The sequence below is a fragment of the Crassostrea angulata genome, chromosome 8 (assembly GCF_025612915.1).
Source record: "Crassostrea angulata isolate pt1a10 chromosome 8, ASM2561291v2, whole genome shotgun sequence".
NCBI classification, from domain to species: Eukaryota; Metazoa; Mollusca; class Bivalvia; order Ostreida; family Ostreidae; genus Magallana; species Magallana angulata.
The window spans coordinates 50287129-50359217 of record NC_069118.1 but is presented as its reverse complement, the minus strand read 5'-3'; the positions used below and the strand labels follow the sequence as shown (position 1 = coordinate 50359217).

General features: G+C 32.6%; 4 protein-coding genes and 3 pseudogenes across 4 annotated transcripts in view; 3 read left to right on the top strand and 4 right to left on the bottom strand.

Annotated features, from left to right (window-relative positions):
- Positions 1-1386: 1386 nt before the first annotated feature.
- LOC128160369 (uncharacterized) lies at positions 1387-3057 on the top strand. Its single transcript, XM_052823681.1, has 3 exons — positions 1387-1467; positions 1770-2113; positions 2212-3057. Exons 2-3 carry the CDS (start codon positions 1844-1846, stop codon positions 2875-2877), a joined length of 936 nt encoding a protein of 311 aa, XP_052679641.1. The 5' UTR covers positions 1387-1467; positions 1770-1843; the 3' UTR covers positions 2878-3057.
- Positions 3058-9386: 6329 nt separating this feature from the next.
- Positions 9387-12730, bottom strand: LOC128161063 (uncharacterized). The gene is made up of 3 exons (XM_052824312.1): positions 11951-12730; positions 11235-11786; positions 9387-11102 (listed from the first exon to the last, which is right to left on the bottom strand). Exons 1-3 carry the CDS (start codon positions 12728-12730, stop codon positions 10380-10382), a joined length of 2055 nt encoding a protein of 684 aa, XP_052680272.1. The 3' UTR covers positions 9387-10379.
- Positions 12731-22179: 9449 nt separating this feature from the next.
- Positions 22180-24242, bottom strand: LOC128160371 (uncharacterized; annotated as a pseudogene).
- A 13465-nt stretch (positions 24243-37707) lies between these two features.
- LOC128160372 (uncharacterized) lies at positions 37708-39442 on the top strand (annotated as a pseudogene).
- A 3871-nt stretch (positions 39443-43313) lies between these two features.
- LOC128161062 (trace amine-associated receptor 6-like) lies at positions 43314-44156 on the bottom strand. Its single transcript, XM_052824311.1, has one exon. It carries the CDS (start codon positions 44154-44156, stop codon positions 43314-43316), a length of 843 nt encoding a protein of 280 aa, XP_052680271.1.
- A 16687-nt stretch (positions 44157-60843) lies between these two features.
- LOC128161061 (somatostatin receptor type 5-like) lies at positions 60844-61703 on the bottom strand (annotated as a pseudogene).
- Positions 61704-71903: 10200 nt separating this feature from the next.
- LOC128161060 (uncharacterized) overlaps positions 71904-72089 on the top strand; it is a 2391-nt gene continuing 2205 nt past the window's right edge. Inside the window, exon 1 of the mRNA XM_052824310.1 lies at positions 71904-72089. This exon is cut by the window's right edge and continues 87 nt beyond it. Coding sequence (XP_052680270.1) covers positions 71904-72089 — 186 coding nt within the window.

Sequence of the window (72089 nt, the reverse complement as noted above, 5' to 3'; positions counted from 1 at the left end):
GTTAATCATTAAACTTCCTTACATATGATGTGTTGTAAGAGTTCGTTATATTACCAACGCATTATTAAAGCTGAACACCGCTCGTAAATAGGCACTGTCCGCCATATTTCTCTTTAATCACTGCTGTCCCTACAACCCTTATATAAGGGACAGACCTCTAAACAGTTCAAAGTACTTCGCTGTAGAGGTCTCACCTGTGTGGACGTACATTTTGCCTCGCCGTGTTACCCGGTCGCGATAAAATTATCAAATTTTACGCACTTTTTGAAGCCAGGAGAATACTAACATCAAATAAATTGGTCAATGCATTATTTACGAACAGAAAATGAACATAAGATAAGAAAAAAATGCATAAAATCTAAAGACCACGTAAGGAATACTACATGTCGGCCACGAGGTTCAGGTGTGCAATCGGGTGTAACGAAATCGAAGGGTTTATATACCAGGTATCTCTATGACGGTGCCTATTTACGAGCGGTGTTCAGCTTTAACCCCAACATTTAAGTAGTAATAGTTATTTTTATACTTCTGAAGAATGGTAGGAATTAAGACAAATTTCCTATTAATTTGTCTCTTGGTGAATAATATGGCACAACAATGGTATCGAATGAGGACAACATATCCGGATTTTTTGGCAATTTGTACTGAACAAAAAGTTGCGAGTTTTTTATCATGCGCGGCACTTGGACGAGAAACAAATGATATTACCTTTTTCTTTGAGGCGGATAAAAACCACTGTCGATGGAATTGTACGTTCATTTTTAGGACTGGTGTGTCCGATGGAAATAATGAGTGGCGTAAATACGGTAGGTTTTTATTAGATTTTTCTAAGTATGATAAATAATTTGAAATTTTCATTGATTAAACATATTTTTATGTACAACATATTGTTTAATGCGATTTAAATTGATTTTTATATGAGAGTCTATGCGTTTTAAACGCCATTAGTAAAACACCCCTAGAAGCAATAAAATGACGTAGGACTTGCAGTTAAAGGTGTAAGTTTGTTTGCTAACACTGTGTTAGACATCAGGCCATATTTAAAAATAAAATGCTTATATTTACTATCTTTTTAAACTTCCTCGCCAAATTTTCTCCAAAATATATTTATATTTCTGAACTGTCAAATTTTTAAATCATTCAATAGAGAAATATATATGTGAAATGTTAATCGCCGTGAATAAAATTTCTTATATTTTTTTGTTGCCAAAAAATAAAAAGATGTATCTTGCTATTTCAAGAAAATCCGAATTATAGTACCTCGGTAAACTTTTGGAAAACAAAATCTACCAATTTTCTTTTCATATCCATTTTCTTTTGTCCTTCAAAGCTTTAAAGTATAACTTAATGATAGCGAAGTCCTAGGGACCAATGGTTTTACTAGGGCATTCCTGAGAAGTGATAATGCTGGTTGCTACCACTGCGGCAACTTATGGCTTGCCATTCCAGGCATTAGTAGGCGTACTGGTAAGGATTTTGCTTTTTATAAGTTAAAATTTATATTGGCAACCAAATTGCTGAAAGCAAAAGCATAAAGGTTGTCCTAGGTTTTTAGGTTTCAGGGTATAATCAAATCAAAGGAATGCTAAGCATCAGTTGAATCAGATATACCAATTCTGTCTATATATAGAGTAAAATAAATTTTATAACTAACTTCAGAGTCATGAATTTTTTAAATATAACATTTTTCATGCTAAATGTGTTCATTACTAATGCCATAAAAAGGGAGTATTCATGATGTTGAAGAGAGCACATGTAATCTATTTCAGGTATTTCCATAGCCAGCTATGACTACAGCGAGGCCCAAAGTGGGAAATCTTATTGTGATGCCAAGATTGCCCATATGAGAGGGAAGTTGAGTAAAGAAGCAGCATCAGGCCATAACATCATCACAGCTGCTGACATGAAATCAGCTATAGACTTGCATGGAGGAACGACTGGATGCCAAGCTTCACATGTTGAACTCCTTGAAAAACCCTCTCCTGCAGCCAAGTTTCCAATAAAAGGCATCACTAGAATATCAAATGTGAAGTTTGGTGAAGGACTTATAACAACTTGGCGAGCCTACAACATTGGAAGGGGCAAAGAATTCCCTATTGAACATGAAAACAATGTAAGTTTGAATGAGAAGCAAGTACAGAAATTGTTAACATTGATATCACGTAAAATGCTTTTTTTCAATGAATAATCAATAACTGTTACTGATTACAGGATATTGCAGATTTAGAAATAAAATCAGGTTTTGTTGCGAGTCATGGAGCAGAAGGGAACATTCGGAAACCCACAGATAGTAGGAATGATGTGAATTCTGCAGTTGATCATTGCTTTCCTTGTCCTGAAGAAGGATGTACTCAGACCTTTACTAGATATGGGGATATGCAAAACCATTGTTTCCTTGGCAACCATACTTATAAACTTCAAGCAATGTCCACTTATGATCATATCAAGATGAGATGGCGGAATGCATGTTCTTCATTGTCAGGGGATACCCTGAAACACGCTTCTAGTACTGGAGAGGAAGTCACAGATCAAAGTTATGTGCAGTCTGACATGGGGTGGGCCTTGAAAAAAGACAGAAAAAATGCTCGATTTTCGGATGATCTGAAATCCTATTTGACTGACATCTTCCAACATGGAGAGAATGGTGGAACAAAAGTGCACCCATTTATAGTTTCTCAGAATATGAGAGTGGCCAAGAACGAACGCGGGGAAAAAAGATTCAACCCAAACCAATATTTGGCAGTTAGTCAGATATCTTCCTTTTTTTCAAGACTTTCAGCTATGAAAAAAACATCTACTAACGACATGAATGATGGTGATTTGGATGCAATCCTTCTGAATATTGCAAAGGCTGATGTTATAGCAGAATTTCAATAGGAATTCAAAATCTTTGACTAAAATAGTGTCTACTTATGCTTCAAACTGGATTCTAAATATTACATGTAATACATATTGTGCTATTGTGTACATGTATACATGTATTATAAGTTACTGTGCATTGAAGCCTTTGATGTAGATCTACCAGAATTCTTAATGTGATTACGTACAGACATTAGTGTACGGTTAGTATATCAAATGTACCAGTTTTGACAGCTGTCACTACAAAACGGGCAATGCTTAGTGTGATCGAGAGACCATTTGATTAAAACCAGTTTTATAAGGAGTGGGTGTAGCAAAAAAAGTCACCAACATTCACATGAGAATTTTAAGAGTTTTAATAATCAACAAACAAGTATATTTTTATACACTTTAGGTACCAATTTCCATTTATGTAGTAAAACGACTAACACTTATGATCTTCTAGGGCTGATTTGTGTTGTATCAAGCAACAGTTTTTTGTTGCTTAGCAAGATACAATAAATTTAAAAAGCCCATGAAAATGAAAGTTGCTAAGTTTATATATTGCATACACTGTATTTTAATCTGAAGTATTACAATTTTTTTGGCAACAGAAAAAAGAAAATGGTGTAAAACTTAAGAAAGATGATTCAGCATTTTACATGTATAAGAACTATGTACATGTACATGTACATGTATATTTTGTGGTCCTGTTGTATTAAATCACTTCATACATTCTTTTTGGGGGGAAATATTTTTAGTGTGTTATATCATTGGTCACAATATAGAATTGCAACATCGATTACTGATATTATATAAAATGAGTCAAATGACCTGTGATTTAAATTCATTTTAATTGTACATGATGTTGTAGAGTGGAGAGATAGGAAACACAGTTGCAGATAAAACAGTTGTGTAGTATTTAAGAAAAGGCTGGTAAAGCTATGCTAATTAGCCTGTGAGTTCTCTCTTTCTAATATCACACGATCCATTGACAATTTTAAAAATTAAATGCTACATTTGTTTCGATCAACATAGTTACATGAATTATCAATTATTGTTAACTGCCACAAAATTATATATTTCCCTTGTTGCTATGACAACCTAATTGTTACCATGACAACAACAACAATTATTTATTATTATGTTGAAATATGATGTTAACCACCTTTCTTATTTATATTGTATGATTTATAGTGATATTTAAAAAAGAGATTTACTTAAAAGCTATTAACAATCACATTTTGGGCTTCTTAGAATGTAAAAAATGTCGATATTCGTTGCTAAGCAACAACCTTGTTAAACAAAAACCCATGTTTTTTCAATTGTATTCTGATAAAGATTGGACCCAATAACAACTTGACATGTTTTGAATTGCTATCTTTTTTTGCTGATTTTTTTTGATATCTTGTTGAATTTCACTTAGAATTGTGAAAATGCTGAGTCAGCAAATTTTGCAAAACATACAAATTTGTTCCCCCCAGAAATAAAATTACCAAAATTTTTTTTTTCTGTATCTTAGTTTTTTTAACAGAACAAACAGTCAATTTTCTTGACAAAAGCTTCATACCAATATTTTATTTCATCAAGACAGATTTTGACCCCTTCGAAATATGAGAATTTTATGCAATCTGTTAAAGAATAACCTGTGGTTGCTAGGGAATTTGCGAAGTGAAGATATCCATAGCAACTGTAATCTGATTTCATAAATTCTTTCAATGCTTAAATAGTAAAGTAAAAAGAATATTTGCACAAAAAATCATTGAATTCTAAAAACTGTCATGTATCACTTTTTGTCTGATTCTTATGTGGACTGGTACTTAAAAATATGTTCAAATCCGTTGTATACACTCTGCAAGTGTAGGAACTATTTTGCTTAAAGAGGTTCGATCCTCTGATTCTGGGTAGCCATTTTGGGTCACCTCTAGTCTTGAAATTCTGTGTCATATATGAATTCTACTTGTAAATTTCTTTTTTACAATGACAAACAAACTATATTGAATAAAAAAGAGAAGGAAAAATTCCATATTTAGAGAGCGTAGTAAGGGACTATATTTTGTGGCGGAAGGTTTTGAAGAAGAAAATGAACATTTTTCATAACTCGGTTGTTTTAGAGTACCGTAATTTTAGCTTTCTTATTTTCCGTGCAGACCAAATTTTCAGATAGTTTTTGCATTGGGATATCTTCGAGTTGTTTCAAAAAACATATCTCAACAATATTTCAATATTTCTATCGACATATATTGGCATGTTTAAGTGATATTTCATAAAAGTAAAGAAAAAATCAACTCCAATTTCCCCATTAAATTAGCTTATTTCATGCCATATCTCAAAATTTACATCATAGACACATACTTTTGGTATTATTTTCTGAATATTTAAGTTTCTTTTGACAAATCTGTCATAATTTGAGAAAAAGTTTGAGACTTTTTAATTATTTAATTGCATGTTGTATTGTTTATGAATAAAAATAGTATTTTTTCAGTGCAAAAAGGTCAAAATATCAATAAGGTGAAGAAATTGCAAACTTTTTCATTATGATAATTTTAATTTTATTAATTCTAAATAATGTAAATTTGTATTTGATACCATGGTTCATTTCGATAAAAAAATATAGAGGGAAAAGCGATGTATGTGCAATTTGCACGTTCAGTGCAGAAAGGTCATATTAAATACACCGTAGCACAGAAAGGAGCATATAGACCCTAAAATATTATTTTGAATTTTGGTTTATATATGTGTGTAGATGATAAAAAAATACTTTAGAAAAAAATTTAGAGACTTTTGATCGCAGGATCCAACGTCCTTAAAGACACTTCTTTTTTGTCCTTCCGATTCTTAAAATAGTTAGAGGGATATACCCATGTACATTCTAACATTGGCGTTTTCGTTATTTATACAATGCCTCTACGGATCACACGGCCCAGTATGTCATTAAGGTCGTAGTACTTTGTTTACTTGACAGTGATATTCTGCATTTACCGTCTGGCCAGAGGGTACAAACGCTCGCTCCGTTAGAAAATCACTTTTGTCTATTGTAGATAAGTGATATATAACGATTTCGATGTTCTCTTGTTTCCTTTGTCGTTTGTTCAGATTCTGTCGGTGTTTTACACAAGTCGTCACAGATTTTTATGATAACTTGCTGTTCCGTTTGTTTAGCCGCTGCCTCGTTTTCTAGCGCGTTTTAGGACATTTTTCTGCCTTAATATCATTTAAAATTTCTTAAATGACGTAAGAAAATGACGTACAAAATACAACTACATTACAAGTACGAACGAAATTTGATAACAATGTATCAAACTTAACCACTCTAATTTAATAGGAATTTTTCCAGGACTAAATCTGGACATTCAGGTACCAATATTTGAATTTTTTATACCTGTTTTAAAATGTTCATGAATGCTGCTGAAATAAAACACTTCATGAATGGATATTATTTAGAATCTGAGTTAAAATTTAAAAAAAACCCGGTGAAATGATTATATTGTATCACAAAGTTTGTTAAAAATACAATATCATATTTTGAAGTATTTTGTAATAGTGACTGCGGAAATCCAGTTTACTTTAAAAAACCTTTCTTTTCTCGGTTCTTATTTGATGTTAAAATTATTACGGAATATAGTTATTAAAAAAAAACATTTTGAAACGTGTTTCCATTCCAAGAGTTGAAGCTGTGTTAAAAGTCTGATCTAGGGTCTTATCCTGATTTAAAAAATAAATACGGATTCCAGGTATTATTATTTATTCTATAATCAATGATTTATAAGAGGGTCTGGCCACGCATATAACCAATTTTCTGTATATTTCATACAATGACACACCTAGGTGTAAAAATAGAGACAACTAGACACGATCTCGTTGCGAGCAGCGAGGAGGTCTTCCGTGTGATTTTTTTTAAGGTTATATGATCTTGACTTTGATATTTGACCCTTTATCTCCTTATTGGGGCAACAAAAAAAAATTGATGGTTGAATTTTGTTAGGAACATTATTCTCAGCATTTTATTCTATATTGATTTTCAAAATAATGCTTTTTTCAAATATTTGTTCTGTTTGAGGTACATGTATGTTATCAAAGTTTTGTACTTCTGGCCCCTTAAAACCCATTAAAACCCCTTAATACGGAACACATGATAAAATAATTATAATATGTTGTTAAATAAATGTGAGATGAACATTTTTGCTTCCTAAACATATAACAAAATATTTTTCAGCAAAGTGCTATGGAAGAAAGACTTTAGGGCCCTTTTGGTCCCTAAATTGAAGGGCCAGCCCCTTTTTCTTGGCATCATACGAAAGTTTTTTTGATATTAAACATATTTTGTTCAACAAGTGTTTAGAAATTCTTTGCCGTTTTTTAGCTATCTGGGATATGACGTTTTAGGGGCCGACCCCTAGTCTCCTTATTGGGGCCAGATAACGAAACTTTAATGATTGAATATTGTTTAAAACATCATTCTAAGCATCTTTTATTCTATATTGCTTTTCAAAGTATTTGTCCTTTTTGAGATATATTCGATCGTAGTTTTGGACTTTTGGCCCCTTAAAACCCCTAATTACGTAACGCATAATAAAAATGTCATAATGTTTAGTTTTATTAGTAAAAGATGAACATTTTTGCTTCTTAAACATAAAACAAAATATTTTTCAGCAAAGTGCTATGGAAGAAAGACTTTAGGGCCCTTTTGGTCCTTAAATTGAAGGGCCAGCCCCTTTTTCTTGGCATCATGCGAAAGTTCTTTTGATATTAAACATATTTTGTACAACAAGTGTTTAGAAATTCTTTGCCGTTTTTGAGCTATCTGGGATAGGACATTTTAGGGGCCGACCCCTAATCTCCTTATTGGGGCCAGATAACGAAACTTTAATGATTGAATATTGTTTAAAACATCATTCTAAGCATCTTTTATTCTATATTTCTTTTTAAAATATTTGTCCTTTTTCAGATATATTCGATCGAAATTTTTGACTTTTGGACCCTTAAAACCCCTAATTACGTAACGAATAATAAAATTTTTATAATGTATAGTTTTATTAGTGAAAGATGAACATGTTTGCTTCTTAAACACATTACAAAACATATCTCAGTAAAGTGCTATAGAAGAAAGACTTTAGAGCCCTGTTGGCCCCTAAATTGTAGGGCCAGTCCCTTTTTCTTGGCATCATACGAAAGTTCTTTTGATATTAAACATATTTTGTTCAACAAGTGTTTAGAAATTATTTGCCGTTTAAGAGCTATCTGGGATAGGACATTTTAGGGGCCGACCCCTAATCTCCTTATTGGGGCCAGATAACGAAAAATTTATGATTGAATATTGTTTAAAACATCATTCTAAGCATCTTTATTCTATATTGCTTTTCAAAATATTTGTCCTTTTTGAGATATATTCGATCGAAATTTTGGCCCCTTAAAACCCCTAATGACGTAACGCATAATAAAAAAATTTATAATGTATAGTTTTATTAGTAAAAGATGAACATTTTTGCTTCTTAAACATATTACCAAATATTTCTCAGTAAAGTGCTATGGGAGAGAGACTTTAGAGCCCGTTTGGCCCCTTATTTTAGGGACCAGCCCCTTATTCTTGTTATCAAACGGAAGATCTTGTAAATATAAATTTTATTTGCTCTATATGTTATGGTAAAATATTTTCAGGAAAGGAGATAAAGAACGAAAACCATTAAAAATTACGTCTTTTTTTTAAACTCGATTTTCGGGTCCAGGCGAGCTTCGACGCCTTTGAAGCCAGACAACCACAAATGCCTTTAAACACATCTACAATCTTTTGTCTACAATCCCTGAAAAGAACAAGGGACGTTATTGACGGAATTTGGCCGAATCTTGAAAGACAATGAGGTTTATACGAGTCATAGTTGAGAATTTTCTTTTTCTAATGATATATAACTTGTTTATATCTGATCATGTTTAACAACACGGATTTAGTGCTAAAAGGCGGTGTTAAGAATTCATTACGTTAGTTTTGACGTTCGTTCTATATGACACGACGTCAATTACGCATCTCATTTCCGTTATGTAACCGTCAATCATCCAAAAATAAATGATAGTGCGTACAATTTTTTTAAGTTAATTCTATCGCTATTTAGAATAATTATTCTTGATGTCCAGGGAGAATGAAAAGGTCGACTTGTTTACACATGAAAGTTTATGCTGCACCATAAAACGCTCGTATTCAAGTAACAAAAGTTAGATTATTTACGCCCCCCCCCCCCTCTCTCTCTCTCTTTCGAATTCTCTCATTTACTTATTGTATACTTAATTTTTTCGTATATTCCAGTTAGAATATTTCATCTATTGCAAAAATATATGTTTATATTTTACTACCGAGACATATTGAATGTATTTACATCGGATACTTTAATTTTTTTCTTTAGAAAAAAAACCCACTACAGTCTTTTTAACCTGTAACAAATCAGTAGGCGGTTTCGTCTACATACGACTATTATAGTCGGAAATCCGAATGTTTTAATTTGTTGTTAAAATCATGTTTCTTTGTTCTTCAAAATTGTGGTATCAAACTTCAATCGCAACTTCTCGGGCCTTTCCGGCAGGCTTGGAAAAACACCTCGAATGTATTACCTAGGCGTCCATGACAACCCCCTTTTTATAAAACTTGATATAAATACAACACATTTTACGATCTGTTGAGATGTAAGCTAGACTTCATTAAAGTAAATGATTTACCCTAAAATATAACACAGAAGCGACTTATAAGGCTTTCTAGCCGATACTTATTTTAATGAGAAGCGACTCCATTTTGTATAAAATTCTAACATCCGGTAATGTTAATACATTCGAGGTGTTTTTCCGAGCCTGCCGGGAAGGCCCGAGAAGTTGCGATTGATCAAACTTCAGAAACGTCAATACCCCGCCAATATCCGGTCAATATAATATACGTACTTCTATCGAACTGAACCGAACAAGGCAAACAACACGTGGTTATTTTGGAAGTCGTAATTTCATTCAAAGCTCAATTATCATTTGATACGATTATAGGTTCCAATTACTAATTATCTACTTGCTGTGGCTCCATGCATATGACGCACTTGTTTTTTTTTTTAATTAAGCTTACTAAGTCTGGTTTTCACACTTTCGTTTTCTCTGCATCTCAAATCTTGGTTACATTTTTAACTTTAAAAAAATGTGGTAAATAATCGTGCAATGTTAAATATTTCCACACACGGATAGACTATTCATTTACGTCTTATAATTACCTAGTAGGCATTAAAACAAAACTCCCAATTTTTCTCCAGTAATTTTTCTACAAATTATTTGATACTGGCAAATAAACGTTACCGGTAAAACTACTGTATCATAATAATTATTCAGTTTGATATTGTTTGTCAACTATATTCATGTGTTCATTTTCATTTCATATACATAACAAAACATGAGAGATAAGGAAAAAGGGAGAACATTTAATGATATAGCAGTGGAAAACTTTAAACCAATTCACGTTTATCAAGATAATAGGATTAACACTGATTTTAATAAGAACAATTTAAAAGTGCATTCAACATTTATTCCTCCGTCGGACTCTCTGATCCACTGTCTGACTCATCAACAACACGGGCTGCATCATCCAGGTGGTCCGCCCAGTTACGAACTCCTTTCACCGGTGTGGACTGGTGTCGTGCATATCCAAGGTACCACAGAACACTTGTAATATGCGCGCAGCATCCGACTACACGGGACCCTGCCTTGCATTTGCAGTACCAGGAAAGAATCGCTCCTTCACGGTGGTGTATCCAACACTGATATTTCTTGGCCGAAACGTGGCGACTTTGAATCTTTGCGCCGATGATATTTTGTACATCTTCTGCTATGAGAATGTCATATGCGCCATCTTCCTGTAAATGTTCGTGTGAGTAGGCCTTAGCCATCTTAACTTGGTAAGTTCCTAATGTGATGTTGCGGATTTCCTCTTCAGTTAGAATGGGAAAGTCGGTGGCTACATCATCGGCATCCATCGCTTTCCACAGAGAAGATCTTCTGTCCCAGCCCTCATTTTCCACTAATTCTCGAAGCTCGTTTCCTTTTTGTGACAGATAAAGCATTTTGGATGCAATTGCTTGATCATCTTCAGCTGCTCCAGAACTTAACGGAGGACAGTATTTGTTAGAGAGAGCGGCGGCAATGCGGACATAATCCCCTATGAACGGTATTTGTGTATTAGACACAGTCCTGTCAAGGTACTTCCACCGCTTAATTCTGCCGTTTGCTGACTCCACCACCCAGCGCACCTTTTAAAGATTATGAAAAAAATTATCATGCATCATTTACATACACAGAATATACAGCGCATATAATTTAATAATGAATTTGAACCAAATTAATTTTACATATTTATGTTTTGAATCAATTAAAAATTCTACCTTGGTTATCAACCTGGAACTGTTCGATTCCTCGGTTGTGTGTTGCTTTGTACCTCTAAGGAAACATGGCATCTCCATCCGGATACCAATATCAGATAAAACATCAGCACTGTCCCTGAAGCCACGATCAACAATAAACGTGTCACCGTCATTTAACCAGCTCCTCATTTCTTCCGCATTTTTCTTAATCATATGGTTAAGGATACCGGCGTCGTTGTTTTTGGAGTCAGACAGATATGGACCTTGGACGGACACAATATAGCCAGATGTTGTGACAACCATCATGGGTTTCACAAGCGGCCTGTGCTTATGTAAGCTAAAGGAACGTCTGGAGAAGCTGAAATTGGTGGACTTCTGGATGTATATGTACGTCCCGTCTAAAACAAGCAACGCTGGGATAGAGTTCGCCAGACCAGATGAAAACAGTTCCTGTGCTAGTGGCCTTGTATGCTTGGCTATGACGTCCTCGCGGGAAATATGTCCGAAACCTAAATTATGTGGTACAAAGTCACTCATAAGGGAACGTCTGGCTGAAGAAACGGCTCTGCGTACCTATAAAAACAACAAAATATACATATCAAAAGTTGTCTTTTTCATTTGGAGACTATATATATATATTGTATATATTTTATATATATTAGCAAGTCCAAAATCCCCCCCCCCCTCCTCAAATCAACTTATGATCAATAAGAACATTATTACATGTATTAACGCACCTGCCATTTTTTCATATTAAAAAGGGTAGCCAGCATCTTGTTGTCCAAGGCACATCTCAATTTCATCAGCAAAATCGCAACACAAGTGCGGATGCTTCTAGATTTTGAAGACTTTATTTCCAAAACATTAGCCATTAGATCATCAAACTGGGTTCGGGTCAATCCTGTAAGATTATGATAATCCTCTGACGTTAGTGAGGCCTCGCTGTCAAAATCCAGACGAATAGAAGCATTTCTTTTTGCATAATTTCTGAGACTGTCGAGGAGATCGTTCATGCCTTCAACACTGAAAGACGTTGATTTTCTAATTCTATCCGACACGCCTTGATTTAACGCCTCTGAGGTCATATGCCCGCCATGAATATGTGTAGGACAACATCTTGAACCTTCTTTCATGAACACACCAAGTTGTACAAACATCTCAAGTCGTGACTGTTCAGGAATGACAACAAGTTTGCGTGGTTTCTTTTCACAAACTGCACAAGCATCATGTCGATATCCAGTAGACGGAATAGGAAGTGTCGTACGTATTTCCAGTGGGGCAACATTTTCTTTGTCAGAATTAGGATTGAGTCCCGGGTATTGGGATTCTTGTTTCAGAGAATAGTAAAACAGTTGCCTGCATTTATTACAAACTACGTCACTTTCATTCAAGTCAGTCACAAATCGTTTGGACAGAAATTTTCGAAGAGCTTTATTTCCAGAAAGCGGTCTTCGTTCACTAGTCTTTACGCGCTTACAACAGGTTACACAGGAGTATGGTCTAAGTTTGGATGACATGGTTCAGAACCTTGAATAAAAATGCATAAATTTTAAAGAGAAATATTTAGACTATTAATGCTCTACCTAAAAATGGTTCAAAGGTCACTGGCGTCGGAAGCAAATTGAAAGTGGGGGGGGGGGGGGGCTAGACTAATCCTCAGAAATCTTAACAAGCGCAAAGTCATGAAAATCCTAATCCGTGGAGGGGGGAGGGGGAGTTTTCTATAGTTCCACAAAAATTGTTACCTACCAAAAATTTTCCAAATCATGAAATTCCTACTCCGTGGGTTGGGGGTGGGGTGGGGGGGGGGGGGTGGGGGGAGTATACCTATGACTCCAACTTCTCAATATTTTAATCGTTTCAATGTAAATTTAGGAACAATTCTGTTTACTGCGACAAAAAGTGTGTGTGGGGGGGGGGGGGGGGGCTGAACCCTCTCTGATGCTATGTGCCTAATGGTTAGGTCTAACTTTGCAAAAAAAGTGGGGGGGGGGGGGGGATAAGCCCCCCCCCCCCCCCCAGCCCCCACGGTTCCGACGCCTATGAATGTAGATGGATTATAGACACGCATGAAAGAGAGGCGCTTAGATTGAAATGAATATGTTTAAATATTATAATGTATACAAACTGTATATACAAAAAATTACCGTTATAAATTTCAGCTGAATTACACATACTATATATGAAAACACAAATAAAACCAGTAAATATATATGTATACAGCGGTATGACAAAAGTATTCGCGAATTTTACGTTATATGTTTATGTCGGAATTAATCATTTCTATACTCTCTCTCATACTCTCTCTCTCTCTCTCTCTCTCTCTCTCTCTCTCTCCTCTCTCTCTCTCTCTCTCTCTCTCACTTAATCTATGTACTAAATTGAATGTAAAGTACAATATCCCTAACATATTTCAGCAGCCCTTTTTCATACAATGAATCTGGAAATCTGTCGTGATTTTGATGATTTTAAAACAAAAGTGAATAAAAATGACACATTCTGATTTATAGCTTGAATCGTTTGTTATTGAAATGATAGACGCATTATCGATGATTTTGTACACCCTATTAAAGGCTTCGTGTAATCCATCGGTATTCCTGGTATAACATAGAATTCCTTTTATTCAGAATAAACTTCTTCACTTTGCATTTGAGAAAAATGATTTAACAAGATTAGCACGAACTATCTCGTGCTGAATGTTTTGCTTTTCGTAGTTTGCTCTGTCTTTTAAGTCTATTAAGTCCCTCTACCCTGTTATTGAAGAACAAATGCATGTGCACATGTCGCTACATTTTATTAAACCTTTTAATCCCTGATAAAGCTAATAAGGATTTACAGTTTCATGCGTAAATCCAATTTTTTCCTAAGGTTTAGAGTGATAATAGAGTTTGATGGGGTGTGTGTTGGGGGACCTTTATTGGTAATTTGTAAATTTAATTAGTTTGAATTTTTCAGGGGGTGGGGAGGGTCCAGTCCCTCGACCCACTTCTAGTTCCGCGCCTGAACCTTATCTATATATTCAGTTTTTTGCACTTACAGCATTGATGGCTGAATGATGCATGTAATTTGTCTATTTATTAAATAGCTCTAAAATATTTGCTTTATTGTTAACAGTAAACATACACTCAGACACAATAGATGATAATATCTACATTTTAAGGAATTGCCTGTGTGATGCTAACGTTTTAAACCGTTTAATATAAACACGGAGTACGTGCTCGTGAAGAGAAGAGTTGAGAGCGCACTGTGTAGCGTTAGACCGATCACTGGTAGGTGTATTTATTTAATTGAAAATTTTATAAACTATACAATGCTCAGAAATGAAATACTAGTATTCTACAAATTCCATCTTATTATCTTACCTTAATCACATAATGGATATCAGCATCTATAAGCGTTGTGAGCTTTCACATCCACGGCTGTTGAGCAAACGTTTCCAACGTAAATATTGTGTAAAATCACGAATAATAACGTTGCGTATCTAATTCCGGATTAATTGTATTTAAAAAATTGAGTATTTTCACACACATTAACCGCCACGAAATTAAGCGTGGAGTGATATTTTAATCTGATGAAATTACATTAAAAATATAAAAGCGGTTAATGCATGTGAAAATGGTAGATTTAATCAAAATATATCGATATTACGTTAAAATAAACGACATTTCGCTTAGAAGCCGGTGTTTCGCGTTGTTTTGTGACGTCACGATTACTTATTACGTCATTTTCAGCCAAGTCGATATTAGCTTTGATCCTAGTTCTTGCACATGATCAAATATTTTTATAAAATACCTAAGTTAAAAAATCGTTGAATTTCTCGGCCGATTTCGGCCAATACCGTCCCTTGTTCTTTAAATTCAATATCTTTTTTTGTTTAGGAGGAGATAGCAGGACAAAATGACCCTCTAAAAATCACTAAAACGTCAATATCTCCCGAACAGAAATGACGTCATTAAAATAAAAAATTAAATATAAGGTTTGTATTAATATCTACAAGATCTGAAATTTTCACGCAAATCGGTCAAGTCGTTTTCAAAAAATCGCTTGTACAAAAAAGCGTAAGAAAAAAAAAATAAAAGGGAAAAAGAAACAAAGCAATAAAAAAAAGGTCTTCCGTTGGAAACGGAAGACCTTAATAAAGGGTGAACTGTTGCCATTGTAACTGATGTTAAAGATGAAGCAACAATTTGTTGGAATTTCTATGTGTACCAATTGTGTCCTATTGTTAGCAGACGTATTTTTGTATTCTTTTGACGCAGAATTTATTCAATAACCTGTACTGAAAAAAATTAACCATTCGCTGTGGCATTCTGTTATGTCTACTAGATATATCCCAGTGAATTTGAAATAACAAATACCACAGAGTCTGTGTCATCTGTTTCATATTTTGATATTTTACTGGAAATGGACATTGATAGTAACATACCAACAAATCTTTATCATAAACGTGACGACGACAATTTTTTTATAGACAACTTCTCTTACTTATGTTGCAATATACCTTCATCACCTGCATATGGTGTTTTTGTCTCTCAGTTAATTTGATAAGCAAGGGCATGCTCTTCGTATGAACAGTTTCCTTTTGCAATCTTTCATTAGCTGAAAAGGGATTTTTTATATCCTTATGAATGTCAATGCGATATACATTTTGCTTATGAAAATGACAATCGTTGCTATGGTAACAAAGCTAAAAAAATAGAAAAAACAGAAAAATTAAAGCAGGTTTTGAGATGTTGTATTTCCTGAATTTAGAAATTTTTAGCACTTATTCTTGTTGGAACTTATAAAATATGCCTTAATTCAATATTTAATTGAACATAGAAGTGTTATTGCTATGGAAATTAAAGTTGCTTAGAAAATCACACCGAAATTTTTTTTCTTTTCTTTTTTTAAAATCTTTAGCAACAGCAATTATTTTCGGCAAATGTCAGAATTTTGTAAAGTTGCTTTCAAGTCTAAGACATACGTACTATTTTCTCACCAATTGATATGATTTATATATATTTTATATATGACTAATGCCAACTCAAAAATGCCTAAATATATAATAAAGATATATTCTACCCTAGATGCCCAAAGTTGTGCACATTACTCACAATTAGTTTTCAAATAAGCATGAGGATGTAGTTTCTACATCCTTACCCTTTGTTACCATGGCAACTTGAAATAAATAGCAACATTAACAAATAATTGGTGTTAGGCTTTTTTACTCATTAAAGTCGATCAAATTGTAAAGTATGAAGAAAATCTGTGACTATGCGTGGCCACCATATTCAGATTCACACATAGATATGATTTCAACAATCATCTTGAAAAAAAAAATCCGAAGTCGTTATAAAATCTTAGAAATGAAGCTTGTATAAGTACCTTCATCCACGCGTTAGTAAAAGATACATGTACCTAGTCCCTTCCTTTAGTTGTATTCTCAATTGCATCTGATACATTTATGTCTAATAAACGTCCATAAAATTGGTAACACTTGATTTTGCACCAATACACAGTTTTGATAATCCGTTAAGTAAAACAGTTTAATGGAGATCAAAAACATATTAATTGAATAAAGATTTAAATATATCAAAGTGTGAACATTTTAACGATATATATGTCTTTTTTATTCAGCATCATTTCGAAAAATAAGGTTTTACCAACTCTTTATTTGTGATGAACTAGACTGCTCCGCGGACAATAAATCATTGATAATTTTCTGAGGCAGTGTACCGTACTGTAGGACCTACAGCACCCTAACAACCTGGTCATGTCCAATGTTTGTTTGTCCAGTTTCAAGCCACCATTGATCATTGTACTCAATCTACAAAGGGGATATCTCAACAACTTTATTAAAGATTTGAAGTTTTGTAGTTCCATGCGTTAATTTCCTCTTTACATGTATGTCCAGCAACAGAAATTTGAAGTTTCTAGTGGTTAAAGTATATACATTCCATCAACTTCTAATTAAAAGTTTAGAGCTGGAAATTTTTTGATAGAAATTTGAATGTCCAGCAATTAATATTATACAAATATTGACTGGGGTTGAGGGCAACATTGATTATATTAGCCCCCGAGGGACAAAATATTGCCCGACGCGAAGCGGAGGGCAATATTTTCGTCCCAAGGGGGCTAATATAATCAATGTTGCCCGAAAACACAGTCAACATTTGTTTTGTTATATGAAAAAACAATCCAAAATTAAAGAAAGTAATTAAAAACAGATCGCCGTAATTTTCTCAGCTGAACAAAGAATTCACTAATTCAATTTTGTGCAAATTAAGTTCATTCCAAAATATCCTCAGCATCAAAGGGTCACTTGTGATATTCCGCCGACCGTAAAAATTAAAATACAGATGTTCTACCTGATTTTAATTCACAGTAATTCGCAAATCCTTATATCCGTTATGATAGCAAACCGTCGCATTGCACTGTCGTTGTTTACTTGCCTTGACTGACTGTCTATTATGACGTCACCTTGTTTTGGAGTCGCGAAGAGTTATTTACGTCATCGTTTACGAATCAACAAATCAGAGGCGATTATTTGAAATACAGGGAATGTTCTCTAGATATTATTCCTAGCAGGTCAATATCAAAAAAAATATTGACCGGTCAATATTTTTCGGACGAGCTAATATTACAGTTATTGACTCTTTGTCTATATAGAGTTATATAGTGAGAATATACTACTGAATATAACAAACAATATTATTATATTGACAATGCATTTTTTTCAACTTTATTTAGACATGCAATTATAAGAAACAAGGCTTGCTTATTTTTTTTATTTATTCAGATGTCAGTTAGAATAAAACGTCTGGCGTTAATACATTTTTTGCTCGTAAAACTTTTATGCAATAAATGACACTGTCTTTTTGATTTAGGAGGACATCCATTCACATTTCGGAATTGTATACTACACAACCTGACATTGGGCGATATATTAGAGATTGCACAACAAGTGTGTAAGGCCATGTCCTATCACGAGGGAATTCATGTCGTCCATGCCAACGTAGCAGCCAGGAACTTTCTCTTAGTCACCCCGAAAACCCCCTCAACACCCCCACCCCCAACAACTCCAAACAAATTAAAAGTTTCCTAGTTAAATGACACGATATTTTGAACTTTTGACTTTGAAAAAGATCTATCAACATTTTTACTAAGATTTTATAATGAGATCAATTCATACAACCTATAATAATACGATTTTTTTGGCAAGATTTATTTAGACTTGTGCTGTCAATAAATATGTCTCTGATTTATGAGGGACTGTCTCAAAATGTAGTGAATATCCAAATTCAGACATCGTTAAGCACGACTTGTCACACTGATTATGATTGATGGAATATTTATAAGTATAACTTATTGTATTACAGTGCAATACATAAATTCATATAAAAAATATTCCTTCACTTTTTCATCAAGCATGCAAATGTTAGTGTGATAATCTCACTGACATTTGCGTGCTTGATGAATCAGTGACATCATAATGTCTTTAGGCGAATTTCTCTCAGAGTGTTGAATTTTGTGGCAGCATTTAATTTGAACACCGTTTATGCTTCACTGATAATTAATGGAAGAAAATTATTGGTTCTAAATAAGATTTTAAAGATTGTGACTTTGTAAATAAAAACTAAAACAAACCTTCATCTTTAAAAATGCATCATAAAAAGGAAGCGATCTTTTTTTAACAATGATTAAAAATGCCTTTTGTCATATAAATATCTATGTATTTTACCCTCCTAGCATTGAATTACCAATCTGTTTGCAGGGTGGCGGATGACAAAGTGGTAAAGATATCTGACTATTCCATTGCCCAGCTGTACTCCGAGGACTTCTACCTTTCCAATGACAACATCTCCTTAACAAGGTGGTGGGCACCAGAAATCCTAGACATAGAAGAGGGGTCCACTCCAGCCTTCAACCATAAAACGGACTGTGTAAGTTACAGGGGCTGGTATAGATTTTTGTGAAAGAAAGCAATTTGAGAACAGAAATTGAATCTTTAATTAAGATAAGAATTCAAGTTAAAGCTGCTTGGTTCAAATTTTATGAATGCTTTTAAACTATGGTGTTGTTAAGGTGCCTCACTACACCTTGAAATATTTTCTTAAATCAGCAGAAAATTGCTATATTATGATAGAAAACATAATGGATAAGAAGTATATATGTCAAATAGGTGAAAAAGGTGCAATTTTAGATAAAAAATGATATTTTCAAAAATTTCATTCAGTAAACATGAACAGAATCCCCAGGTGGATTCGAACTCATGACCTGCGGTTCACATGCCTGATACTTTAACCACTTAGCTATGACTATATACATCTGAATCGATTGATACAAACAGTTTAAAAAACATTTAAATCGCCATCTTGTGACGTAGTGTCTTAAAAAGTATGTCTTGGTGTAGTGAAGTACCTTAAGTATGTGTGCAATGAAATACATTGCAGTAGTTTCCCTGGTCAATTAAGCCAATGTTAATATAAAAATGATGTATAAAATTTGTTTTAAAAACAAACGACACAAAAGGGTACAGCGTTATTTCGCCTCATTTAATAATTTACCCCTTACGTCGAGGCAGCTATTATTAGTCCCCTACCGGTTTTCACAGAAGGGGACTATAGCTTTCCTCTGCGTCCGTCAGTCCGTCCGTCTGTCCGTCCGTCCGTCTGTCTGTCCCACTTCAGTTTTCCACACTTTTTTTCTGTATGCGTTTGAGGAATAATATGAATTTTGCTGAACAGCTTCAAAATGTCAAACTACAGATCAAGTTTACCTATTTGTAGCGTCTGGTTGACATATTTTCGAGAAAATTAATTTTTTATATTCCAATTTTTTGATGTTCGGGTTCGATATTCTGCATAACAGTGCATTGTTTTCACAATTTCCACAAACCGGTAGGGGACGTGTATTGCTTATGCAATACTCTCAGAATGCTTGTTGTATTATGACTTTGCCATCTCTATAGATAAAGGTCTTAATGTGTTGGCAATCAATTATAAACCTGTGTACATTTTGTTCACTAATGATTCTGAAGTTTGTTTTGTTTATAATTAATGCATAACATGCGGGTTGAATAAGCCTAATCATTCGGGGGAAGAAACCAAACAGTTACCTTTCTAAAAATTCCTTTAATGCAGTTTGGTTTGTTGTTTTGTTTGCCCATAAAGGAATTATTTTATTTACTGTGAATATTAATAACTTTGAAAGGGTACTGATTATGCTAGTGCAATTGGCAAAAGTCTATAACCTTCTAAGATAATTGTTTTGTATGGAAAATTATTTGATACTTGAATAATGAAAAAATCAGAGCAGCTTTAAAAAAATTAAAAAAAATTACAATAAAGTGATCTGGTGGTCGTTGAGATGGCTTATGTTTGCTTTGGTTAAGTGATGTCTGTAGGGGGGGGGGGGAGATAAATGTACAGTATGATGCAGTAAGTATATATTTGTACAAATTGGCAGCGTCTTTACATTCGCAGTGGTATTAGTTCACTCTCATAACTTCAGTTTTCATGTTTTAACATATTTTTAGTTGCTAAAACCTTTAGTCGAACTACACATTGTATTAGTTGAGGTATTGTCTGATGTTGGCTTTTTATATATTCAGGCGTGATCTCAGTCTAGATGCGCTTGATTTCATGGAACAATGCAAAGCTCATCGGTGACATTTTTTTTACACTGCACTCTTTTCTTTTCTTACAGTGGTCATTCGGTATAGTTTTGTGGGAATTGATGACAAAGGGAGTAACTCCGTACCCTGACGTAAAAACGGATAACCTTCAGAAAGATTTGACTGGAGGTCATCGGTTAAAGAAGCCGCGACAATGTCCTGAGGCTATGTATGTGTTTTTGTTGTAATGTTATCTATCTTGCTTGGTTCTTCATGTTTTATTTAAGGTGGCTCTATTCACCACTTTTTGATGACGCGGTACTCTAAAAAGTGGAAGCATGCAATTCCGGTACTGGCTGATTTAAACTGAGAAGAATTGTATGGGGACCGCTCTATTACAAAAATTGTTAAATGAATAGTCTTAGATTTAATTTGTTAATTAAAAAATCATTACTTACAAGTGATATGACACCTTCACGTTGTGTCGTATTATCAAAGACCTTATATAAGTATATTTTCAACAACACAAGTGTTTATGAACTGATTTATTAAGTTGGCAGGTAATGTCCACAGTGTTCAAAAAATTGTTACAACAATGGGGTAGCCGACAACATGGCATACCCCCTACATCAACATTTTATGCCCTCCCTGCTGGGAAAAGTAGCACGCTGGGTTGACCGCAATCGTGCTACGGACACAATTCAACACAAAATTTGATAATATATTTGTATTACATAATTTAGATTTTCTTTACTCAAATGTCTTATTAGTCCATATAATATATCTATATACATCAACATCAACCACAACAAACTCACTACATACTAAGATCAGTTGGATGGTTAAATTGAAGGTGACAATTACGCCTTCTTGACCACTGTGACGTAGCAGTAACCCAAAGGGAGCTGCTATCCAGGTCACCATCATCGGACCATTTACCCAGCTATCTGCTGAAAAGAGAAAGCAGAAAACCAAACGGCAGCAAACTATTTCATAACCTTAACTGAATAAACTTAAGGTACATGCACTATGTCCTTAAAATTTGTAAAAAAGAAAACATACCACAATACATGTAAAACAAGGGTTGGGTTGGGCGGGTATTTAGATATTTTAAAAATATTTTGGGCTCCTAAATTACCAACCTTTCTTTCCGCTGCTGTATGAAAAAGGGGAGATAATCGTGAAATAAAGTGCCTAAATACCAAACCCTATGCGATCGGATAATAAAATCCCGGACACATTATGTAGATATGAAATGAAGATGATTATTGCGGGGGAAAGCTTTGATAACGGCGCATATTACGAGACAAGCTCAAATATGCGCTATTATCAAAGACCTTATATAAGTATATTTTCACGTGTTTATGAACTGATTTATTAAGTTGGCAGGTAATGTCCACAGTGGTCAAAAAATTGTTACAACAATGGGGTAGCCGACAACATGGCATACCCCCTACATCAACATTTTATGCCCTCCCTGCTGGGAAAAGTAGCACGCTGGGTTGACCGCAATCGTGCTACGGACACAATTCAACACAAAATTTGATAATATATTTGTATTACATAATTTAGATTTTCTTTACTCAAATGTCTTATTAGTCCATATAATATATCTATATACATCAACATCAACCACAACAAACTCACTACATACTAAGATCAGTTGGATGGTTAAATTGAAGGTGACAATTACGCCACATGGGCACCTTTGGGCACCAAAGGTGCCCACCGCCACCTCGTGGGGGTAGGCAACTTCAATTTAACACCACTGTGGACATGTTTGTAAGGACCCTAGAATTTAACTCACTGGGAAAACCACTCCCTCCTTGTTTTTGACAAAATATTCCAATGCCCCCTGTAGGTTATTTAGATAAATGTCGTTCCCCAGACCCGGCAGATGTACACCATCCCGGCTGTACAGTTGTTTAGGTTTTCCTAAAAACTGTGTATGCCTAAGAAACCTCCCCCCCACAACCTAGGATTTCTTTGGCTGCTGCCCTGTTGACCCTGTTTCGTGTCTGCTCCATCGCCCTGACGTTTTTTGAGTAACGCCATGCTACCCTGGGCAGCAAGAAAGACCAAACGAGTTTTGTGTTCGGGAAGATAGAAGCAAGTAAACGTAAATCCCACCTTACCCTATCTAACAACTTTTGGGTTTTTACTTGCCCTATGTCATTGGCACCACAATGGATAACTATAACATTAGGTGGATTCTCAAACTGGGCCAACCATCTGAGCTTGCAGGCAAGATCAACAAATCGCAACCCCCCATAGCCCTGCCACCAAATGTCGATCCCTTTTGTCTGGAGTCCTAAGCCCTGTCCCCCTGGCCTGCTTAATGCTGCAATTCCTGCATTTCTTACAATGGAGGATCCCACTATCCAGACTGAACATCTTAGCCCTGCAAAATTTATTTGGAACATGTAAGTGGAGACCTGATATAAGTTTGAAATGCACTTGACTTCCATCTCCCTGCAAGCTTTATTTCCTCATCTGATAAACCTTTCTCAGCTGCAGCAGTGGCTGCACCTATCCTTAAGGAATGGGTTGTATATAACTTACTATTATAACCCAATACTGCCAAAGCTTTACCCATTACTGCTGAAAACTGATACCTAGTAATTGGTTTGCCATCAAAATGACAATACAGTGGGCCCGATATTTTTGGACGAATTTGCATGTAATCAATCATACAATGCACTGGACATGTAATGCCTGCATGACTATTTAATACAATTGTTACCCCCTTGTTGAACTGATCAGTCTTGGAATGCCTTAACACTATTTGTAAATTCTTATCTTTAATCTTGACATCTTGAATCCCTAATATAACTTCTGAATTGTTACCTTTTGATAAAGTCAGTTCCCCAACTCTTAGAAATGCAAAAAATGTTAAGGTATAGGCAGACGAAAACAAAATGGCTTCATACTTGTTATGGCATATGCTAGTCAGCACCCTAATCAGTTGAGCAAGCATGTGCTCAGTCAAGGGTAATCTACCGTCCACCCTATTTCTAAGACGCTTAAAACCCTGAAGGAGTTTTGCTACGATAAACCTATTTGTATTATCCATTAAACCTTCAATCTTGCATTTGTACCCAATAGCAGATATGTAAGCTCTTGCTGTTGCATCTGAATAGCCATTTAGGGACAGGTATGCTATAAAATTTACTAACTGATCAAGAGGAGGGGGCCAGGTAACTGACAACTGGGTTAGAACCCTAAACTTTTCAAATGCATAAATTCCAGTGATGTATGTAGATGTGGTGTTAACTGCATTTGCTGCATTTAACAATCTAGTGGCCTCACTTCCAAGATCAAACTGTGAAACCTTGCTGGAATTGGATCCGGGTCTTTTCTGGCTACAAGAGCAAGGTTCCGAAAACGCCTCCACTGCTTACGAGAAATTGCATCTGCTATACTGTTATCTAGACCAGCTATATGCTTTGCTTTAAATGTAATATTATATTTCATAACAAATAAAACCAGTTGCCTTAGCAAACACATAATTCTTGGTGACTTTGATGACTGTGAGTTCAGAATTGCAACTAAAGCCATATTATCTGTATGAAATTGCACCTTTTTCCCACTTAATGCCTCCCCCCAAACCATCACTGACAATACTATAGGCACTAGCTCTAGAAAAGTTATGTCTCTCATAATAGCCTGATTATTCCAACAACAAGGCCATTGATAATAAATCCATCTACCCCCAAAATAACATCCACATCCCAGTCCTGCTGAGCCAGCACTATCTGTAAACAACTGAAGAACCCTAGAACTAGTCCATTCCCTTTGGGGGAAATAAGCTTTTCCATTAAAATCAACCAAGAAACTTAGCCACATTGTCATATCCTGTTAAACAGCTGAATTGAGTCGAATATAAAAATCTGGATTTGAAATACCTATCATTGCATCATAAAACCTTCTGTTAAAAGCTCGGCCACCTCTGACTGCTTTGCTAAAGAAATTAAGCTTTCCTACCAGCGATTCTAATGTACGAACTTTGACCTTTTTTCTAACAATGAGGGCTTCTAATAAACCTCTCAGCTCTAGAATTTTTTCCCTAGGTATCCTAACACACATTTGATCTGTGTCTATCTCTATACCTAAAAAAATTAAACAAGTGACTGGGCCTTGAGTTTTTTCAACTGCCAAAGGAATACCACATTCTGTGCAAATTGACTGAAATGAACTCATCAAATTGTAGCAATTTCCTGAACCTTTACTTCCTGCAAAAATAAAATCGTCTAAATAATGCGACAAAGTATCTAAACCTGAATTTTCAACTGTAGCCCACTCTAAAAATGTTGAAAACTTTTAAAAAATGGCACATGATAATGAACAGCCCATTGGCAAACATTTATCATAGTAATATTTTCCTTGAAATTTAAAACCCAACAGCTCAAAGTCCCCAGGATAAATTGGAAGTAACCTAAAAGCATTTTTAATATCAACTTTGCCCAGTTCTGCACCCTGTCCCAACTGTGCAATCATATCCACAACAGAATCAAAAGATGAATATTTTACTGAACATAATTGAGGATCTATAAATGCATTGATACCAAGAGAAGGAGGGTAAGACAGATGTGTGATCATCCTCCAGCCTCCACTTGATTTTGGTACTAAACCTATTGGGGAAATGTGCATATTTGGTAGTGGTGGATTAGAAAATGGACCCATAACCCGACCTGCATCAACTTCTTTGTTAATCTTTTCTTCTAATTGATCTTTGTGCTCATTTGCTGACACGAGATTTCTAGAAAAACTACCTAACCTTGGCCCCACATAATTTAATTTAAACCCCTTTGATAAACCCTCAAGTAATTCCTTAGCAGCTTCCCTTACTGGATAGTCTTGTAAAATTCTAGAGATTTTATCAACCCTAATTGGTGAATGCCCTAGGTCCCAAATTCCTGTACCCCGAGAATTGCTGAGCTGGTCTGGTGGTGGAGAATGATTGAGGTCCCGCTTGTCTAAACCTTTGAGGAGAGCCATATCCTGATGGGCGAGGCAGGCGTTGGCTGAAATTTGACACATGTCTACGTGGATGAGCCGACATTGGACAGTTCAACATAGAATGCTCGTGCCCACATTTTATACACACATGTGAATATGAACATGGATTTCTGATGCAAAACCCTTGAAAATTGAACGCATAGCACTTATTGACACCATAGAACCCTGGAACTGGAGAAGAATTGCTAGGGCCCACCATGTACATAACCCAAAGTTCCGAGTCTACTACTGCCCATGACTTGGATGGGTCCATTGCCATTTTAAGCCTAAATTGCTCGTCGTACTGCTTCCACCCCACTGATCTCCCTGCCCCTACTCTAATGTCATGCATGTATTTCAACAAATCTTGAGTTTTGTCACTGTGCACAGCAGTAAATATACTCACATAAACTAAAAATGCATCGGTCCACTTTTCAATTGTAACAATTTTTATGCTAGACTTTGACCTTGAACAAAGCTGACCATCATTGCCCATGACAAAAACCCTGTCACTTGCACTATCATCAGTGTTAGAATTTTTTAACAATGTAGCCAAATCAATGTATTTGCCCTGAATGATTCTCTGTCTAATTTGTGCGTTAACATTGTGACCCAGCGAAAACTGCACAGAGTTTAATTGGGGCGGAATGCAACCTTCAATACATGCAACTGTTGCGAGTGCATTACCTGGAATGGGTGCAGCATCCAAGCCACCAGGGGCTCCTGGGGCTGCGTCACCATGAAGTGTCACTGGTGCCATCATCTGCAGAACTTCTTCGGAGAGACTGTCTGCCTGTGCGGACGATGTTCCCACGTCGCGGGTTTTTTCAGTTCTCTTCCTCTTATTCTTTGGCCCCTTTGTCCCCTCAGTTTGACCTTTTTTGACCTTTGGCATGTTCGCTCAAAAAATATCCCAATTATTTTAATTTAAACTTCAAATTCAATTATTAAAACGATAAACTAATTCTTTTCACAGTTAAAATATAGAATAGGTACACATATCTAGACAAATGTCCTCGTGTTAAAGGGCTGGTCTAATAGCTAGCATCCATACCCATTAAATCTATTCCAATCAATCTAAAATTATGTCATCGAGCGAAATAAAGTAACCGCTTTAGACTTCGATACTTGTTTGCATTGATGAACTGTTATAAATATAATAAATGCTCAAAACTATTTAGATATTTTAAAAATATTTTGGGCTCCTAAATTACCAACCTTTCTTTCCGCTGCTGTATGAAAAAGGGGAGATAATCGTGAAATAAAGTGCCTAAATACCAAACCCTATGCGATCGGATAATAAAATCCCGGACACATTATGTAGATATGAAATGAAGATGATTATTGCGGGGGAAAGCTTTGATAACGGCGCATATTACGAGACAAGCTCAAATATGCGCTATTATTTATCGTAAAAAACAATAAAATCAAATATAGTTTTTAAATCGTTTCTTTCCAATTTTCGATATCTTACAGCGTAGCTCAGTGGGTTAGTCACCGATCCATACAAACTTGTAGAACATGAGTTCGAATCCCATTGAGGACAATAAACATTTTTAACTTTTCAAAGTTTTCTAAAACGTATGTTTGGTTGAATACTGTGAAAGAAAATTCTAAACCGGTGAAAGTATTTTAATAATAATATACTTTAATCCACATTAATATTGACAGATGTTCCTAATCATCATAAGGGGATGGGAGGGTGGCTTTGAATTTCTCTCAGGTTGGGATACATAAATCCTATTAATTAATTTTCCCCTTTATTTATTTGACATAGTTTTGCATTAAAGCGAATAAATTTACTGATAGATGCCTATAATGAAATATGTATGTATTTATCATTCCATTGTGATATTTAGGAAATTTTCTATAACTCAGAAATAAAAAGTCCCCAAGATGTTTGGTCCTTGGGACTTAAGAACGATAACTCTTACCTGAGGAACTTTCATACCAAATAAAATTTAAAATATTTTTTGTGTTTATTTGCAATGATTTTCATTCAAATTTTTTATGTCACTGTTATCAAAATACATTTTCTTATAACATCAAGCAGCTTTTCAGATGATTTGTCAACAGAGTAAGAAAATATGAAAAATTATGATTTGGGGATATACTAAAAAAAATTGCAATAATAAAATTTTTGATTGTTAAGAAGTATTATATTTATTTTTAGGTGTCCGAAGGAAATGTCCATCATATGACACAAAAATATTTCTCAATTTCTTAATAGTTAACTTTTTAAAAATTATTTTACAAAAACACGAAAAAACATTTGAAAATTCTTTAAAGATACCTATAGTATCCCTATCATCATTTCAATATTTGATAAGTATATGTTTTGTGGTCTTTTATTGAAAATTGGAATAAACTGTGGGTGTATAGAGCCACCTTAAGCAATAAAATCCCTTCTTTGGTGATTCAAATGAAGATATAGCAACATTGCATAAAAAATAACATCGGTTATCTAAAACAATTTTTTGGCAATGATCACTACGTTCATATCCTGAATAAATCATCAAAGAAAGTATTTAACCGTTTATATTTAAATCTCTCTTATTATAAACAACTTAATGAATTGGTCATAAAGAGTGAGTAAAACTAAATTATTGTTACTGCAAATTAGTACTTTAAATAAAAGAAATAGCCTAGTCGTTTTATGTGCGAATTTGAGTCTGATTTTATCATAATCATTTCACGCAGTCCGTGATTTTCTTTGGTTGATGAAGGTTTAATCCAATTGATAAACTGGTAAGAACTGAATTGTGTAGATTTCAGTCCTGTTAGTTTCTACAGAGCATTTAATTACAATTAATACAGGGAATCATTCTTGTTGGATGTAAATATATCATAAACATGCTTAAAGAATTATTGATTGATTGTGTTATTGAAATTTGTGTTGGTCAGAATCCGACGTCTCAGGACATTTTTTAACATTCTTTATGCAGGTATACAAGTAAAAATGCTTTATTTTTATGCCCCTTCCAAGAGAAGGACATATTGCTTTGTTGCTGTCTGTTGGCATGTCGGTTGGCCAGTCAACCAACAGTTTCTATTCATTTTCTTCGCAGAGGATAAACATATTGAAATGAAATTTGGTATTCAGGTAAATCATGGTAATATTTAGGTCAAGTACAATATTGGATATGATGAGCTACTTTCGATGGAGTTATGCCCCTTGGACATAGAAAAATGCAAAATATTTGCAGTTTCTGCTCGTTTTCTTTGCAGAGGATGCACATATTGAAATGAAATTTGGTTTACGGGTTAATCATGATAATATATAGTTCAGGTTTGATATTAGATATGATGATCCAGGAGCTATTTTCAACAGAGCTGTAGAAAAAAATAATATTTGCAGTTTCCTCACATTTTCCTCGCAGAGGAGCAACATATTGAAATGAAATTTGGTTTACTGGTTTATCATGATAATATCTAGGTCTAGTTTGATACTGGGTATGATCGAGCAATTTTCAACAGAGTAATGCCCTTTGGACATAGAAAAATTCCAATTATTTGCAGTTTCCGCTTATTTTCTTCGCAGAAGATGGACATACTGAATTGAAGTTTGGTATACAGGTGTATCAAGATAATATCTAGGCCAAGTCACAAGTTTTGGGTAAAATCGAACAATTTTAAACTGAGTTTTGCCCCTTGGACATAGAAAAATTCCGGTTATTTCCAGTTTCCATTCATTTTCTTTGCAGATGTTTCAGTTATTTGCAGTTTCCATTCGTTTCCTTCACAGATGTTTCAAAAGGAGGGGGCATAAGTGTTTTACAAACATCTCTTGTTTTTAGAAGAGTTAAAAGTTTAAATAAAAAGATTTGTGAAGAATAAACATGTATTCGTAATGTCTTATTGATCAACTTTGCAGTTACCTGCTGATGTTGACTTGTTGGACGGATGTTCCTTCCGATCGACCAACGTTCTCCGAGATCACCGAAGAAGTCAAACAGTTCACATCGACGGAGGAATCTAGTGACGTATCCCAGCCCCTACAGACCAAAATAAAACCAGGGGGATCCCATGAGTACCTGGGGGTGATGGGCTGAGGGCTGGTGGGGGTCAGAGAATTTAACGGACATGAATAGACAGAGGGCACAGGTGTCGGGGTAATGAGGGTAGTGCTTGTGTATGGGACCAGTGGTCAGTGACACAGAGTACATGTAGGTCATCTGCTTGTATCGACACATGCTGCAGATTGGGACACCTTCAAACTGAATTGTTTGCATGACAGCTTTGTAATTTTTTTCTCTATCTCTCACTCTGCAAATATTTAGTACATGTATAATGATTGATGCATTATTGTTCTTAGCTTTTTCATAAAAAGTGAGCCAAGTATCTAAGTGGCCTGTGGAATACTTCCTAACCAAATTTAGCAAAACCTGAGAGTTAAAGATCAATTTTTTGGGACCATCTGTTGATATTAACAAACATTAGATTGTACAGAGAGACAATCATAATTTCAATTCATCATTTGTTCAACAAGTAATCTCAAATATCCATTATTTTGCAACCTTTTTGTGCCAAACATTGTATAAAACCCTTTTCATTACCAGTATGTACCCAAATCAAACCATCAATGTTTTCACTCACTTTGTGTGCAATTTTTTTATATGTCATATATATAAACAATGACCTAGTTATTATACATATTATCTCTACTGTTGGTGCATATCAACTATGTGTAGTCATTTATATTATTTTATGTGTTTTACACAAAGGCTTTGTAAGATGTGCCATAGTTTTACAATGTTATGTAAAAGATGTAAAAATACGCATAGAACAGTGCTCATGATATATTTTTATGACATTTGTTTATTTGTCCAACATGTAGGCCATTTAATGGCAGAACCCCATAGCTACAGCTACATGTATCTTATGCTTTTCTTGTCAAAACTTGTTAAGTGATTTCCAAAGTCAGGCGTGTTTTTATATCTACTAGTGTTCTTAACATTCAAGTGAATTTCAAAACACGATATTGACAGAGATCAACTATTTCTTTTGTTCTTTCTCTTATATTTTAGATTTTACATACACTAAAAATATTTAACTATTCAATACATTAGTTTTGAATACTAGTATAATATGGGTGATAAATATATTATTATACATGACATTGATAAATAATTGATATTGTAAACTTTCACATTTTATACCTTACACTGCACATACATGTACACAAACCATGTTTATGGAGGATTATATTTCTGGGGGAAAGAGACTATCAAAATTTACAAGCTTGCTTTTGTATGTGCAATTGCTTCGAAGCATTGATGCATTTTATATTGATGCTTATTATTTATTTGTATATTTTTGAATTAAAAATAAATTTTGTGGATTATATGATTTCTTAGAAATGTTTGCATTAGCATCTCGACTCTCTCTCTCTCTCTCTCTCTCTCTCTCTCTCTCTCTCTCAGAGGATAGTTTGCCCTCCTATGGTCAATATGAGTGATAGCAAAAAAGAAAAAGGAATTATTCTTTGAGTATTATGAAGTGATCAAATGCCGTGGAGGTGATCAAATTCAATGAAGTTCAAAGGGGTTTATTTTAGATTTGATCACACCAGACTGTATTTAATCACCTAATAATATTCAAATTATGATTCCTTATTATTTTATATAATGTTGTATCGAGTTTCATCACAAAGAATATTGCCATGGATACCGCAACGAAATTGGTGGCTAACTTTTTTCATTTACGTAATAAAACAAAGATAACAAATTCAATTATAAAACTACTGTATGGATACAAGATTCAGTGATTAACTTTTTATTGAGAAAAATCATTTCAAAGTTATTAACATTTTTAAATTTATATATTGGTTGTTATATGTAGCATGTTACATGTATATGCAATTGACCTCATTAACACCCTTTTTTTGTCTTACCTATTCTATTGCTATAAAAATGAAAACTTCTCGATGTATTTTTCCTTCAAAACAAAGTAATTCCCTTAGAAACTATTGGAAAGAAAACTTAATGCCAGCGTGTTAGCCCCTATATTATTTAGCTTTCCAAGCACAATATAGATGAATCTAAAATCTAGGATAAAAAGATAATCCATTGAAATAACAAGTTACAAAATTGTATTGAGATACAGTTGAACTTCGATATCTCCAACACTGTTATCTCAAATACAATGGATATGTCGAAGTGGTTTGTTACATGTAGTCCCAGCAACTTTTTAAAAAACTATTTTACCCTCGATATCTTGAATAATCGGATATCTCGAAGTTTTTAAACATTTTCATCTAGTTTGAGATAACGAAGTTTGACTGTAAAAGTATATAAAATTTGTTGACTTAAAATGTATTTTAAATTACAAAAATGAAAATTGGCTGAAGACGTGTAATGAAAATTGTCGATATTCTGTTTAGAAAAGTAAGTAGTTTAAGTATGATTAAAAGAGAACAACACACAAAACATTTCAAATTACAGTTTTGTCAATTACGTAACTATGTTGATCAATAAAGCCTGGTAAGTCTGAATACAATACACAAGGGACAATACATTTTTATGCTTGTTTCACCGAAAGTAAAGAAAAGACCCCATTTAGGATCCAAGATGATGTTAATAAGATGAATAACAAACGCCTTTTCATAAATTATTCTTTTTACAACAGTCACTTCAAAGCAACGTTTTGTCATCCTCAAAAACTTTAAAGGACACGAATTTTTCATTAAAGGAACACGCTTTCATAGTTTATAATAAAAAAATGAAATTAAAATGCTCTTTCGGCGGTTAATTAGACTTTAATAAGTTTTTTCGTCAAAAACAGAGATCAAATGGTTAAATCCAATAAATATAACGCCTGTTGCATAGAATCAGTTAATTTTTATCTGAAAATAATGGCCTTAAAAATCAAATTTCTTTTAAGTTAACTGGTCTGTTCCACGGTCCTACATGTCCCCTGACGAAAGATGAGTATTAAAGTTGAAATTGCATCCTAGATATTAATCAATCTCTTAAAGTGTGGCTTTGTATTCTCCGAGTATAATGTAGTGATCAAATACAGTAGGGTGGATCAAATTGAATAGCCCAAATGGGTTTATTATAAATTTGATCACATAAGACTGTATTAGCTTGCCTTATAATATTCAGATAATGATTCCTTATTATATTTATATATTTTGTGTCAAAGTTTTCCATAAAGGGTATTCCCATGCAAACCATAATGAAATTGGTGGTTAACTTTTTATTCATGTTACGTAATACAAAAATAATTCAATTCAATCATAAATCTACTGTATGGATACAAGATTTAGGGCGAAACATTTTGAGAAGAATTATTTTAAAGTCATAAACAATTTTAATGATATTAGTTGTTATATGTAACTTGTTATATGCAATTGACTTCATTAACAACCTTCTTGTCTTACCTTTTCTATTGTTAATAACTAAAGACCTCCTCTAAATTGTTTTCTTAAAAACAAACAAAGTACAGTACTGATCAGACCCAACCTAACCCCAGAGTAAACCCCAACTGAACCTCGGGTTTACTTTTTGGGTTTACTTGGAGTTTACTTTGGGTTTACTAGTGGTTTACTTTGGGTTTACTTTGAAATTGCTTTTGAGGTCAACTGTATGCACTGAAGTGTGAAGCAGACTAGTATTTTATCTTACCATCCTACTGCCTGTAATTCCTACCCTTTGTATATTCCAAATACATAGTTAGTGTCTGCTTTCAAAGGTATACTTCTGACTGGGTTCACTCTCTGTGTCCACTCTGGGTTTACTTAATTTGGGTTTACTCTGGGTCCACTCTAGTAAACCCGAAGTAAACCCAGACTAAATCCAGAAAGTAAACCGAGGGATTAGTTGGGGTTTACTTTCTGTTAGGTTGGGTCTGATCGGTACTGTAATTTACTTAGAAACTGTTGGAAAGAAAATGTAATGCCACTTTTTGTTAAGGCGATTAAGCGAAATGATGATATACATATTCCAAAGGTCGTAGGGAGAAAGTAAGCATGTTAACCCTATATTTTTCTTTAGCTTTTCAAGGCAAAAAGATGTACATGCACCCGTTAATTATCAAGTTACAAAATTGTGTCGAGATATTTCAAATGTTGTAATAATGTATAAAATTTGTTCACTCAAAAATGTGTTTTAAACTACAACAATGGAATTTGGCTGAAGACGTGTTCTGAAAATGTGGTATACGTATTGTCGAGATTCTGCTAAGAAAAGTAAATACTTTAGGTATGATTAAAAAAAGAACAACTTTTAATTACATAATTTAATGTGTTAAGCTAATAGTTTAAAGGGAAAAATGTCAATATTACCAAAAATTGCTGAGAATAAGGACCCACCCTAAAAAATCTGAAAATTAGAGAATACATGTATAATATGGGATAATTATTTTAGTTATAGTTTCTATGTTATATGATATAAAATAGTTTTTAAAAATTTTGTTATTTTAAAGTGTTATAAACAATAATGTTGCTCAAATTACATATAATGAAGGAAAAAAGAGATTGCACTGGCATGTCTTCTCAGCAAGACACAACTAGGCCTCGAAAATTTTCAAAACAAACCCACCTGAAATCATAGACACATCAGGAATATTGGTTTAGAGGTGTTGACAACGTCATCAATTCAGAGGCTGAAAACTGTGCATCAACTGACCAGTCAAATTGTGATGTTTTCGAATAGGGGATAAGATTGTTTACTTAAGATAATTAAGGCCAAGATAAAAACTGAAGTTTAGTGTGGAAATTCATTCTCTCAGTCTTATTATCAAATAATTGTTAACAAGTAGTTGAGGGTTTTTTATTAGATAGTTCTGTTATTTACTCTAAGGAAAATGTAAACAAACGCAGGTATTAATGAAAGGGGGAGGGTTAATTTTTACCCAAACACACACAATATTTCAAATAACAGCTTTGTCAATTACATAATTATGTTGATCAATAAAGCTTTGTTAGTTTGAATACAATACACAAGGGACAATACATTCTTATGCTTGTTTCTCCGAAAGTAAAGAAAAGCCCCATTAGGATTCAATATTATCTGAAACCATCAACACGTCAGAGGTATTGGCTTACAGGTGTTGACCACCTCATTGATTTAGAGGCTGAAAACTGTACATCAACTGAGCAGTTAGATTTTCATGAGATAATGCGTAGTGTGTTCCCCAATAGGGGATAAGATAGTTTACTTGAATAATTAAGGGCAAGATATAAACTGAAGTAAAGTGTGGATATTCATTCTCTCAGTCTTATTATCAAATAATTGTTAACAAGTAGTTGAGGGTTTTTTATTAGATAGTTATGTTATTTACTCTAAGGAAAATGTAAACAAACGCAGGTATTAATGAAAGGGGGGGGGTGGGGTTAATTTTTACTCAAACACGCACACAAAATATTTCAAATAACAGCTTTGTCAATTGCGTAACTACGTTGATCAATAAAACATTGTTAGTCTGAATACAATACACAAGGGACAATACATTCTTATGCTTGTTTCTCCGAAAGTAAAGAAAAAAACCCATTAGGATTCAAAATTATAGAAACGAAATAAATAACAAACGCCTTTTCATAAATTGTTCTTTACACAAAAGTCACTTGACAGCAACGTTATGTCATCCTCCAAAACTTTAAAGCCCACACTTTTGAAAAAAAGAAAAAAAACACGCTTTCATAGTTTGTGTATGAAAATGACATTAAACTCCGTTGTGAGTGGTTACTTGGACTTTGAAAAAAGTGATAAAAAAGTCAGAGATCAACAATTAATTCCAATAAATATGCAACATGTTGCATTTAATAAGTTAATTTTGATCTGCATATAATGGCCGTAAAAATCAAAATTCTTTTAAGTTAAATGGTCTGTTCCAGGGTCCAACATGTACCCTGACGACAGATGAATATTAAAGTTGAAATGAAATCCTAGATATTAATCAATCTCTTGACATGTGTATTCGTTCCCGAAATCGTTTCAAAGTCTTAGAGTTAAAGCTGTTTAAAAGAACCTTCACCTACAACCACATGTTAGTAGAGGTAATATCCCTTTCCTGTAGAGGGATTCTCGATTGTACCTGACATGATTATGTCCAATAAGTATATTTCATTAGATTGGGTTGAGTATTTGATGGAGAAAAAAAAAACAAAACACAAAAAAAAAACAAAAAAAAAAAACAAAAAAACAAAATCAAAATATTTAGTTATTTGTATAAAGATATAAGATGTGTGAAAATTTCAACTATATTTGTTAATTTTTTTCAACTTTATCTTTAAAATTATTTTTAAATAAATATATTTATGTCGACATTATCCATGCATAGCCTGGAATCTTGCACCAAATTGCACGTCTTGCAATACGTTTTGTATCTAAAAATTTGTTTTAACTAGATACATCGGAGATATTTTAGAAATGCCAAATATGTATTAAGCAATTTCAACGACATATGTGTACACCTTTGCTAATTCAACACGTTTTAAAACATTATTTTGCTCACTCTTTTTTCTTTAATGAACTAGTCTCCCCTCCTTCTTCATTATATTCATCATGATTTTTATGCAAACCTCTTTTCTATAAAACACTTTTGTAAGAAAAAGCGTATGGCTGGGGTGATAGACCTTTTATTACATGCTGTCACAAATAGCCAAAATTAACCTTATTGTAATTATATAGCGTTTCCCTGTGTTCTTGTTGCAACTTGTTATTAACCGCCTTTTTCCCATAAAAGAGATTTGTGTTAAACATATTATTTACAAATTCGTCTGTAGTTTTAGCGCGAGTTTCATTTCTGAATATCCTTAAAAATGTTATGCAAATTTTAAACAATATCGTATCGTTTGGTTGCATGGTTTAAAGTTTTTAAAAATGAAATTTAGTGGCCAATAAATTTCTACATAGGCTTTATGAGTTTGACTTATATAGTGCAGCCTACAAACTAAGTAAATACAATTACTATAGTAAACGTAATCATTTTATAACCCTGTTTTAATCAAATTTGCATAAAAATCCACCGAGAGAATTAGTATGTTTACAATGGTTTTCTCGAGGGGAGGGGGCTGAATTTCAAATGTTACCGTCCCAAACAGGCACTTTTTGTATAATGTAGATGAAAGGCAAGTACATTTAAATTTACCAGGTGATAGTTATAAGACTTCGTGCATTGGTTCATAGACAAATGATCGATCACCATCTAAAGGAAGAAAGACACGTACATGAAATAACATCCTTACTTAAAAATAACATTAACCTACTGAAACAAGTATGGAACCAGGTTTACAAAGCTTCACAAGTATTATTAAAACGTATTTCCTAAAACGATATTATCCTAAGTTTTATGAGCAATAATTTGGTAAACCAGCAATTAAATGCCTTATACAAATGTAAATGTCACAGGTGAAATCTTAAGGTAGCTTATTAATGACATTTATCCTAGATTTAAGCTTTTACCGACTGGCCCCTGAATGCAAGTTTAAAGGTAAAATTTCTTCATACGTTGCTAGAGGCATTTAGCTTGAAATATATGCGTCTCATCTTGGCATTCTTACTTATATGAAAAAAAATCATTTATCTCTAAATCGAAATAAATGATTAACTGATAGGAGGATATAAAGATGGAAATTGCCAATTTCATGCTTACATGAAAGAAAGTTTTAAATTATTCTTTAGCCTATGTATGATTTTTTTTCTGTTCATTTTTGTATGTTCTTTATTCATTTTGCACCTGATTTGCATACATATTGATAACGTTTTAATAAAAAGCTTTTGATAATACAGTTTTATCTAATCAGTTATATATATGTAATTGCATTACGGAACAAGTTTTGTAATACAACCATTGTTTACAGCAATGTGTTTCTTTTTCGATAGAAGCTGCTGCTCAATTTGTCCTAAATTGTCAATGTAAACTTACATATCTTTAATTTTTGGAGTGCGAAACATGAAACAATTCATAATAATGTTACTGATGATTGATATATTAATGAGTAACATGGCTCAGCAATGGTATGAAATGAGAACAAAACCTCCCTTTTTCGTTGCTAATTGTACGGAGAGATACGTAGTTAGTCTCTTACTGTGTGCAGGAATTGGAAGAGAAGCAAAGGATGTTACCTTTTTCTTTAACGGTAATAATAACCACTGTCGATGGAATTGTACATTCGTTTACGTTACTGGTGTGACCAATGGAAATGTCGAGCGGTGGAAATACGGTAAGAAATTAATTGCATTACAATGACTGTTTTGTGAACCAATTAAATGTATTATCTACACAGCCTGATCTACGGATCTGACATAAGGAATCTATGCAGTAAAAATAAGCAATTAGATCTTATTAAGATTTTTACATTTGATTTCTAAAGCTTCGAACTGCTTTTTAAGAAGGATATTTTCATACTCAAATAGTTTATAATTTTTGGTCGTATTTTTATGATAGTGTGGATTAATTTGAACTCGATAGTGTGTTACTTGTAAACAAAATGATATCCAATTTCTATTGAAAAAAAAATAAAAAGAATTGTTAAAATAATTTAGTTCATACTTTTTCCTATGAACAAACAATCAGTTTTAGATATGATTTAACGATCCATAGAAATTTTAATGTATCATTTTACCTTAAAGTCAAAGTCATGTCGATGTGAAGGTCGCCATGTTGTTTGTTCTTTTATTCATTTGTGTATTTAACAGGAAAAATCAAATGTGTTCCTATGTTATATTTTTTCAACGAATAAAATTTAATTTCAAAACATACCATATAGTTATATGTATAAAAAAGACTATATGCTTTTTTATCTGTTCAAATTTTCTATTTGCACTTTAGTTTGTGTCAATGATTCATTCTTTATAGAAAAATTGTAGGCTTTTTTTTTTATATCTTATTAGAGTTGGAATGGAAGAAGAATGCAGCATTTAAAAAACTAGTTGATAGCTCGTCAGTATAATATAATGATTACAAGAATTGGTCTCCACAATATACTACTGATGGTTTGATTCCAAATGGAGGAATACATATATTTCATTCAGAATATGAAACTGCTCCATGGATCAGGGTTGATTTGCAACAGGCATTAGCAATATCCTTTTTGCGAGTATATATGAGGAGAGATGGTGGCGGTACATTGTTTATTACCACTTTTCAATAAAATACTGCTATGAATGGTTTCCAACTGATTATTATAATGTTGTGAATCATTTTAGGGTTTGATGTACAATATTTTCCTCCGCATTTCAAAAACTTTATGGGACATTTTAAAATAAATATATTACAGATTGTGTGTCAGTAAACTTTTTCAACTTTGAGATTTGACAAACTGAATTCAACCGTTGCCAAAAACTTGCATAACATGTCTGGATATTTTGTTTTGGAAAAAAACCATTCCTGCGCAAATTGCGAGAATTACAGTCATCAATTGATACTATAGAATACAACTCTAAGACGTTTTTCTAAAAGATCTTTTTTATCATGAACAGGTGAAAGATTCCATAACGTTGCTGTTGAAGTGACCAATAGTAGCCAATACATACAGCGCGGGTTTTACAAAGGACCATCAAAGACCCTTGGAGTAGTTGAGATTTTGTGTGAACAACCAGCTGTAGGCCAACACGCCCGTTTGCGTATTATCAAAGGCTTTGTAGATATTATAAATATTCCAGAACTTGAAATGTACACTAAATAAATTTCTATGCCCAATATCATAAAAAACGTGTTTTAACAAAATGTGAATATCGTTAATATACACCAATCTACATGTATCCACTACTGTTTTATCAAACATGATTTTACGAAAGATCATTATGGTTGTTGTAATTCCTTATCATTAAAGTTTGTCACAATTATATGCAAACATTTGTTTCCTTGGAATATAGTTTACAAGACGTTATTTTAAAGTTTATTGAATTAAAAATTCATAAACTATAATGATATTTTATTGTAATTTTCATAACATGTAATTTTGTTAGGTTTCATTCTTAGCTATATCTAGAGACTTTAGGAATTCTAAAGCAGGTTCATGCATTGATGCATTTCTTTTCTTTTCTCTCTATACCCTGTCCCAAGTTTTTGCTTCCACCACTTTTTGCTTGATATTTCAATAATTGTAAATACCTTTGTGCTTAAACTACGTTCATCCACTAATATGAAAAATGTCCAGATTATCTGTTTTGAAACGCCCCCTCTACCGCTTCAGGCTTCAATACACATCCAAAAATTGAAAGCATACGGAGATTTTGCATTGCATCAGCCATTAATAAGCCCGGATGATAATGTTAAATTATTGCGCGATGTATTCCGAGTGTATTCCGAATGGAGTAAAGATGTAAACATTTCCCATTACAAATCTTCGTAAGAAATTTGTTTTCGTTCCTGTGAAATTTTATGAGTGAAAAGGGATAATTGTTCAATAAAGATATATGGATATATTCCCTTTCATCGATTTCAATTGTATTTCTTTCACAGGTATGTGTATTTTTATAAAAAAATCATCAAAAATTGATTGAAGCAATAACTTGGGACAGACTATAATATTTTAGAATGTCATGTAACATTTTGATTAAAGCTGCTTGGTCCGATTTTATATAAAATTTCATGCACGCTTTTAAACGATGGCTATGCTTAGTATATGTATAATAATAGACATTGCAGTAGTTTTACCCGTCAATTATGCCAAATTTCAATGAAAAAAAATACGTACAAAATTTGCTAACAAAACAAACGACATTAAAAGGTACCGCGTTATTTCGCCTCATGTTAAATTTCACCCCTGACGACCAGACGGGTATGATTGCATTACGAATTTGACATCGCTTTAAATAAAGGTCGAAATGATCAGACAAATTACAAATAAACATGTGTACGTTTTGTTAGCCAATATTTCTAAAGCCTGCTTTCTTTACAATCGATGCATAGCATGCAGGTTGAATAACCCCAATCATTTGGGGGACGAAACCATGCGGTTTCCTTTTCTAAACATTCCCGTGATACAATTTGGTTTGTTTTTTCGTTTGCCCAAAGAGAAATTGTTTTTATTTACTTTGAATATTTCTAACTTTGAAAGTAGACTGCTTCTGCTGGTGTAAATAGGAAAAAGTCCATAACTTTCTAAGATAAAATGACTTGCATGGAACACACTTTGATACTGTAATTACAAAAAAATCGGACCAAGCAGCTTTAAAGCTTTACACGCTATAATTTGCGTCAATTTTGAATAAAGGGGAAAATGTATGTGTTTGATTACTAATAAAAGTTACCTTTATGCTGTTAATTATAATGCTCAATTCGATCACGTCACAAATATATCAAATAATAAACAATAAAAAATATTTATTTTCCTGCCAGGAAAGTAATGCCTCCTCGTGAATATCAATCTATCACGTGATATCGACAGCTAAATTTAGTCTATCATACCAAAACTGTTGAAGGGTCAACATCTTCATAATTGTGATAGTTTCACAAAGGAAAGGATATTTTCAGTAAATCATAAATTTGTCCGATATACGAGTACAAACAAAAGAAAAAAATACAAGCCTGTAAGTAGATATGAATACTTCCTTTAAAAAAATGACGTAGACCTGTGTTTTTCCCCAATGTGCTATTTATAGATCCTATAAGTGTTAATGCAGAAGTAAGGGTATCGTGAATGACAAACGTATTTTACTCATTATACATGTATGTATTTCAATTTAACAACTGTTAAGCATATTAAAAATCAAGTTGGATATTTAATTAGGCAAACAATAACGACCACCTAGTTCTCCGTGGACATGCGCAATGAGGTCGGTTTGCTCTTCCTTCCTTTGTAACGAGATGGAATCCATCATTGTAATTCACAGATCAAGGATAACTTTTATAAGTAGACAAACACATGTGTTTTCACTGTCATTCAAAATTGACGTAAATTATAGCGTGTATAGCTTTAAAATATTCAAAATTTAATGCGTTTGTTCTGAGTAAGATAAGAGCAATCTGATACTATATATGGCATTAATATGAATTTAATATTATAACCTTGTAATTTCAATGAATTAAACATAATTTATACTGCATATACATTCATAAAATCAAGTTTAATTATTGAGAGTAATATTCAAAGGACAATAGAAAATAGAAAATTTACATGCAATTGCTTTAAAGCATTTATACCTTCAATTTTTTGCCAATAATCCATCTTTTTGTTTATGGGGATTTAGGTTTTTTAAAATGAAGGACTACCCCATTCTTAAAGGAGTTCATTAGAAAATGAAAAATTAATGTTGAAAAGTTGAAAGTTACAGTTCATATTAAAGCATCTTCAGATGTTGTACACTCAGATCTGTTCAAATCATAGTCAACAGGGTTAGGATACGGCCACTATTTGGAGGGGGGGTGTTTCTGTTTTGTTTTTTCATAAGTACATATTACATGTATTTCTGCGTGTGCAATATTTTGCTATTTGTTAATAAGATATCGTTAAAAAGCAAAAATTAGATCATCGGGAAAGTTGATCGGGAAAGGTATATGATATTCCAATTTCGTAGATTATGGTTTGATCAAATCATGCTCCTTCTGTAGGGTAAGGTCTCAATGCCACAATTTTACAAATGATACTAAATAAAATCAGTCTAAATCTTCCTTTTTAAGGAACCAAGTTTAAAACACTTTAAAAAATCCACTTAATTGCACAGATTTATTTTCAATATTGATTTATTAAAACTGCTTGGTTCAGAGTTATGCCAGTTTGCTATGGTCAGGCGAATTATGTAGCCCTGGCCTCTAGTTATTAATATAAGATTTAATATATAAAACACACACAACATTTGCCTATATACATGTATATTGACATGTATATATTGTCTAATGGAGAGAGAGAGAGAGAAGTAAAATGAACAGGGTTAGTTTTAATATATTTATTTTATGACATTTGTTCGGAATTCCTCATTTATAGTTATTTGACACAGAAGCTTGTTTCTGTGATAAACATTATTATAATAAGAGCAATAAGAAGCGTTAAAATGACGTCCAGAAAAGTTTGCGGTTGCGCCGGGTTACAGGACGAAGACACGTTGGTCAGCTTATTAGGAATGATCTTTTCATGCCATGAACAAGAAACTTTTCACATTGATAAACTCTATCCTGATTTACGTTTTGGTAAAATTTCAAGAGTATCTTTTTTACTTAAAGTATAAGAGAAAATGTCTCAATAATTTCCGAACAACCCTCGTAAAATGAAGAGCGATATTATCTTTTGTGAAATTCTCTTGCCACAATGCTTGCACGATGAAACATGATAATTAAACTCATCATAAATAGGTAGTTTCATTGGTACAAAATACATTAATGATATTGTGTATCATAGTGCATTTATGAATTAATTGTGATTTAAAAAAATAATATGAGGAAATAATTCTTATAAAACCTTGTATATTCTGAAAGTTTATTTCAAAATGACGGGATATATTTCCGGCAAATCAAGAATTATAAAAACATAACATATGATACATGGCATTGGATATGGATATAGTTTATTGGATATAAAATGATTTATGCAATATAAGACGCTCAAACGCTAAGATCTAAACGAATTGTGAAAAAAATAATATATAAGGATTACAAGAAAAGTTTATACATGTCATGAAAATGTAAAAATATTCTAAGTTGCGCACATGATAATATAGTTCAGCTGAAAACTGAAAAAAATATATTATTTTGATTGCGATCAAAGACAATCGATAAAATACAAATACACTTATGATCACAGTGACAACAATATTCATTCGTCTTTGTGATTGCTCGGTTACAGACAAAGAATTCTGTAATGTTCTTATCTTTTTAACATGCAAAAGGGTCATTATAGAACAGACTATTAACAATATGAAAAAATTGACGATGAGATAAAGTGTCTGTCTATATATCCAACATATTGTATCTGCAGTATAATTTGTAATAGCTACAAAAACACTGCTATATATCCATATTGTGAGTGAACACAAACACACCGCTGTTACAGTTAGATGTTGTCTGCTTTGTAGGGGGTGAACAGTGATTAAATATCTGACAATGGTCAGTAAACACAAATGAGAAAAAGAACTCACTGCAGTCGTGTTTATTAGAGTCTTCGACCTAATTCCGAAACTGTTTGTCATATTGTCAAAAGTTTGCATTGTGACTGATAGAAAATCTGCCAAAGCCAACTGTCCGATAGCAGCAAATGTCGGTGTGTGGTATTTCGGATCGTATACGATTTTAACTTTTGTGGCAAGGTTTCCCATGCATCCAAAGAAAGCAATAGTAAAAATCACATAGGTAAATGTTATTTCGAAAGTCGTTTTATTATACCAGAGTTGCAAAGTAAATCCTTTTGAAGTTGAGTCATTTTCGACTTCATTTTGGGTACTTATTCTCACATTAACATCCATGTTGTCGGTAGCAGTTAGATTTATACTGATAATTTTTTTTTCTTAATGGACAGATAAGTTACGTAGTTTCGGTTTACACATACATAAATCACAAACGTTTTATGCATATAACTATCTTCTGTTTTTACAACGATAAATAATCACAAATGCAACATTGATCCAGGAAAAGGGATATGCCTACCATATATAGGACAAGTAGGCTTTTAAAGTTTAATCCACATCACATGACTATGTATTTGTCTTATAATTTAATTTCCTGGTCTGCTGGTGGCTTATTTACGGATACGTATAACCGCCTCGGGTCAATGTATCATATTGTAGAACACGGCATATTCTTAGACTTCAATTGTCGGACATAACTTGTTTTAAATTAAGCAACAATCATTTGTATAAGTGACATTTTTGGACATTTTTGGTCGGAATTTATACTTATTTACGACCACTCAAAACTTATCATTAAAATTACCAATCTTTCTATCAGACTGTGTAATTTTTAAATATTTTACAAAAATATATTATTCTTTATATGTGTTCAACATTGTTTTCTGAATAAAATATCCACATGACATACGCGTATTGTTTTATTATTTCACCTGAACTAAAAGCTTTTCTTATATTATTTTGTCTGTGTGCCATAGGCAACGGAGATTCAAAGTTGTAAAAATTAATGATTACGCTTTTTTCAAAGGAAGATAACTAAGAAATATTGAACATTTTTGAGAAATTTTCAAAAATCTTCTTCTCAAAAACCACTTGGCCTGAAACTTGTGTAGAAGCATCCTCAGGTAGTGTTTATTTAGTTGTATAAATCATGACCCCCGGGGATAGGGCGGGGTCACAATAAGGGTCGAATTTTTACATAGAAATATTTAGAGTTAATCTTTTAAAATCTTCTTCTCAAAAATTATTTGGCCAAGAGAGCTGAAACTTGTGTGGAGGCATCTTCATTTAGTGTAGATTTTCAGTTGTGAAAATCATGACCCCTAGGGGTTGGGTAGGGACAAAATGGAAGCACCCTGCTGGGGTAATGTAAGTTTAATGTTTTGGAAATCATGACCCCTGGGGGTAGAGTGGGCCACAGTGGGAGAGGGGTTCAAATTTTTACAAAGGAATATATAGAGTAAATCTTTAAAAATCTTACCTAAGGTAATCTTTAAAAATCCTACCTAAGGTGTAGGTAGGGGCCACAGTGAGGGATAGCATTTTTTGCATAGGAATATATAAAGTAAATCTTTAAAAATCCTTTTCTCAGAAACTAATTAATCAACCAGGAAAGCTGAAACTTGTATGGGAGCAAGTTCAGGTAGTGTAAATTCAAAGTTGTGAAAATCAAGACCCTCACAATGGGTGGGTCGAAGTTTATTATAGGAATATATGGAGTAAATCTTTAAAAATATTCTTCTTAGAATTTTATCAGCAGGGCGATTCTTTCAAATTGTGTAGACTTTGGCCCCCGGTAAATTCTAAGGCGTCGCAAGGGGTTTAGAGTTTGATGTAGGTTTATATTCCATATACATAAATAATTGTTTAGGAACTCTTTTGAGAACTACAATGCTCAACAACAAATGACAATAAAAAATTAATTACCCTGTTAGAAAAGGGACTAATAAGAATTAGAAAATCCAAGGGGAAAAATGGAGTTTTACTTATACATGATCTACATGTATTATACATTAAAAAAAGCATGCAGATACCAATTGATGAAGCTGGTACTAGTATAATAAAAATGTATGCCACATGTTGCATTGAATTTTTACTTGCAAATAGTTGCCGTTAAAATCCAATTCCTTTCACCAATTAAATTTATGTTTTAGGGTCCTATCCTCATGTTGACATTAATTAGGATCCTAGATATAAAAAATATAACATTTCGAAACCTGTTTCCAATCCAGTAATTGTTTCCAATTACAAGAGTTGAAGCTATATAAAAGAGCATTTACACTTCTTTAAAGGTTAAATCACCCATGCATGTTTTAACTCTTTATTTTACCTGCTGTATTTACATTCAATAAATCTTCCATTAGATTGGTGACTTGCTGAAAATTGACTTGGTGCATTTGCACAAATATTCACATCTGATAATCTGATTGAGACAAGAAGATAACTGATTACAGATGTCAAATGTGTTAAAATTTAATAAAGATATATGATAATTTTTTATAACTTTATTTTAAAAATTGATTTGTCGTCATAAATGGCAAAAATCGACCCTATTACATTTATTTATTGTTTTATTGCTCTCTTGTTGTACCTTTTAACTAAATCAATTTGTAATTTTGCTGTTTGTTTTATTTCTAAATCTATTTAAAACATTTCAATTAAAACAAGATGCCCACAGGCCTCGATGGTCACCTGAGTTCCATAGCTCAGAGAATGACATGTCAGAGAATAATAATTAATCTTTCATAATATTCACAGTTTAATTTATATTGCACACAAAATGCATACAGCTCATTTTTACCAGGAAACAATGCACAAAATATCAAAGTTTTTATAAAATAGAAAAGAGAACAAATTTTAATTAAAAAAGTATCAATTTTCTATGTAGTTTTTGAGATAAAGTTAAAATTGTAAATGGACGTCACACAGCTATTACAAAAAGTAAAAGTACATGGTCAATTACCACCCCCCCCCCCCAATAAAAACCCTTCTGTATAATTGTCTTGGCAAAAAATTTCACAGTTCAACATTAGGACATTATAAACATGATAACAATGCATGACTTTATTTCCCACGACTGTACAGAAGGACAATTAATTAAATCGATACGTTTTCAATATCTGGGCAAATTGGCTAAGCCTTAGGATCTGATGTCCTGATATTAGGACCACAAAATTCACAGTTTATGTAGAGGATTTCAAGGACATCATAACCATGCATTTAGTTTTTTCTCAGTATTTTGATATTTAGGTTCACATGATCATCCATGTTGTAGGTAGTAGAAAGAGTTATATCCAAAGATTTTTTTTTAAATCTAAGAACAAATTAATCACATCTATTTACACAAACGTTTTAAGCAAATAACTACCTCTATCCTCTGTGCTGACAACGATAAATGAACACAACGTTGATCCAAGAAAAAACAATATGCGTGTCGTACACAGGGTAATATGGCTTTAAGATTTCAAAGTTTGTTCAGCATTACATTATTGCGTATTTGTTTTGATTAACTTTCCTCGTTTGAATTGTACGTGTCTGTGTGTGTATGTGCTGGGGGGAGGGCTTACATGTATTAGATGAAGTGTGTTTTTATTTTCTTGATAAAAAAAAGTGCATTTATGGCCTTAGTAAGATCTGAATTTCTATAATTGCCTCATTTTCAGCTTATCGCAAAATGATTATTAATGCTAAATTTTGTCCAATGAATAATTAATTATAGTCTTTTTGAGTTGTTTTACAATTTCAATCTCCTGCTGTTTTCACAAAAAAGTTTTCACTTATGAATTCATTTTGCCAACATGCAAAGCATATAAATAATTATGCAGAAACTTATCATTATAATCAGTAATTTGACAAACAGATATTTGTTTGATTTTTAAATATTTCACATACATGTATTGCTGTAATATCTGTGAAACATTGGCTTAAAGGGGAAGGGAAATCAAAAACATATCTTATTTTTATTTATTAATAAAGTTGTTTAAAGTATCACAAGTTGTCTTGCTGTTTTGTAAATAAACTGCATAATTAAGTTTTAATGCACGTTTTAAGTTAGAAAAATCGTATTTACTATAAGCTGACATAATGTAGAACTTGTCTGTATCCCCCCCCCAACAAAATAACCATAAAATTATTTTGAAGTCACACCATCGATTCCGGTTTAGTTTACATATACAATATACAAAGTGCTATGAATAAAATGCGGGTTAATGCCTTCTGTTACTGAAGTAATCGACTGAGAAAAATTGGTAATTTTAAGGTTCATACGTCAATCTAAAGAATATAATACATGTATGCATAAATATATGCATTTTTATGAAATAAATGTCAGATGTTCATATGCTATCATTCAAAGATGAGAATGACCTCGAGTAAATTTTTATTCCAAGTCAAGTTCTTCGCTAACTGAAAAAATATGCTATAATTGTAATAGGGATGTATAAATACATTCTCTTACATCGGAATTATCAAGTCAAAATAACAACGGAAGACATTTTCTTCGATACTTGGCATCTGTTGACAATTTCCATAACTTCGCGGATATTCCTTCGAAACTAACCTCTGTTTTTAGATTTCAACAAACATGCTGTTTTTGACATTGGTTTTTTATTTTGTGAAAAGTCAAAGGTTAACGAACGATAAGATATTCTCATAACATTCGTTTAATTTTTTTTTCAATTTAAACTTATCAAAGACAATTTTAATCTATGAGCTGAATACGGGATAATTTTTTACAATGCTTTGCATATATAAAAATACGATTATCGTACAAATAGAGAAACCAACAAGTTTACGAAAAAAGATAAATTTAGATATCGTTTTCTCTACATGATAGATTTATCATTTCCTAAATGTTATGTTAAGACTATGTTAAATAAAGTATTGAGAGAAAACTATTTGTAAAGTGTACAAGAAAAGTGTTGATGGTTTTAGATTTTAAAAGTAACAAAATATATTTGATTTCGATTTTCACTAAAACAAATTGTGCTTTTGTTAATGTACAATGACATAAAATTACAATGCAGTTTGTTTTGTGTACATTTACATGTAGTTACCAGAAAAGCATCTGGTAATAATTTGCAATTTTTAGGTAAATGATAAGTGTTAATGACATTACTGGACATAGTTTATTAGAAATAAAGGTCATATGAAAAAAGCATAAAATGTGTTATCAAACAAACTTTTGTGATTAATTAGAATGTTGTCGATCCTTGTTACCTGAGCGGAAGAAAGTTTGTCAAGATACCAGGGAGAATTGAATGACGTGATAGGTCTATCTAATTTTAAGGGGAGAATAAATAAAGGTTTCAACAACTTTCGACCAGATCTTTGGTATCTTCAAAATGTATATGGAATGGTAAAGTGATTGTGAGTTGGACCTCCATTTTTGGAGATATGCAGATCATATGGTATTGCATACACCTTTATGAGGGGTGTTGTCTGAAAGATCTTTTAAAACGCTTCAGTTCTTCCAAAAAAAATTATTTAGTTAGCAAGGAACAGTTTCGGGTAAAGTACCCGTCAATATTTTTGTAAAATTGAGACTTGCTGTACTTGAAGGCTTATGAGTTTTGCTAAAATTCATGAAATGATTTTCAATGATTATCATTAGTTAAAGGGGTGTCTCGTTGACATTGATATGCAATATGTATGCCCCATATGTTGGGTACATGACAATCAGAAGTAAAAAGCGAAACCTGCGGCTATGACTGTTGTGTTGACTTTACACAGTGAAATTGCAAGTTACAGACGGGAAGTAAAATAACACGAAAAGTAGGTGGATGGGACATTGTAAACTATACACCGGTAAGTTTCTGACATGTGATAGTTCAACATGCACGCGGTACGGAAGGTCAACCCTCTGCAGGGAATTAGCTGGGGAGGTCTAAAAAACTGAAAAATCATGAAAAATTAGCAAAATATTAAAGGATCAAAATCTCATAAAAACCAGTATGTAGAGAATTTTACAGCTTTTGACTAGTAATTTTCTTCAGAAATTGGTGATTGGCCTTAAAAAGAGTGAATTATAGGTATTTGTGCTGAATAGGACCTGAGGAAATTCTTGTTACAGAGTTCCGAAGACATGCATCCCTTGGCTACAAGAAATTGTATCAAAAAGAAACTGTCCCCTGCCACCTTAATGCAACAACATAAAAATTAAGCACACAGATCGTAGATTAAACATGAACCTAAAGAATGTCTCCGGTTATTTTGTTACTGTCTTAGTGTATTTATCATTTTCTTTGATTCCTTCAAAAATACTCTCTTGTAGTGTTCAGTGATGTTTCCAATCATACTTATGCTGCTTTCATCAAACTTAAAGCCAAAAGAAATGTTATATATTTTGAAAAGTTATTGATATTTTGTTTTGCTTTAAGGTAACAAGGACAATTAATCAATTTACCATTCAATAATATGTAAAGCAGAGAATTGTCTTCGCACTGAAAGTATACGTCCCGTCTTGTACACTTAATATCTTCAAACGTGGCTATGGCACAATTGCCCTTAGGGTTGTTTTTTGTCACTTACAATAATGAACAACTTCCAATGGGATATCGTGTCATCCTCGATGCTGTATACAAACAGCAGACACATTTATTACAATAACGTTTTTCATGGTTGAGGTAGATTAAGCAAAAATAGAAGACCTGGTATTTAATTTTCTGCCGTTTGATTTATGAATAAGCATACAAGCACTGTACCAGTTATCGGCTATAATTTTACGTTTTCTTTCCGTGTTTCATTATTTCTTGATATATTTGAATAAAACTTGAAATACTTTAAATGGTGAACTCCTTATTTATCCATCGGTTAGATTATATCATCATTTAGAACCCAAAACATATTGTTTTTGTGCTTTTTCACGCTCCGAATTTGCCGTGTGTTTTACGATTTACTGTACCAGTTATCGGCTTCGTGATAATAACATAGTAAAATCCTTGTATATGTTGATTATATATTCTGCACATTGTAAATTGAATTATGCCCCTTGTGGGGTCAGCTTATAGGTCGTAGGGGTTATTATACATAAACAAAACTCATTAAATTTATTCGTTTATCATCATACGGTAATACACAAAACCGTATGCTATTCAATACATAAATGTGCAATCAGGCGTTCAACTGCGCCATGAATCTCGCAGAATTTAGTAAATTCCTTTTGTTTATAAATGTTATATGTATTGATATTATATGTCAAATCAACGAAGGGATATAATAACGTATCACAAAGAGGCCATATTCTATTTTTAACTTATTACGTCACTTCCCCCACAGCTGAAAGTGCAAAGATGTAAATCAGCGGTAAACAATAATCGTTAAAGCTTATGTTTAAAACAGAAAGCTTTCAAGCAAACTTACTATTCTTTATGAGACACAGACGACTGAATTAAAAACTTAGGATAAGCGCGTGCTGTAAACCCGAACCCTCAGTTTAGCCGATAACTGGTCTTAGCCGATAACTGGTACAGTACCAGTAGGCTAGAAATTAAGAAATAAGATTGACTATTTATGATTTCAACTCCATTGAGAAAAAAATTTGGAAACATTAAATATCGGAATATCTAGAAAGTATATAGGCTTGTATCCCAAATAAAAATGACCTTTTTCAATTTACAGATTCCAGAAAAAATATTTGCTGTCTGAGTGAATACTTTAATTAAAGAACGCGCATATAACATTTAAATCTCTCTTCATTTCTAATACACACTTGTAATCTATTTTATTTAGTAGAAAAATAAATTACATTTGTATTTCAACTATCTATATGATTATTTAGCACGTTTTCTAGAAATGATATTGAGCCGGACATGTCCGACTCGTGATCAAATTAATAAATTTTACTATCCAACTCCACATCAGTTATGACATGTGTTTGTAAACTTAAATCTTAATTATTGTGCACTTGTCACATATAAACTGCCAGATGATCAGTTCAATCATTCCATGGAGACCCTGCTTTTACAAATTCTTCAATTTCTGATTCTGAATATGAATATACTTTTTAATCTTGTATCTTTGATTTAAATAGTGTAAAAACCCTTAAAAGAATTGGCGTCTTATTTTGTTCTAAACATAAAAATATATATAAATCACTTTGTATATAGGATTACAAAGTTTAATTCTGTTCTCCCAATCGAGGGGATAAACACCAAATAAAACATTACATACATCAAAACTAACATTTTTTAGCACTTCTCATATTTAAGTATACTAAGTGCATTCCATAAAGGTTTTATCTTCTTGCATGTTGCAAAAACATGTTGTATAGTTTCGGACTTTTCTAAGGAATTCCTTTACAATATATTATATCCATTTTCTGTTTATAAGATAGTACGGATTATTACTAAGGAACGTAAGACCTTTTTGTTGCTTTTGCAAAAAGAGTCTAGTTACATGCAATTTTTATATTAGAGTTGTACCACAGAGGAATATTGAAAACATTCTTGGTATTTAATGAGCTTTTGATATAGAGGCTTGTTTCTGTAATAAAATTTATTTAACTATGAGATTAACTTTATCAAAGAAATACTTGTTTGTGGTGGTGGCAATGGCTTCCGATTCTGTCCATGTTTGCCGGTGTTATTTTTATACTACGAGCGTCAATAAAAAAATACGAAGACTTTTTTCCATAGCGATGTTATTTAACGTCATATGAATACTAAATTCAATAGACATAATTAAGCAATTGTTTTAAACAATTTGAAATGAGGAAAGTTTATATATTCCTTTATTTCTGAGAATTAGTTAGAATCTAATCCTGCAAAAATGAGGTCACGGCGCACGATCAAACTTTGTGTTGTGTGAACAATAAAGCATATTATGTTGAAAGTAATATATCCATAAATTGGTCCAACTACCAACTAAAATTGAAACCTAAAATTACATATTGTCATTATTTTCTATGTACAAAATAATGACGGGGTATATAGATTTGTTGAATAGATATCAGTTATTAAGACATACAGTTTTCTTTAAAATTGACTAATAACATTGACGTCGCCGGATGGCACAACGGAAAGTATATATCGTATGCATCTAACTCGGGAAAAAGCCAATAAAAACTGTGAAAATGCTCGATGGTGGAAAAAATTATTTGCACATTTGTGTTGAACTCTAAAACATTTGTGGTGTTGTAGTAAATGCATTTTGAAGATCAAACAATACGTAAGATAGTAGAATATCTGTAAATATTTGATCAAAAAATTAACAACGTTATCTTACATTCAAGGACTGTGAACACAGAGACATGCAGTGAAAAATAAGAAAACTTCGAGAAACTAACATTGATGGCAAGTGAATATTGCCGATTGAATGGTGAAATGCACAAAAGACTCAAGGAGATATAAAGATTAGATATTTCTATTAACTGTGCGTGCGTCATCTTGACGTGATGTTTTCAACGTTACGTGCGCTGTGGTGACAAAGCATGTTGATTTTAAAATCGGGTAACAAAATACCTTTTCATCATTTGGAATGAAACTTCGTATATCAGTAAAAAATGTATTGTTGCATAAATTAATCTGTTAGTTATGACTTTATTGAAAAATATATAAAAGATAGCCACACTGTCTTCGTATTGTTTGATTGACCCTCGTATGGGATGAGTTTTAATTGCAAAAACAAGCGCATGTGGCCATCACGCAAAATTATTCTAGTTCATCTCTGTGATAACACCCACAATCCATTTTTCAATTCAGTTTATTTCCATAGTTAAACAAATCAGAATACATAAAATTATATCAGTTTTCTTTTAGAAAATACATGAGATAACGATGAATGTTTTACAAAATATAATTAAATAAAAATAAGAAACGTCGAATTCCTAAATTTCATCTCAATTTTCAATTGCTTGCAGTAGACATTTTTCTTATTATTGAGTTCTTTTGTATTATCTACACAAAGTCACCTTACTAGTTAGTACACATAAGCTTTTACATTGTAACAATGTTTAATATATTTAATTTCTAATTCTTCATAAAACATTTCAAAATAAAAAGAAATTCATCCTCGATATCATTTTCGTTACACATATTACAAAACATCTGACTTTTTATAACATTGTACCTGACTTTTTCAATGTTCCAAAAGTGAGAGATAAAGTTATAAAATGTGCTATACATGTTTTGCTTTTATGATAATCGGTCTCTTAAGATGAGTTTGTAAACAGATATTGTCTATCAAATGCTGATACAGAAAATTCTTGAAAGAATTTGTAATATAAGAAAAAAACGACATAAAACTTTGCTTGAGGATATATCATATTTCTTCATTCAATTATCTCTTAATTTTAAAGTTGATTTTTAAATTAATTTTAAATCATATGATTAAACATATACCGGTATTTGATAATTCTTAATGCAAGAAAAAAGTATAACAATCTTTTCGTTAGGGTAATGCAGGTATCAGGGGAATAAGCTACCACATTCCTGTGTGATTATTAGTTTTTACGGAAATTATAATTTTCTAAACCAAAACATTTGATTCGACAACACACGTTTACATTTAAATAACTTATTTTAAAAGACAATACTGCTACTATAAACACCCCATAAAGTACATTTACAAAACTGAATCAGCCATTATTGTTTATTGGTTAATTTGTAAACTAGTAGATAACATTTTTTCACAGCCTGCAAGCTGGAAATTATTAAAACAAATGTAACTAGATCTCGTTACGAGTAACGAATAGATCTTCCGTCCGATTTGTTTTACATGCATATGATACAATGCATTATCGACACTGTCTGCCAAATCTGAGATCTTGTTAAAACTAATTTTTTTTTGTCTTGGGACCGGAAAGGGACGAGCGGAAAAGATGAATGGAAATAAAAGATAGTATATCTTGTACATTTGCCTAGTGTACGTCACTGTTTATTAGAATAGATGAAACAACCAAGAAAGTCTGTTTAACTTGTAAAAAACATAAACTGTTTAAACTCTATCGGTGAGTACCGTAAGTTACGGTTGAAAAAATAAAACGCATTATACACATTTTCAATCAATTGTCTATGATTTATTTAAGTTTTCTGTATCAATCACTTACATTGACTCAAATCTCGCGGGTTTCGAATTTGTAAAAAGGAAAGCTATCAAAGAAATTTGATATATCTAACCGGAAGTAGAATATTGCTTATATAACATTGTTTAGTTAACATACATACTATCGTATACTGATATATTCATTATGTGTTAAACAAATAAAATAAGGGAAAAAAATTAAGTGCTTCCAGTGACGACCAGAAGTGACGACAAATCACACAAAATAATTTAAACACTGAAACATACATAGAACTATCATTCCACAAAGTTTGGTTGTTCAAGTCGTCACCGTTTTTGAGATCTCGTGGTTCTTTGTCTCGGGAAAGGAAACGAAAGTGCTCAGTGAAAATAAAAGTTTCGTAACACGGGATAGCTGTGTTTTTTTTCATCAATTTTACTTAAATTGTCAAACAAAAACAGTTTAATACTTAAAACAACTTGTTCTGTTTGAACCCTTCCAGTGAGGACCAGTGTTACATGTATATAGTTCTTTTCCCCCTAGCCATCTTTTCCCCCGGCTTCCCCCCCCCCCCCCCGGAAAAATGGCTATATAGCAGTTTTCCCCCCCACGGAAAGCTGACTATATAGTGGATTTTCCCCCTTTTTATAGCCAGATTACCCCTACGGAAAACCTACTATATAGTGGATTTCCCCCCTTTTTTACATTCCGGCCATGTTTATGGCGGATCATTTGGGGCAATAATTTGCAATTACTGAAATGATATTAATTTTCATAATAAAGGATAACTATGGCATTTAATAATACATAGCAAAAAAATATGTTTTTTTCACCCCTGATATGAACAAAGGCTTGCGTCTTCATAACATTCATGAGTCATCATCATTTAATTTCACCTTTTCTTACATATTTTTGGAAAACCTTTTCCACGGATTTCGGAATACCTCGAATCATTTTCATCTAATTCTTGCTTATCTACAGTTTTGACTTCGACGTTTTGAACACGTTAGAACACATTTGAGTGCATCGTGGGTACATTTGAGTGCATCGTCGGTACCCACGGGTTTTCTAAAAGCAGTGTACCGGATGGAAAACCCGTGGGTTCCGACGGTGATTTGAGTGAAAATACGCCGGTTTGGAACTTTAATTTTCGCATGTATTACCATATACGTATAGGCTCCTCCCAGGAAACTAACTGACCAATCTTGACTTGATTTTGTAGACGAAGGGTATAAGAGGTGGAAATGTTTTACTCCCTTCGTCCAAAAGGCTATCAATGTTAAATTAACACCGAAAGAATGGACAGTCTTAAATACAATCATATATTTCTTCTTCTAAATATCAAACGAGAGACAGGATTAAATGATATGATGAGCAACTGAAATGTTTTACATTGATTGATTGGGTCTAAACCATGGGTAAGGAGTATTATAATTGATAATATATTAAAAGCAGGTGTAAAGTTAGTATTTACAATTTTGTTTTAAAGTTAGGCATATTCATATTCATTTTTTTAAACACATTTTTACGACACGCGAGGTTTTATGATGTAAATATTTAAAAAAAAAATTGAAATGGATTCACAACCAGAACAAAGTCGGTACCTTTGCTGGTTACTTTGGAAAATGTGAAATGGAGCCTGAACTAACCTTATGCATCTATTATCATTCACTAATTGCTAATTTTTAGTTTGCAACGTGATTTATAAATCTAAAATTTTGAAAACGATGCCATATAAAACAATATATATGATTCACTAACCTTAAAATCTTATACTATTTATTATACATTTTTGCAATATAGATTTACTTGTATGCCATATCATTTATTCGAACAATTAAACAAGGGAAATAAAAAAATCAAAAAACCAAAAAAGCTAACTCATCTTTTGTGATGAGCTGACTTATTTCTTGAATATAAGCTTGTTCTTCTAATCAATTATCAAGTAAAAACAGTCGTATATCAAATGCGCTTTGGTTGGTTATATATTTTTGATTTTCAGTTGCTACTTCTATGAATACAATTTTATTGATTTATTTATCTAGTAATGTCCTTTATCATTAGTCATCTCATGAATTAAATAAATGTTTAAAATATTTGAATGAATGTGTATTTTTAAACGATGTTTTTCCTTTGAAATGACCGGGCTCGGAAACATCAAAGGCCCCTACCCTGGGGGCTATAATTTTCAGTGTCACTGACTAGTGGTATACCACTACTACTGTGAAAATATGGCTAAGTGGTCATCTCTAGAATTTGAGATTCGGTTCCTACTTATAGAACACTATTCAATCATTATAATGGGGTTTTAAACATCAGGTCCTGAGACATCGAGGGCCCCTACCGTGAGGGCTGAAATTTTCAGAGTCATCTACAAGTGGTAAAACGCTGCCACTGTAAGAATATATGTATGGTGATATGGTCATCTTTAGTTTATGAGATATTGGACCCTAAAGAATATGCACTTTAATCATTATAATAGAATTTTAAACGTCGGGCTCTGATACATCGGAAACAAAGTTTCTCTAAAACCGATGTTTAGCCTGGATAAGATTTGCAGAAACAGACTGATAGATTTATTAAAAAATTCTTAAAACATTTCCACTTACATTTTCAGAACAGAGAATTGTGCATATATCTGTATATCTTGTAAAACCAAGTACTTTATTAACTTAATTACCTTAAAAAAGTTCTATGTGTAATTCCATTACACACATGTTCAATTTTCAGCATTGTCTATAAAAATGATAAATCGGCAAGACGAAACTTAACCTGTACAGATGAATGCAGATATATGCAACATAGGAGTGTAGAAACATTGATTTTAATTCTTACTGGGTTTCCGTAAATATTTTTTTTTTATAAAATCTGAACCAAAAACGTGAGGGAAAAACCCTACTTTGGGGGAAATCTACGATATAGTAGCTTTTCCCCCCGGGGGAAAGGCTACTATATAGTAGCTTTTCCGAGGGGGAAAAGCTTCTTTGGGGAAAAACTGCTATACCACACCGGAAGTGACGATTGACAAATGAAAGCAGTTAAACACATTTTCTATCAAATGTCTATCATCAGTGTAAGCTTTGAGTCCTAATAACTTGCACTTTCTGAGATCTCACGAATAAAACATTTGTTTAAAGAAGTCTATCTGAGATATCTCACCGGAAGGAGAATTTTTTATTTATCAAACATCGAATAGATGACAAATGTAAGGATTTATACTTATGTTTCATTTATATGTTAAAATAAATGAAATGCCTTAAAAAAATGATTTTCAAAGTGCTTCCAGTGACGAACAAAAGTTATGCAAACAAAACAAAATAGTTTGAAGACATCTACAACTATCTGTCTATCAGCCTACAAAGTGTGAATGCTCAAGATCTCATCATTTTTGAGATCTCAATGTCACAAGCTTTTCGTCGCGGGACAAAAAACGGACGACAGGTAATAAAAAATGAAATAGTCAAATGCAGATATTATTATTTTCTATCATTTCAAACTGTATATGAAAAATCTTGTGAACCAAAAAAGGGGGGAGGGGGATGTCAAAATTGGTACCCAATTTTCAAGCCATGGTATGCTCTAAAGAATAGCACCATTGGCAAAAAAACAAAAATAGTAAGAACATCTTCAAACTATGTTTTACCCCAAAAATTTCATATTCATATCTTTAATTATTTTCGGGTTTTTGTGTGCACAAAAAAGGTCGTAGAAATGTACTAAATGGCACATAAATCGGTACCAAAAGTGAAGAAAATGTGTTTGAGGCATGGTGAGGTGGCATGGTGGAGTGAGCATCCTCTGCTGACCGTTTACACCCGCCCTGTGCTCTTTGTAGTAATCCAAGAAAAAAACCGTAGACAATAAATGATTAATTGTGGTCCAACAATTAGTATGGAAAACATCAGTCAGCATGCGACACAGTGAAAGATTGTGTTTGCTGACAACGTCATTCATCGACGATATAATGCACTTGCATATCTAAAAAAATGAGAGACATAAACTCCATATGCAGGTAATGAAAGTATATTGCTAAATTAGAAAGGAAAGTTGACTAAAGAAAAAACAAAAATTAACACGTTTATAATAAAGTTTTGTTATTTTGTTTACCACCAAAGTCCTTTTGAAGAAAAATAGCAAAATACGAAGCAAATGACGCAGATTCTGTGGTATCTTTTACATCAAGTTCACTGTGATATATCGAGTCAACGTAAGAATGGCAATAACAATTGTTAATTGATAACATGTCGTCGATATACCTGAATGATGAGTTGAGTTTGAGTTGAGTTTGAGTTGAGTTTGAATGATGAGTTTTTCACGAACCAGTTTTTGAATAAATTCTGCTTCATATGAATACAAAAATAGGTCTGCTAACAATCGAGCACAATCTGTACTTATAGAAATTCTAACAGACTGTTGAAAGACCTGATTTGAAAAAAAATACATACATTGATGTTTTCTGTCAGAAACTCAATCATCTTTTTTGTATCCACTCAGAGTACTTTTGGGCATAGTCTAAATGGTTTTTAACAAAATAATTTTTCAAATGACTGATGGCAACGTAAGTAAGTTTATGTGATTCTCTTTTTTGAAAAAGCAGCTATCAATGATATCAAATAGCTTGGACTCTAATTTATTGGGGATGGTACTATTAAGTGTAGAAAACTCATAAGTTTTGATGCTATTAACTTTAGTAAAATTTGGGGATTTCAGGTTTTCTAAAAGTTTCTTGGAAATCATATGTTTCCACATCTAATTTTCATAGCGTCTTGAATATACTGTTGCACAGTACTTTTGAATTTTCTCATTGAATTATCCAATATAGGTAAGGTAATTCAAATTGATTTTTATTGTTCAAAATATGGAAAATGTTTCAATCTGACATATAAATTTGAAGGATTTTGAATATATTCAACAAATTTATAAAAATGAATTAAATTTTTTTTATTAGAAATTCATTATATCAAATGGAAATTTTTTTTTTTTAAATTGGCTTCCCTTTATGTATCTCTAAAGTATAGCAATCGCCGCTGAGGAGCGCGAAGCGTTGTTAAGCGTCGGCAAGTACTGACCATAATGACAACGGATTAGCCTGGGTGGTGGAATTCGAACAACTGCTGCCTTAAACCTATTGAATTTTCTGTCGACGGAGGCGGCCCACATTTCTGTGTAAATTGCAAATGGCACCTTTTTTCACGTCCACGTCTAGGAATGGAATTAAATGATTTTTGTGTTTTTTATTAAAGTGGGTGTGAATTTTTATTATGACGTCACCATATAACTAACACTTACTTACTTACACAACTATGTAACAGCCCCGTTTATCTGCTCCATTTTGTTTAGGCGGATACATTTTCAGTTGTTAAGAAAGACAATTTTGTGATTTCTTTTATGGTAGATAATATGTGTGCATATTTTTTTGGGATGGAAATACATTGTACCTGCTCCATTTCACGGGGACACCGCTTCATGTATTTTTGCGCAATGATATTCATATACGAGAAAACATTTAGGTCAAAGACCAGTGAAATAGTAATCAGTAGCGGAACCAACCTTAAGAACCTATTCTTTTAAATTTGTTTTTTGCTATAAACGGTATATATACTCAATAAATATATGCTTAACATTTAAAATTATTAAATATTGTAACAATGGAATTAAAACCAAAGACAAAACTGTTGGTTCTTAATGAATTATTACTTATTGATTATTAAAAAAAACATAAAACAATATGAATTGCGCTGGCCACAATAGTTGCACGATTAAACATGATAATAATATCAGGCATAACGTTTTATTTGTACAAAATACATAACACTGTGTATTAAATTGCATTAATAGATTATTTGCGATTTAAAGATTTAAATATGTTTCCCCTTTAAAACTTTGTTTGTTTTAATAGGTTTATATTCAAAACACATTTGCTACAAATTAAAAAATATGATGACATATCATATGAAAATTGACAACGAATATTGTATATTTGATATTTATTGATGCATATCATATGAGATGGTTGAACAAAAAACTTTATATGAATTGTGAAAGAAATAATATATAAGGATTACAAGAAAAGTAAATACATCCAATGAAAACATAATAATATTCAATGTTAACCCTATGATAAAATACTTCAGCTGAAAACTGTTGATGCAAAAAAAAAAATATTGTTATATTGATTGCTATTATAGACAATTGATATAATACAAATATAATAATAATCACAGTGACAACAATATTCATTCTTCTTTGTGATTGTTCTGTTACTGATAAAGAATTCTGTAATGTTCTTATTTTTTTAACATGCAAAAGGGTCATTATAGAACAGACTATTAACAACATAAAAACATTGACGGCGAAATAAATCACCACCACATTTTTCTCAGGTAATGTCTTGGAAGTGTATCTTAAGCCAAGTATAGCTACAACAGTTACTATCCATATTGTGAGTGAACACAAGCACACTGCTGTTGCAGTCAGATGTTGTCTGCTTTGTAGGGGATACACTGTGATTAAGAATCTGACGGCGGACAATAAACAAAAGTGAAAGTAAGAACATAATTGAACAATATCCACGACGATTGTAAAACTTGGCAAAAACTTCCAAACATTTGTCATAGCGTCAAAAGTTAAAGTTGTGAGTGATATGAAATCTGCCAAAGCTAACACCCCGATAGCAGCAAATGTCGTGTATGGTATTTCAGATCGTGCACAATTTTACCTATTGTAACAAGGTTTCCAATGCATCCAAAGAAAGCAATAGTAAAACTCACAAAGGTGAATGTTATTTCGAAAGACGTTTCACTAAATTTGAGTTGCAAAGTAAAACCTTCTGAAGTTAAATCATTTTCGAATCCTTCTTGAGTACTTATGTCCACATAATCGTCCATGTTGTCGGTAGCACGTTTAGTTGTATTGATCATTTTAAATTTTCAATTGACAAATTAGTTACATTTACTAGTTGGGTCTCCACATGCATAAATCACAAACGTTTTTTATGCATTACACTACCCTGTTTTCTTACAACGATAAACAAACACAAGTGCAACATTGATCAGAAAAAATGGATATGCGTGTCGTATATAACGAGAAGTGATTCTTAAAGTTTGCTCCAATCGAATGACTGTGTATTTGTTTGAATATACGTTCCTCGTCTGAATTTATTGGTGGGTTATTTACGGAACCGTATAACCGCCTCGTGTCGTTGTAGTACATATAGAACACGACACACTCTCATAATTATATTGTCAGATATAATTGTTTTAAAGTCTGGCAATATAATTACGCCAACAATCTCTTTTCTGTGACCCTATTTGACACCTTTTGAACGAATTTTAAATTCTATTTATAAGCTCTCAAAACATTTAAGGGTTTTTATCACGTTTTTAAAGTCAATTTAGAAATAGTTCTTGGTACATGTATAAATAAATTATTTTTGATAAGCCGATTTACCACTGATTTTAAGCATGAGTGTTTGAATTGCACAATTTGCATATTTTCAAAGCAATAGTTACGCTATTTTCTGTGACTCCATGTGTCAACCGCTCATACTATTAGGAATCTATGTTTTCATACGCAATTATGACTTTAATTAGAGCTTTTTCCTTATATTAAGTAGTATTTTTTGTGTATAAATAAAAGTGAAGAATGATAATATCCACTAAGTATAAATATAACATTTCGAAATTATTAATGATAAATAATTTACATCATGAAGTAAATGATGAAAAGTTTACTTCACAACTTTGACTATCCGTTCGGTAAATTTAAACTTCGTATGCTGTAAGTACTCAGGAATTACCTGCAATGTCCTAATTTAAAATCGTTATTCGTTATGTATCGATATCATTAATAAGAATTCACATGGATAAATAAAACAAATTCAGACTCGATGTGCTCGTTGCATTTGTTGCGCATTCGTACATGTAAAGTTTTAAAATATTTACAGACATGCACCAAAATATGTCACAAGTAGGATTTCATTTAGAAACACATCCATGTTTTCTTTTGATCGTATATATTGTCATGAATTATTAGACATCACGGACAAATGTCCTGAAACGATTTACACAGGTGTCCAGTAAAGCCACCTGTAAAGGGGATAAACACGTGTCTGTTAAAGAATGAGAAATTTCACACTTTTTCACAAGTAAAACAGATTTACAATTAACCCGCTGACCTCTCAACACAAGAATATCGAGTTCAAATGGCGTTTTAACAGATTGTTCAAAAGGTTAAATGACGGCACATGTATTTCTTGTCACATCTGTGCACATGGAAGATAACTTTAATTTAATTCAAACTCGACCATATATATCAAAAATTGGCAGTGAATTTGATGAAATTATTACTCCCAACCATGAATTATAAAAAAAATCCCTTATCAATATATGCGGAATTTTAGAAATTTTAACTATATCAGGTAAGTATATAACGCTACCAGTTTCCGCCATGTTTTATTTGCTGTATAAATAAATAGCTTGAACAAAGCTTTGTAACTGCACGATTGCATGTAAAGATTGTTTCTCTAATACTTTAAAGATTCTTTGTGAAATTCGCTCGTTACATCCGACTAAGGATTATCCGTGGTTCTGAAAATTCTATCAATATTGCAGAGCTTGAAATTTACACGAACTAAAATTTCATGTAGAATAAGGAAAAGTACCCTGTTGAACTTGAACCCTAATGATAGGATACGGGTTCTCCAAGTCGCGCCCGGGTTAGGGCTTTAGTAGAGAAGTCGTGCACGGGTAAGGGTCTTATTAGAGGAGTGGTATCTTGCAAAAGCTTTAATTTTCCTGTTGATACTTATTGTTTAAATATGTATATTTAATATATATTTTTTCAAGGAGGTTGTGATATACATTAATAGGCTTTGCAAGTTTACGAAACCTACATTTCCTTAAAAAGTATATTATATAAGGTAAGGTTTGCGGTTACAGGGAGAAAACTCACACATTTTCATTGTGACGTAACACCAACTACCCTTTATTTCAGTTATGACGTCAAAATTTATATGACGTCATAATTGATTTCAGGTTTTTTATTATTTTGCGGGTTTTTTTTAGTTTCAATGAAAAAATAAGAGGACAGAAGCATTTTATCAATTTCCACGAAAACGAAATCCGCATCATATGGTTTTGAATAGTGTTTTAGAAACATCAGATTACACATATTCTAAGATACGTTTTTCCTGAAATCGGTTGACTTGGAAAGGTTTCAAATAAAATGTTTTCGTTTACATAATAGTAGTCCAAAATTAAGACTTTTGTTGCATTTTATTCTATTTTTAGATAGTTCATCAGAAATTAATAAAAGTGAATCATGATATTAATAGTGATATTATTTTCGAACATTTTAAGCATAAATAACCCCCATAATAGTCACATATAAAATGTACATATTTTCACGAAATTGTTTACATTTCATCAAAATGAAAATTGGAAATCATGAACTACATGTATGACCTTTTGCAGTTATAAAACGGGACGGGCAAAATTCATTTGAATTTTATGAGAAAAAAGACTTTAGTATAGTGAACAAAATGGTATGTAACTTTGGTACAACCTCAAAAAATGCAAGCTGCAAACCTTACCTTAAAGTCAACTAAGCGAGAATTGACATAAACATCATGTCAAGTTTGATTAGGTTTGTCGATAAGATACGCAGATTTAGGTTTACTGATTTTCAATTTGTTTAAAGAAATCCTAAAATATACAAGTTTCTCAAATATTTATACTTATATTAATACTTAAATTGGATCAATAAGCTCTGTACAAGATATTTTTCACAATGCTTTGCTTCTATCAAATCAATATTTTTACAATTAAACAAACCCACAATTTTTGTAATGACATGATATATTTGAAAAAGTATTAATAAAAGACTTACATATCTTGGAGGAGAATAAAATTTCCGTGGCCTAATTATAATCTTTTCGAAGGTATCGAAAGGAAGAAGAATCATATCTGAATGGGCCAGTGTTTATTTTCCATATTACCCCACTATTTAACTCACACTTTTCTAATTGAAATTTATAACAGCTCCGTTCAGCTGGTACTGTTTGTGCGGATTCATGTTGAGTTGCAGACGGCTAAAAACCAAAGGAAACATTATTGGTGTATAATAAATGAATATTTTTAATTCATATTTAAACATCATATGATATTATATTTTTTTATCATTATTATATTTTATTATATAATTATTATTATATTTTTTGAATTGTATCACATATAACTATTCCTCTTGATATTTTACTTTCAAAATACAGAATGTTTTAGGAAAAAATATATTTTCTTATACCTTTTTTATCAAATCGCAAATATTTTATGAATGCAATAAAATACACGTCCTTGTCAAAGTTTGACCATGGATATAATATACTGGAATATAATGGCATATAAAATATAAGATGGTCCAAGGCAAAGCCCTTTTATCAACTGTGAGAGAAAAAATAAGAAATACAAGAAAAGATTATAATCCGATGAAAAGGTGAAAAATATTCTAGGATTATAATTCAGCTGAAAACCGTTGATACAAAAATATTGTTGTATTGATTGCGATCCTGGACAATTGATAGAATACAAATATACTAATGATCACAGTGACAACAATATTTATTCTTCTTTGTGATTGATCTTTTACTTTTAAATCGATTCTATGAACCAGGTTTAGTATTATGCGTCACACTGTACGGAAAAATTCCTAAATGCTATCATAATGGTATTTATTTTAACTATGATAGCATGTCAGTACATTTAAAAGAAAACAAATGGAATAATATCAATATCTTCTTTTAGTTTTTTTGTTTTCAATCTTAATTACGCAAGTTTAAAACATTCTTCCTACTTGCCTTGCTTAAAATACTTCTTTACGAATTTACTATATTATCAATCAATAATAAAATGAGTATAGATTACGTTAATAGTTTATTCATCATGATGATAGTTTAAGTTTCAATTTTATTTATACCAACACTCAAAACACTGAAAACGAAACATGCAGTAACTGATGACTAAAATTAGTTACCTGTTGATCATACATTTTTTTTTTTAGTTTTCGATATTTTGCATCCATTTATCATTTCAATATGTATTAAGATTCGCCTTAAGAATAGAAAACTCACATAGTGTGTAGTATCAAATAGTTTATTTTAAATCTAATCAATATGAAAATGAGAGGAGATATGTTGAACTCATTGAACGTAATTATGGTAAACAATATAAGGTAAATTTTCACATCATTTTTTCGTCAGCATAGCGTAGATTATAAGTACATGTATACAGAGTCTGACTATTTTAGCAGAGAAACGATTTTATTTTACTGGTTTGTCCGAGATTAACAATAAGGTCAATGATGTAAGAATATCAAACGCTAACTCGTATTCATGTATTTTTCTATTAAAATCGCTTCAAACAAATATTATGCAATCCTCTCCATCAAAAGCCGTGAATGTTTTATTTTATTCAGGGAAGCTTTATTTTACTGTTCATAAAATTAGCAACAATTCTTTTTTGTTTTCTCTAAATTTAAAGACTAGAAAGAAGATGCAATATGATGTACAAAGATTAAAGACTATCATCCATTCATGTATTTTTCTATTTACAAAGTCGCTTCAAACAAATATGATGCAATCTTCTCAATTCAAAAGCTTTGAATGTTATTTTTAACATAAAAAGTTTTATTCATAATTTATGAAATAAGTAAGAAAACTGTAGTTATACTGTTTTGAGTATGTCATTTTTTTTCTGCGACAGGGAGACAATAATTGGCAAAGCGCATTTTAGTGTAGGCACATGTACCTTTAAAAGGCTTTCATCCATATTTGTAAAAATTCTCTCTCTCTCTCTCTCTCTCTCTCTCTTGCCCCCCAAAACTCTTATTTCGTATAAAACAGTATTTGAGAGATAATCAATATCCACATACATGTATCGGCTAAACTATATTAAATTAAAATACCTAAATGGCAATGTATTGAAACAAACTTGAATGTATGGAAATATGAATAAACTGATAAAGAAGACATAGAAAAGGAGAGAACATTTACTTTAGATTTATTTTTATTTGGTAGAACCTAGTTTGTTAACAGTTCAACTGATATGTATAGCACTTAAATTTACTTTTACAGCAACCTAACTAGTCATTAGTATTGACCCTTTGATAAAAGATATTGTATATGAAATTTAAATTGGCAAATGTAATACATTATTGATCTGTTTTGCTATTCATGATTTGCAATCTTTTTTTTCTCTAATCTGTGTGAATACAATTATAGTCTACAACAATGAATGTTACATGTGTTAAGGAAAAGGGATGTATCAAGGGTAACTATTGTTTAAAACTTGTCCCAAATTAGAACAAGCTTTTCATATATAATTTTTTATATATTTATTTTCTCTTTTTAATAATAAGGGGAAAATGCAATGAGGCAAGAGTTTCAAAAAGATAACATCTTGATGTTTTGATGTTGTTTCCTCATTTTAAGCCTGTTGAGATTTTCGGAAAGTTGGAAGGAGATAGTTCGTTAAACTATATAATAAAATGATGTGTAAAACATAGTTTGTTGTATACAAATCAAAAATGCAGTTAAAGCAATTTGGATAAAAAATGATCTTCAAAAATTTAATTTAGTAGATATGAACAACATCCCAAGGTTCAAACTCGAGATTTGAGCTTCACAAGCTTGATACCAATGAGCTATGATTATATTTAACAAAATCGATTGATAAGTGTATACAACGAAACATATTAATCGCCTATGGTATTATGTGTTACACCGTAATGATACGGTGTGATCAATTTTTGGTCGATAAGTTAACACATTTATGTACTTTTCACCATCAAATTTACTGGAAACGTCACAAATATATCCGTTTCTCTAATTATTCTTTGCTCTATAGATTGCATGCTTCGTATACATTTTGTCGTCACGCTAGCAAAAGCACACATTACTCGACAATTTAACTAAAAAACACACACACAACAAAACACCATTGCTTCAAACAATTTAAAAAAAATGTCTTTGTAAAAAAAACAGTGTAAGAACAATTTGTTTAAACTTTTAACAAACTTTTTAGGATTTCTTCTGAATTTGAAATGCTTAAAATTTAGAAAGACTTAAACGAATCTCTTTTGATGAAATTTTAGTCTGTATCATCTAGACGTTTTTGTTATTATTACACGTATCTTCTAAAAACACGACACAAACGTCTAGATGATAAATACTAAAGAGATTTCGGTGCGAGGCTCAAAATGACAAGAACGGACCACTATCATGGACGACGAATTCCAAGTTCAAAGGGTATACAGTCAGTTCAAGCATATCTTGTACAACATACACCATAGCATTGAAATCTCATAGCATAGCACTGAAATCTAATACTATAGCATTGGAACCTCATACCATCATAGCATACAATTTCATAGAATTTCATTCGTCATTTCATACCATAGAATAGCATACAACATGATTTTAACTGGGTTTTTAATGGTTTTATTTGGAAGAATAAATGCACACATGACAGATTAGTGGTTAACTTTGGCTTTTTGTGATCGGCTTCGGCCGATCACTGTTGTGTCCATATGAGGCATCCGGCAAATGCTTCCATGTGCGCACACATTCCGCTTGCGTAAGTAGTTCTTATAAAAACTTGAAGCTTTGGTTTAGTATTTATATAACATTTTACTCGTTTTTATTCCAATCCATTTACCTTAGGAGATGCAAACATATATTAAATACAGTTTGACATGTCAATTCAAGAATGCACATTTTGTCTCACGTGTAAGAATATTGATCGAAAGATTCATTCAGCAATGCAGTTGACCTCGATGAACTGACCTCGATCATGAGAAGATGCTCCATAAACCAACCTTGATCTATTGATGTTGCATAATAGTAGCTAGGAAGACGGCTTGATTTTTAAACAAGGTTACATTATAATGCGACCTCAATAGCAAGTTATAATGGCATTCAATGTTTTTCAGTCGCATTAATTTATTTTAATACAACTCTTTCTTTGTATACGTATTAATGCTCTTTGAAGAGCCCTACTCAGTATTCTGAAGAAGAAGATTGAAGATACATTAACATTTAATAATAACGTTAAAAATATAAAACTAGACAAGGAGTTTACGAACGGCCTTCCCCATATTTATTTCAAAATTAAATTTGTTGACGGTTTATAATGATGAAATTATGGTGTACAGATTCAAAATATTCTATATTTTGCAAAAATACAGTACTTTTTAAATTATTTTACATCAAACTGATCATGTTGATTGCTTCTAGCTATCTTTATATTATTATTGCCGATCATTCCTTTAAAAGGAATTCTTGTTATCATTTAACTTCCAAATGTGTGGAACTCTTCTGTGTATGGAGGCGTTTTGCTCGAATCTCATAGCAAAGCATACCATATCATTAAGCACTTCATTTCAATTTCTCATAGCAAAGCATAGCATACAAATCTCATAGCATTGCATTGAAATCTCATAGCAGATCATTAAAATTGCATACCATAGCAAAGCATGAAATTGTAAAAGATATGCATGAAATGACTGTACTATTTTATCTCAAAAGTATTCGTTATTCTCACATGTACACGTTATCTACGCAACACTCCACATGACTACTATGAAGTCTCGCCGACGAGAAAGCATGGGAAATGTTAACTATGGCATCGCACAAAACAAAGTCATCGAATAGATTAATCAATTTTTAACACTGGAAAATGTATTTCATAAATAAACGGAGGTAATCTACCAACAAGTATACATCATCAAGTTCTGTTTGTCAAAGATAAAATACAGAAAGCAAAATAAATTTGGGGAATCGCCCAATGAAATATTATCTAAAGTTTTTTTATTTTAAGTTTAATTTGGCGACTATTGGCCATGGCTGCTTATAAATATGGGGGCCAGACATCAATTCTTGGCTTATAGGGCATCCCTATCGAACAGGCAAAGCAAATGCTTGAGCGCCTGGAACAGAAACGCAACTGCTTGCTCACCTAGTTCATAGTATATGAATGCAAATACAATGTAACTGTCAATTGATATTGTTAACATAAGCACTACTGGCAAGCCAGAATGTCGCCAACTGTTGGAAATGCGTGGGATTTCTGTCTGCAGCCATGACGATTGGAGGCCATCAAATACAAAGTAACAACAACCAGGCTTCAGATTGTCCTGCAATGGTCAGAAAGAAAAAAACCCAGCAGCAAATAAAAGAACAACGTGCATTTAATAATAACAATAAGTCTACTAAACAGCTAATAGGTTCAAGCATTGACCCAACCAGTCGTAAGGGATATATGAGGGTGGGTGAATGTTTTCAGATTGACTGATTCAAGTATAGAATGATGTCACAGGATAGGATAAGAGCACAAAAATTGAGGCTGATGATACGGCTAATGTCAGGAAGCACCAAGTTAGAATATCATTATGGAAATAATAGTTGTAAAATATGTGTCAATGTTTATGAGATCATAATAAAATGAGATGTTAATATGATGAAGTCTAAGCATATATTTTCTCTTTGATAAACAGATTTAACTATCAGTAGTTACATCGGATAATTATGCTTGTTTTAATCCAGCGGATGATTATCTATTAGGAGTGTATATTAACAAAAAATTCAATGTTTAATGTACAAGTTTGACGTGTTTGCATCGGGAAGCCTATCTTAATATACTTTTGACAAAGGCATACACAAATCAATAAAAAAAAAATCAAATTAAGAGAATGTTTGATTTATCAGAAAGTGCTGCTGCTTTGCTGAATTACGTAAATTATTAATAGTAAAATATTAAGCGAAGGTCATTTGTTTCTTTGATACATGTACTTTTTTCTTATAATAGATGAACTTAATACAAAGCAGCAATAGTTTCTAGAATTAATTTAATAAGTAGAATGTTATTATTATTTAAACTTTTAATTAATGTAAAAGTATGCCCTAGGTACATGTATGTCCTTGCAAAACCGAAATTTGTTTGACATACATTCGGAAGATTAACAGAGCTGTCAATACAAGGGATGGCACTTAGTGTCCTGTATAGTGACATTAACAATATGTTTCATTTAATATCAAATTTATGTCATTAAATAAAAACTTTACAAAAATGTTCTGTTTTAATAGATGCATCGCATTTAGACGTATACATCCATTGATATTTTCATGGTTCGCCTTAACAATGCCGCAGCCCATTGGGTCTATTGTACCCGTAAAAGAGCTTAGCCCTCTTTTTAAATGCCGACTTGTGTATTTTGGGTTCTTTGTGATCCTTATTTGACATAAAGAAAAACAACATACACATGATATATGACAACATTGTGGGAAAAGAAAGATAACTCAAGTCTGTAGTTACAATTGATGCCCTCGTCAATTTCACGTTTTATTTTCTCCATATGAACGATATCTTAATACTTTTAAATCAAATTAATTTTAAATAGCTAAAATAACCATGTTAACAATATATGATGTAAAACGGTACAGCAAAATGTTCAAATGTAAAAGCTAATATTTAGATATTTATTTTTTCCCCCATTAATATTGTATATATAAACTACTAAACACAAAATATATCTAGTAAAAATATTTTTAAAAATCTGATGGTCAATTATTAACAACTCAGCCCGCTTATTTGTGACCTCAAATCGGGGTTTTCTTTTTTAAAAAAGTAACTTCATTTAAAGTTATGCGGCAACATTAATTTGAGATTGACTTTTTGCTTAATGAAATATTTATAACTCGATACAATCACATAGTTCTAAGTGATGATCGGAGTTAAAGCAAAGCGACATCGTTTTTCATTTTAAGATGAAAGAAGAATCAAATTAATAATGATCTTTTTTTCAAGTGAAGCTATCTATTTTGCTATACTTTACATTTAATTTTGATGATCTTAACCCCCAAGAAGACAGTAATCACTAACTGATACTGCGATAAGACATTAAAAGGGAATCAAGTCAATGATATAGATCTGTCAACACATGAAGAAAATCGTTACATTTGCTCTATGACAGTGCTAGTTGTGCGTCAATGTTACTCACAGTAAATCATAATTTTGATTTTTGAAAATTTAAGGGTGATGCATTGTAGTTCGGTTTTACTGATGATTTGTATCTTAACAAGAAACATGGCTCAGTTGTGGTATGGGGTGAGAACAATATTAATATACCCGATGTTCATTCGTTCTTGCAATGAGAAACACGTTGATAGTCTGTTACTATGTACAGCACTTGGAAGAGAAGCAAATGGTGTTACTTTTTTCTTC

Excerpts from the sequence above, each read along its gene's own strand:
- LOC128161063 (XM_052824312.1), bottom strand. The coding sequence starts at position 12,730 with ATGTCATCCAAACTTAGACCATACTCCTGTGTAACCTGTTGTAAGCGC. Across the intron at positions 11,787-11,950 it reads TTAATATGAAAAAATGGCAG|GTACGCAGAGCCGTTTCTTC; the intron begins GTGCGTTAATAC and ends TTGTTTTTATAG. Across the intron at positions 11,103-11,234 it reads GTTCCAGGTTGATAACCAAG|GTGCGCTGGGTGGTGGAGTC; the intron begins GTAGAATTTTTA and ends AATCTTTAAAAG.
- LOC128161062 (XM_052824311.1), bottom strand. The coding sequence starts at position 44,156 with ATGGATGTTAATGTGAGAATAAGTACCCAAAATGAAGTCGAAAATGAC.
- LOC128160369 (XM_052823681.1), top strand. The coding sequence starts at position 1,844 with ATGAGAGGGAAGTTGAGTAAAGAAGCAGCATCAGGCCATAACATCATC. Across the intron at positions 2,114-2,211 it reads CTATTGAACATGAAAACAAT|GATATTGCAGATTTAGAAAT; the intron begins GTAAGTTTGAAT and ends TACTGATTACAG.